General features: G+C 36.2%; 6 protein-coding genes and 1 long non-coding RNA gene across 13 annotated transcripts in view; 4 read left to right on the top strand and 3 right to left on the bottom strand.

Annotated features, from left to right (window-relative positions):
• The first annotated feature begins 4,767 nt into the window (after positions 1-4,767).
• Positions 4,768-7,466, top strand: LOC141591251 (heat shock cognate 70 kDa protein 2-like). The gene is made up of 2 exons (XM_074411603.1): positions 4,768-5,361; positions 5,610-7,466. Exons 1-2 carry the CDS (start codon positions 5,148-5,150, stop codon positions 7,250-7,252), a joined length of 1,857 nt encoding a protein of 618 aa, XP_074267704.1. The 5' UTR covers positions 4,768-5,147; the 3' UTR covers positions 7,253-7,466.
• Positions 7,467-33,788: 26,322 nt separating this feature from the next.
• Positions 33,789-36,343, top strand: LOC141591250 (heat shock cognate 70 kDa protein 2-like). Its single transcript, XM_074411602.1, has 2 exons — positions 33,789-34,027; positions 34,461-36,343. Exons 1-2 carry the CDS (start codon positions 33,817-33,819, stop codon positions 36,296-36,298), a joined length of 2,049 nt encoding a protein of 682 aa, XP_074267703.1. The 5' UTR covers positions 33,789-33,816; the 3' UTR covers positions 36,299-36,343.
• A 241-nt stretch (positions 36,344-36,584) lies between these two features.
• Positions 36,585-42,957, bottom strand: LOC141592577 (protein HEAT STRESS TOLERANT DWD 1). Its single transcript, XM_074413313.1, has 12 exons — positions 42,729-42,957; positions 42,439-42,620; positions 40,955-41,033; positions 39,867-40,043; positions 39,653-39,751; positions 39,376-39,541; positions 39,178-39,284; positions 38,470-38,609; positions 38,313-38,385; positions 37,500-37,615; positions 37,304-37,421; positions 36,585-36,996 (listed from the first exon to the last, which is right to left on the bottom strand). Exons 1-12 carry the CDS (start codon positions 42,783-42,785, stop codon positions 36,862-36,864), a joined length of 1,449 nt encoding a protein of 482 aa, XP_074269414.1. The 5' UTR covers positions 42,786-42,957; the 3' UTR covers positions 36,585-36,861.
• A 1,079-nt stretch (positions 42,958-44,036) lies between these two features.
• LOC141592575 (uncharacterized) lies at positions 44,037-48,551 on the bottom strand. Of its 7 annotated transcripts, none has more exons than XM_074413309.1 (11): positions 48,211-48,551; positions 48,052-48,108; positions 47,908-47,959; positions 47,743-47,816; positions 47,507-47,637; positions 46,973-47,054; positions 46,589-46,818; positions 46,062-46,226; positions 44,981-45,958; positions 44,365-44,487; positions 44,037-44,263 (listed from the first exon to the last, which is right to left on the bottom strand). In XM_074413309.1, the coding sequence occupies exons 1-11, from the start codon at positions 48,233-48,235 to the stop codon at positions 44,198-44,200; spliced, it is 1,983 nt and encodes a 660-aa protein (XP_074269410.1). In that variant the 5' UTR covers positions 48,236-48,551; the 3' UTR covers positions 44,037-44,197. The 7 variants fall into 7 exon arrangements, with proteins under 7 accessions (XP_074269410.1, XP_074269408.1, XP_074269411.1 ...); XM_074413307.1 differs by having other exon boundaries at positions 46,589-46,835; positions 46,969-47,054; positions 48,211-48,471; XM_074413310.1 differs by having other exon boundaries at positions 46,062-46,241; positions 46,589-46,835; positions 46,969-47,054; positions 47,507-47,648; positions 48,211-48,427.
• Positions 48,552-49,327: 776 nt separating this feature from the next.
• On the bottom strand, positions 49,328-51,400 carry LOC141592576 (uncharacterized). The gene is made up of 2 exons (XR_012521178.1): positions 51,109-51,400; positions 49,328-49,959 (listed from the first exon to the last, which is right to left on the bottom strand). It is a non-coding gene; the product is annotated as an uncharacterized LOC141592576 (long non-coding RNA).
• Positions 51,401-52,932: 1,532 nt separating this feature from the next.
• LOC141590551 (uncharacterized) lies at positions 52,933-53,796 on the top strand. The gene is made up of 2 exons (XM_074411131.1): positions 52,933-53,142; positions 53,281-53,796. Exons 1-2 carry the CDS (start codon positions 52,933-52,935, stop codon positions 53,794-53,796), a joined length of 726 nt encoding a protein of 241 aa, XP_074267232.1.
• Positions 53,797-69,663: 15,867 nt separating this feature from the next.
• The window catches only part of LOC141592573 (putative beta-galactosidase), an 8,280-nt gene continuing 6,273 nt past the window's right edge, over positions 69,664-71,670 (top strand). The window contains exons 1-5 of the mRNA XM_074413304.1: positions 69,664-70,143; positions 70,568-70,663; positions 70,754-70,866; positions 71,226-71,292; positions 71,385-71,477. Coding sequence (XP_074269405.1) covers positions 69,955-70,143; positions 70,568-70,663; positions 70,754-70,866; positions 71,226-71,292; positions 71,385-71,477 — 558 coding nt within the window. The 5' untranslated portion in view covers positions 69,664-69,954. The remainder of the gene's footprint in view (positions 70,144-70,567; positions 70,664-70,753; positions 70,867-71,225; positions 71,293-71,384; positions 71,478-71,670) is intronic.

Here is a 71,670-nt window from a genome sequence, read left to right as displayed (position 1 = left end):
TTTTCTCTTTCTCTTTGCAGGTACACAACGAAGTTCCGGCGGCTACGAGATCTAAAAGAAAAGAGGCAGATCAATTCTACTTTGACAACTTATACCATACTCCCTACAAGAAATGTCTACTTAGTGTTTCTGCTTCATTATCATGCACTTTTAGTTCGGTAAGTTGGCGCTCTAATAGTCTAAAGGACTTCGGTACTCCGGAGTTTGTACCGTAACTGACTCTCTTAATTTAATCTCAGTTTATTGTTGTCAAAAAAAAGAGTATCATTCAAATCGGCATCATCATCCTTTTCATCCTCATTCTCGATTTCCTTTTCTTTTCCTTTCTCTTTTTCTCTTTTTCTTTTTTTCACTCACTTATTTTCTTTTTTTGCCTCTACTCATTTTTTCGCTCATTTCTTTCTCATTTCTTTTCCATCGATCTTTTTCGATTTCTTTTTGTCCTTCATTCCTTTTTTCAATCTCATCTCCTTCTTCATTATTTGGAATAACATCATCACCCACATTCTTTGAACTACCACCAACATCTTTCTCAATTCCGGGTAGCACATCACTCGGTTCCTCTTCATAAAATTCATTTGCATGTGGTTCATTCAGATCGAGGATTTTGTGAGCAACTCGGGTTGAGAATCTCCTAGCCTCGGTGGGTGTTTTGGAGGCATTGAGAGACATTTTCTTGCGAGGCGTTGGAGTTCTTTTTGGAGAAAAGACCCATGGTTTCTTGGGAGGAATTTGACTTTGAATGAATTTAGACCCTAAACTTTGTGAGATTGGATCCGGTATATCGATTTTCGGTTTAGGTTTGTAGAAGTCTTGAATTTCCTTCACGGTTTGGTTGAGTTTTCTTTGGAAGCATGATTTTAATTGTGAAGGAAAATTTATGGTTGAAAGGGGTATATTTTTGACAGTTTTGATGAGGAGTGAAGAGAGATAGAGAGTTTTAAAATTTTTATATGTATGTGAAAAGAGATAACATGATTACTTATTTGAATTTTGTGGAGTAAATGGTGGAAAGTGAATAGTAATTCACGTGTCCCACAAACTTCTCCCACTCACTGTCCCATCCACCAAAAAGTTGACATGTGGCAAAAAATAAAATAAAAAGAAAAAACGTCACGTGCAATGGCCAAGCGCCGAGCTTCCTCTACCACGCACAAACCAGTAGCGGCGGCGTCAATTCGGAACCCGAATGCCTACTGCTCCATCTCAACATCCACCACCGATTGCTACTCCTCCATTCATCACCCACGACCAGATCAATCGTGTTCGGCCGCAACTGCTACTCGAAAACATTCGCAGCAGCTCCGCCGCAACCGAGTTCGGACCAAGCACCATAATTGCTGATTATCCTACTCCAATCCGACAATAGAACCACCGCCCAAATACACCTCCATTTAACCGCCAGCAGCCATGTTCGACCCTCCCCTGCGCCTATCACTTGCTAACGATAACCGCTACTGATTCTCATAGTAGCACCACTGTTGTGCTCCACTAGGATAAATACATGACGGGCTGAAAGTCGTATGCCTATCAAATGCAAATTTGTAATCTCTTACTTACTAAACAACTAAAATAGTAATATAGAGAAAGTAAGGGTCGAACGCACAAGGAAGGACTAAGTCAATTAAAGTGTTTAAAAGTATAGAGTAAAGTAACCAGTTTAGGGGGGGGGGGGGGATTTGATTTGTTTGATTTGTTAATGAACTAAGACTAAACAAATAATGAAATAGATGAATTAAAATGGTTTAAAAGGTCTTAGACCCAAGCATATATCCACACTCAATAACAATTGATCATTGTAAGATGGTTTCAGTTACTAATCTTGATTACTCTATCGTGAATGTAAAATTCCAATTCTCCTTACGAATAGTCAATTAAAACGAATCTCGTTCTTAATCAACTCTAACTATTAAACAACCCTAACAATCCAGTTCAAGGTTTAATTCAACAGTAGCAATATAATTTAGAGAATTCGATAGAGAACAAATAACGCATACAATCCAGTTGCACTTTAGATATTTATGTGAATCGTTTCTAAGTACTACTATCAACGTATCCCGTTCAATATTAATTCCTAGTTGTTACTATTTTAAAGTCAAACAATAAATCCTATTCAATAATGAAGAAATCGGTTACTAGTTGAGCACCTAACAATTATCAATCAACATTCATATAATTAAGAGTTAAGCAATTCACAATAATCAAGAAGAGAAATTAAAACATTCAAACTCACAACTGAATTTAGAGTGCTTCAATTGCTTGAATCCAAGATGAAAGATTAGTTACACATAATCTTGATGAAAATAACAATATGGTTTTTCTCTCTAAAAGCTGCGTAAGTCTTTTCTAAAACTGAAATAATAAGTTATATAGTAATAAGGTAAAACCCCTAGATTAGGAAATAAAGTACTACTACTACTACTAATAATAATAATAAAAATTGGAACAAACCGAGTAAAATAAATAAACAAGCATGAGTCTAACGATGCTGAATTACGCGACCAAAATACAAATAGGTGTCAAATGTAGGTCGCGCCACAGTCGCGCTTGTGTTGAATGCAGGTCGCGAAAGCAGCTGCCGCGTCTTAGTCTTTGACCCATGCGCGCACAATTAGTCCACCTTAAGTGCACACGTCTCAGGTATATTCATAGGTATCCGGGCCCATCTTTCCTTGGACTCGGACTTCATTTTTGACATACAAAACCGACCCACAGGATCTTCTTTATCGTTTCCAAGCTTAATTCTCAATATTTGGATCCAAGTTCCGCCAACGTTACAACTTAAAGTATTGTACCATTATAATTCATTAAGTACCACCTTTGTCACTTTAACTTCACTAATTCAACTTTCTTAATACATACTAAAACCGTCTCATCAATACACACCCGCTCCTCCGTTCGCACCCATCAGCAGCTCTATTCGCACCACCTATGTGCTCCTCCGTCACCGAACAGCCACCATTTGAATTATCTATTCTGAAGTCACACCGAAACTCGAGATCAGTTCGCAAGGTGGTTTCGTTGTTGAAATATGGAAATGATTCTTGTGATACAGTGAGAGAGGGGGGAAGAAGACGGAGTGATAGATGAGTGAAGAGATTGCACGTGAAGTTTTTTCGTTTTGTTTTATTTTTTGTCACATGTCAATTTTTTGTTGATGGGACAGGGATTGGGATAAGTTTGTGTGATAGGTGATCCGGACTGCTAAGGGAGCATAAGGAATGATGGTAGTTCAATGTGATGGATGAGTAATTGTTGGCTTCATGCATAAAATGCTATTAACCATTAGATTTTGTATCCAAATTCAATTACACATATATAAAGTAAATACATTAAATCACATATAATAACCAAACATATGTACATTCCATTTTAATCAATAATATAAGGAAATTAGTTAAGTCTTAGAATTACGCGCAATCCAATAAACCAATTTCCAACAGAAGTTTTTCGAATTGTTCTTTTCCAAGCGGTTTTGTAAATATGTCAGCTATTTGATTTTCCGTTTTACAAAAACTAAGACGGATATGTCCTTTTTTCCATCTGATTATGTAAAAAGTTAAGTGATGTCTAATGTCAATATGCTTAGTCCGAGAGTATTGTATTGGGTTCTTTGAAATGTTAATAACACTTGAATTATCGCATAAAATAGGAATAGAATCAAAGATAATACCAAAGTCCCGCAGCTGTTGACGAACCAATAATATTTGTGTCCAACAAAGAGCCTCACTTATGTACTCACTTACAACGGTGGAAAGAGCGACAATGTTTTGTTTCATAGACGCCATGAAATAAAGCACAAACCTAAGAAAGTTGCAATTCCGGACGTGCTCTTTCTATTAACAAAGCTTCCGGCAAAATCCGCATCCGAATATCCTGAAAACTCAAAAGGACAAAGTGAGGTATACCAAAGATAAATTTTGCGTTCCAAGCAAATGTCTACGAATTCTTTTAATGACAACGAAGTGCGATTCTTTAGGACTTGATTGGACACGAGCACATAAACATATGCTCAATAAAATGTCGGGATGACTAGCGGTTAAGTAGAATAGTGAACAAATCATACCTCAATATGCCGTTTCATCAATATGCTTACCATTCTCATCTTTGTCAAGTGTAATGGTCGATACCATAGGCGTTGCGTATGGTCTTGCATTAGTCATTCCAAATTTACTTAGCATCTCCTTTATGTACTTTTGTTGATGTATCATGAGAGCATCTCTAGTTTGCTTAATTTGAAGCTCAAGGAAGAATCCAAGTTTCCCCATCATACTCATTTCAAACTCAGATTTCATAAGATCCGAAAACTACAAATAAAGGAGTTCATTTGTAGCATCAAAAATAATGTCATCGATAAGGGTAACTGTTCACCACACTGTGATTTGATGAACGTCTTATCAACCGATCCTTGTACAAAACCATTTTCAACAATCTAGCATACCAGGCTGCGAAGCTTGTTTTAAACTATAAAGTGCTTTATCCAATTTAAGAACATGGTTTGGAAAATCACTATCTATAAAACACGGTGGATGCTCTACAAAGATATCCTCTTCTAAATAACCGTTTAGAAAAGCGGTTTTGACATTCATTTGAAAAAAATCGATGCCTTTATGAGCTGCAAAAATTATTAACATACATTCGTATGGCGGCTTCAAACCTAGTTATCGGTCCGCGCAAAAATTTCTTCGTATTCGATTCCCTTTTGTTGGTTATTAACCTTGCACCACTTCCTATCAATCAAGGTACGGGCAGAAGTTCGAGGGAGAAGATGTCATACCTTGTTTTCAACTACTATATTAGCTTTTGGTTAGGTTTTCGTTTTTGAGCTAGTGTGCCCAAATAAAGCCTTAACCTCACGCTTAAAACTAACATTTTGTAAGGAATTTGAAGCATACCATCATCAAAGTAGGTAGAGGCCGCTAAGAAAAAGAAGTAAGTTGTTAATAAAAAATGAACAAGAACAAGGAAGCAGCGAGAGACTTTCCTAGCAAATTTTAAATGACTTTGATCATAGACTTACCTAATCCAACGATTATATAAACCCCCCAAATTCCCTCCACATTTTATTCATTCGAATTCTAATCTTCATACAACAAATTATTACTTTCTTTGTCATCGTAAATTTCGTAACAGTGCATTATATTACAATGGCGGGTAAAGGAGAAGGTCCAGCAATCGGAATTGATCTTGGTACAAAGTACTGTTGTGTCGCAGTTTGGCAGCATGATCATGTCGAGATTATTTCCAACGATTTTGGTAGCAGAACGATGCCGTCTTATGTTGCTTTTACTGATACTGAAAGGTTAATTGTTGATGCTGCTATGTACCAGGTCGCCCTCGACCCTATCAACACCGTTTTCGGTTAGTCTTTATATAATATTCAATTTCCTCGATTTTTTTTTTACTCACTTGTTCATTGTGTAGTTTGCTGAATTTTGATTGTTTGTTGATTTACTCGCTTATTTTTTAAACTCACTTGTTATAGTTTTGACTTAGTTTCAGTTGGGTTATTTTAGTTATTACTACTCCCTTTGAGACGGAGGGAGTACTATCTTAAACACTAAATCTCTAATGTATATAGGCTACAATCGTGTTCTACTTTGTGACAGATGCAAAGAGGTTGATTGGTAGGAGGTTCAGCGACTCGTCAGTCCAAGAAGACATGAAGCAGTGGCCTTTCAAGGTTGTCCCCGGACCAAGTGACAGGCCCATGATTGTCGCCAACTACAAAGGCGAGGACAAGCACTTTGCTGCTGAGGAGATTTCCTCCATGCTCCTCATAAAGATGAAGGAGGTTGCCGAGGCTTTTCTGGGGTCAACTGTAAAGAATGTTGTTGTCAGTGTCCCAGCCTATTTTAGTGACTCTCAGCGTCAGGCCACAAAAGATGCTGGAGTCATTGCCGGCTTGAATGTTATGCGTATCATCAATGAGCCCACTGCTGCTGCCATTGCCTATGGTCTTGACAAGAATAAGACTAGCACTGGCGAGAAGAATGTGTTGGTTTTCGATCTTGGTGGTGGGACATTTGATGTCTCATTGCTTACAATTGAAGAGGGTATCTTTGAGGTGAAAGCTACTGCTGGAGACACTCACCTTGGTGGTGTGGATTTCGATAATAGGATGGTTAACCATTTTGTGCAAGAGTTTAACAGGAAGAATAAGAAAGACATTAGTGGAAATCCTAGGGCTTTGGCAAAATTGAGGACAGCCTGTGAGAAGGCAAAAAGAGCTCTCTCATCCGCTGCTCAGACTACCATTGCGGTTGAATCTCTCTATGAGGGTATTGATTTCTATACCGCTATCACTCGTGCTGATTTTGAGGAAATGAACATGGATTTGTTCAGGAAGTGTATGATGGCCGTTAAGAATTGTTTGATAGATGCCAAGATGGACAAGAGCTCTGTCGATGATGTTGTTCTCGTTGGTGGGTCTACTAGGATTCCGAAAGTTCAGCAGCTACTGCAAGAGTTTTTCAATGGCAAGAAGCTTTGCAAGAACATCAATCCCGATGAGGCTGTTGCTTATGGAGCAGCTGCTCAAGCCGCCATTTTGAGCGGCGAGATGTTCCAAGACGTATTGCTTCTTGATGTCAACCCTATGTCTCTTGGTTTGGAGACAGGTGATGGTGTCGTGAAGGAAATGATTAAGAGAAACACGACACTTCCTACCATCAAGGGATGTGCGTTCTCCACTTACTCCGATAACCAGTCGAGTTTGTTAATTCAGGTGTATGAGGGTGACAGCAATTTATTGGGCAAATTCGAGCTCTCGAGCATCTCTCCGGCTCCCAGAGGTGTTCCTCAGATCACAGTGAGGTTCGATATGGATGCCAATGGCATCCTAAATGTGTCAGCCGAGGACAAAGCCACAGGGCAAAAGAACAAGATTACCATCACCACCGACAAGGGTAGGCTCTCTAAGGAAGAGATCGAGAAGATGGTTCAAGAGACGGAGAAGTACAAGTTGGAAGACGAGGGACATAAGAAGAAGCTTGAAGCAAAGAACGCCTTGGAGAAATATGCTTACAACATGAAGAATACAGTTAGGGACGAGAAATATGCTCAAGAAGACAAGAAGAAGATCAATGATGCCATCGAGCAGACCATCTCATGGCTTGATGATAAGCAGCTTGCTCAAGCTGAAGAGTTCGATGAGAAGATGAAGGAGCTTGAGAGCATTTGCAACCCGATTATTGCAAAGATGTACCAGGGTGTCGCCGGTGGTGATGGTGGGCCTCCCATGGATGAATGATGATGATATCCCTGCTGGTATGGTGCTGCTTGTGCCGGTCTTAAGATCGACGAGGAAGTCGACTAAACTATTTTCTTATGACTTACTTGGCTATGATTGTGTTGCTTATTATTATTGTTTTGATGCTTTATGCTTAGTATTTGAACAATATTTGGGTAATTTATTTGCGATCTTTCTTAGATGTTTGCTACATGTTTCTTGCAGCTGAGGGTTCGTTGGGGCTCTAGCTGCTTGTTTAGTTGTTTTGTTAAAGAATGATGTAAGGTTTTAATCAAAGAATTTATGCAGCTCACTTAACTACAACCTGATCAAATGTGTAGTGCTAGGAAAAAAATACTCCGTATTATTTAGGATATATAAAGAATACTAGTATAGATCCCGTGCAACTTATGCACGTTTTATATAGATTTTTGATTTTTAAATTACTAGTATTATTAGTTAAAGATTTTAAACTAAAGGAAAAACTCATAAGTTTTTCGAGCAATGAACAGTCTGATAAAATGTATGTTTTAATTAACCATTTTTAGCATAAACTAGATTTGTGACCCGTGAAATTCACGGGTTTATCTGTTTTAATTTTGATATTTTTATCGTATTGTTAATATTTGTTCGAGCAATTAGTTGTTGATCCACTTAAAAATATACAGTCTTGAAATACATAGAAATTAGTTAGTTAATACCTTATTTCTTTTACAACTTTGGTTTATATATGTAAATATATGTGTCCGTGAAGTAGTGTGTAATTCCAATGGTTTACGGTGGTATGGGTTGTGATCGCGTAATGTCCATTAGTAATGTACCGGGCGTATATGAATCGATGTTAGTGATGGTTTATGAGTGATGTCAATAAGATGTGATAGGTGTCGGGTTAAGGGACAGGAAAGTCGTCTGATGGTGAACTTTGGGGACGAAGTTCCATTTTAGAAGGGAAGAGTAATGTCGCAAAAGAAAAAGCCAAAATCATAACAATTTTGCCGTATGTTTGTAATGTTTTATAATATCTCTGTTATATTCCAAGTACGAGTTTATAATTGTTTTAATAGTTTTGTTGAGGAAATTTTATATTTAAGTGAGAATGAGTAATTGTCGAACAAGATGACATGTCGTTATACCTTATTTTCAGTAATCATTCGTTATGTTATAATGAGAAGATGATGTCATGAACAGTAGCGGGGTTGTCATCAGTAGTTTTGGCGTTGTGCGGCTATGAATCATACATTGCTGAATCTGTGATAGGACCGTTTGTTGTATGTGGTGTGTTCGGTAATTCAAGTAGTGGTTCTTAGAGGCTTGAATATGTGGTGTGTTGGACAATCGATGATGATGATGTTTGATGGACATACGTAGTGGGATAATACTTCTAGAGAATTGTTGACCTGTGTCGGGCAAGCGGTGGTGTTGACCTTGGTTTCTTGTTGTGTGGTTTGGGGAAGGATGAGTCGAACTTCGGGGATGAAGTTCTTTTTAAGGGGGGAAGACTGTAATACCCGTCCTTTTAGGGACCCGTTGACCAACGTTGACCGACCTTGGGGGCATGTGATAGCCTTTGGGAATTCGTGCAAGGGATGCCTTGTGTCGTGATAGACCTTGGGATGAGTGGTACTCGATCTAGTCGAGGCTAATCGATCGAGTAGCTTGGGTACTCGATCGAGTAGGGGTCACTCGATCGAGTAGGTTGGTTACTCGATCGAGTAGCGTCTTTACAACGAGGGTTTATAATCGTGTTTGAATAGAATCGCAAATCATTTCCGCCTTCTTCCTTCAGATCTAGATGTCGCCTTACCTCACTTCCTTCACCTTAATTCCTTCCATGGGAGCCTTTGAGGATGCTTGTGCCTTGGGGATAGGTTGCTTGAGTCAGGTAGCGGTCTTCACGTCGGTATACGATACGTAGGTATGTCATCATCATCATCTTTGTCATTGTTGTTCCTTTTAGAGTTGTGGTGATAGTAATAGGCTTTTGTACTGTTTGTATAGGGGTTTTCCTTGCTTGGTCGATGTCATGTGATTGAACATGAAATCGATGGGGTTGGCTAAAGGTAGGTTCGCCTACTCAGTTTCTGTTGGTTGTTTTAGTGTGTCGGTTGTTATGTTGATTGTAGTGTCAGTGTGACTGATTGTTTATGGCAATCGGATTTGGTTGATTGTGGTGGTTTGTTGGTGTGGTGTGATCGTATTATCATGGTTGTGGTTCAACTGTCTGTGATTGTTTGTCTCTGGTTCTCGAGGTGCGTCCTCGGCTGAGTGGAGTCACTTGCGGGAGTGGCTTCACGCCCTAGTTTCGCCCTCCGTGGAACCCGCCACGGGAGGGGTTGTGCACATTAATGAGACAGGGTTATCGCTCAGTATGATGAGCGGGGCGTAGGTGGGTACGGCTGCGGTCCCCCACTGGCAGGGCTGGTCCAGTGGACAGTCGGTGACGGTGATAGGTTGGAGTGGTTGTGAGTTGTGTGCGTACTTGGTTATGTTTGTATTATGTTGGTAGTTGACGTTGTGTCTTGCCTCAGTTACTGACCTTGTGTGGCTGTTTCTTGTTTGTCTTTGTTGTGTCTGCCGTGATCCCTTATGGTGAACAGTCAGTCTTAGCAGGTGATGTCTTGGATTGGATGGTAACTGGAGTCTTGGCGAGATGAGTCTTCACGAGTCATGACAAGAGTAGTTTACATAGTATTGACGAGGTGTATCGTTTGTATCAGTAGTTTTGGTTAAATCACTTGTAAAATAATTATAAATGTTCTTTTATCGACTTTTGATGATTATTTTCCTCGGCCAACCGAGATGGTGATGTCCTTATATGTTAGGGAAGGTCTTGCTAAGGCTGTTTGTTATATGGGGGTGTCACATATGCAGCAGGAGTTTTTCATAGACATGTGTTCAGGTAATGCAGACAACTAATGGCATATCAAGTTTCATAGTATTGTGTACAGGAAGATGCAATAGGTAGGGAATTATGAAGTTTTTGGCATATTTTCGACAAGTTTGCAGCTAAAACAAGTAAGCAAGGAAGCAAGCAATCAAAAAGATTGAAGAATCACATTTAGGAGCAGTTTTTGCACATTTTGAAGAAGCACAACAAGCATCAGAGACTTCAACAGCAGTTTAGACATCAACATGTTATGGTTAATTATGAACTTTGAATAACTTCTGTTCAAACAATCATCATTAATGAAATGTAAAAGGCATCTATGCACTTGTTGTAAGACTTCAACTGTTTAGGCATTTCAGTTTTGAACAAATTAACAACACAACCCACACATAGCCTCATCACATTCAACTGTGGTGTTCATCATTAGTCCTCAAAAAAAAAACTGTGAGCAAGAGAATGAGAATTAGACCTCCCGTCATCTTCATCTTTGTTGAGTTTATGGATTCAAGTACCTAAGAGGGGGAGGGGGTGAATTAGGTACTATTTAAAAAATTTATAACTTCAACTTTATTGAATTAAAGTGAGTTACAAGAACAAAAGAGATAAGAGGATACTTTGAATAATATTGAAAGATTGAACAAGTATCACTAAGAATGTTTGCTGAAGTATGAAAGCAACGATCGTTCTGACTGTATCTATTTGTCTCAGTTTGCGAAATATGACTGCAGACCAAATGCGACAGTATAATGAACTGTTGCTTCTAAGTTTAAGCGAAACGAAACAAACAAACAAAGTATAAAGCAGCGGAAATAAAGTAAGCACTTGAACACGAGATTTTTGAATTGGTTCGGCAAGAAACTCAAGTGCCTACGTCCAATCTACCTTTTTATTACTTTCCTTTAGTGATCTACTCCGAAAACTAAAAGACCCTTGTAATAAAAGACGCCAACCTACTCCGGTTGCAAAGCTAGTACAAGAACTACTCCGTTCTTATGACAAGCTAACTCGCAATCTACTCCGATTGCCAACTCACAACCTACTCCGGTTGTCAAGAGTAAAAGACTACTCCGTCCTAAACTCTACTAACACACTTAGAATGTAATAGGATCAAGTTTCCACTAACACATTCTTAACAAAGAATAGAGGTGGACAACTTTTACAAGATCAACAATTCTTAAGCAAGAGAGTTTAGTATAGAAAAGCAACGTGGCCACGACCTGTAACAACTTGAAGACACTTGAAGACTTTTAAACGATTTTGCAAAGACACGGTTTTAAACTCTTAAAACAATTTGCAAAGTTGGAAAAATTAAATCAGAAAAGTCTTAGGAATTAATGAAGGAGGGACTCGGTATTTATAGAGGAGGTGAGTGAAGGGATTGCTAGGGTTTTGAAGGGTCAAAGACCTCACATGTGAAGGGCAATAGCAACCACCTAAAAACTTGCACCAAAAAGGAGTCTTTTGCAAAGGTAAGAATAAAGAAAGAAGGTTTGAAGGATAACCTTAAATGCTCATGCAAAATCAGAAAACAAAGGATGTGAGACAAGTCACATGATGACAAGTTAACACAAATATGGCAAAAAGCAACTTTTGTTTTCTTAAAAACCAAAGGATTGAATTTGCATAAAGAGGAAACATTTTGAATAATTCAAACCACTCTTTATTGGATACTTCCTCCTTAATAAAAATCTGAATTTTTATCTCTGAAAAATATGAGTCACGTGAAAGCATTTGAAAGATAAAAGGAAGCTTCAAGTTTTTACGAGTTGTGGCACAGTCCACTCAGCTGTTTACTTGTTGAAGCAACAGTCATCTGGACTGTTTCTATTACTCTACTATACTTAACTTTCTCACTTGTACATTAGATGACACACGACTAATTACAATGGGATGATAAACAACTTCAACTTTTCTTAATCCAAGCTTGATTACATCATTAATCCTGAAAAGGTAAACTAAGATAACACCAATCAAATGGGCATGTTGTCATCAACATAAGGAACCCAACAAATTCCCCCTTTGATGATGACAAGCCCCAAACGAATGTATAAGCAATGTAAACACCTTGATTCAAGATTTTTGACAAGCAAGATCAAATGATAGAGAAGGGACAATATTACCTTACCAAGGGCAAAAGCTAGAATCAAACTATCATGACAATTTTACATTGCCCCAAACAAGAATCAAGCTAAGAAGGTTAGGCAAGACATTAGTTTAATCAATAAGCAAGGAGATTTAAAGCATGAGTTTACCTTTTCCCCCTCTTGACATCATCAAAAGGATAGAGATGTCACAAGCATTAGAGTGCAAATAGTCATAAGAAAACACAAAAAGACACATGTAAATGTGACAAGGTAACAAGGTCAACATCAACAAGGATTAAGCATATGTTAATCAAAGTTCAACAAAGCTAAATAGAGTTTAACATACACCACCAAATGTTCAAAATAACAAGCAAGAAAACAAGTCTTAGAAAGGCACAACCAAGGTGAGGCAAAATAAAAGGGCACGGGTAAAATGTTAATAGGCCGAGAGGAAAGGGAAAGGCTAAGGGGAGGAGGCTTGTTCACCATCCGAGCCACTACCCAAAGGATCATCATCCATATGAGCATCTTCACCACTTTCTTTTGTTGACACAAGGGTGGAAATGATATCCACCTCTCCACGGATGAGGTCCAAAGTAGAAGCAAGAGCCGAGATTGCCAAGTCCTTTTGACGAGCATCTTCCCTAATCCAAGCACCCAACTCAGCCACGACATTAAGCACTTCCCGCATATTTCCCGTATTCACTTGACTTGATGACCCAACTTCCGGGTCCTTCTTAATTTTCACAGAAATTAACTCATCATTCTCAACCTTGATAAGCATCTTCCCCATTTGCCCATCACTCATAACATCACACATATCCAACGAACCCAAGCTAGTATTCACTAACACCCCTTGTGCCTTGAGCACAACCGATAACCACATTCCATAGGGTAAGTGAATCAAGCTAGAAGAAGGTCGACGAAGCTTGGTCGAAATGAGTTGAAAACGTTTAAACATTAACCCGACTAGGTTCACCTTCTTATGGGTAGCAATATGATAGATTAAGTATTGTTGGGCTATGGTGAGTTTTCCCCTATCACCCGAAGGATAAATAGACCTACACAGCATGTTGAAAATAATTCGAAGAGGAGGTGGGATTTGGGTGTTGCTCACGGGTCCAGGAGAAACAGTTTTGGGGCAAACGGTTTGAGCAATGCTAAGAGGTGAGGCATATGGTAAGGCAACCCAAGTTTCGGAGGGGAGTTTGTCATAGCCTCCGACTGGAATATTAAGAGCGATGAGCGAAATCAGTTGAGACAATTTAAGGGGCTTACCGTTCACCTTAGCCGTAAGAGTTTCACCCGACTTATCAATCCTAACAGTTGCAAAGAACTGTATCACCTCACTCACAAACACCGGCTCACGCATTTCCAACAGCTTCTCCCAACCTTGAGCTAGAACCATATCACGGACTGAGTGAAAAGCAGGTGGCTCGAACCAAGTTTGATTATAAACCCGAGGAGAGTGAATTGCTTTGATGTTCATCAACCTTTCACAGTTTTTGTAAATTGAAGTAGGGAGGTCAATACTCTCAAGGTGATCCCACACGATGGCCAAGTCCCATTTCGAGGTTAGGGAGACCGGATCCGAGGGAGCAAGGTATACAAGCTTTTTCTTCAGTGGTTTCGATTTTTTCTGAGGAGGTTCACTGGGATTTTCAATTGGGGTATCAACAATGGGGTTTTCGATGTTACTTTGTTCAACATTTTCTGAGATTGGGGGCAATTGGGATGATGAGGCTTTTTCTTTCCTTTTGTTGGTCTTTTTCGCCGGAGTCGGGTCAGACTCGCCGGATTTAGACGGATTCTCATTTAAATCGAATTCGGTCTCTTCTTCAATATCTTCAACAATCACTGGTTCAGAGGAAGAGCTTGGAATAGAGGAGCTTTTCTTTCGACCACCTCGAGTGCGCCGTCCTACCATAGTGGCGATAGGTATGTCGTCGGATGATGGAGGGGCAGTGGAGTTCGGTGATGATTGTGGGTTAGGTGGATCTGGGTTTGTTGAAGGGGTCGTGTTTGAGGTTTGTGGAGGGAATGCATAAGATGTTTTGACTGGAGTCATGGTTGGAGTTGGTGATGTAGGCGGATTTGATGTGACAGGAGAGGTAATTTTTGTGGGTTTGATGGGTATGGTTGTGTTAAAGGAGGTTTTTACCATTGTGGGTTAAGGGTAGGTTAGCTTTGATGGAGTTAATGGATTTGGGAGATGGAAGGGTTAGTGGATTGGGATATTTGGACGGGTAGTTGTAGGTGATGGGTTGAGGGAGTTTAATGGCCCATTTAATGAGGTAGGAGAGGTGGTTGGCCCGACTAAACAAATTTAATCACTCGAAATAAAAAAACGCAAGGTAGCATATAATAAACGTAAATTTAGATATGAGGTTGAGTGATTACCGACTCACAAATACGGTGTCAATTTTTGGTCCAAACATGATGTCAATGCACTTAGAACACTTAATAACATATATCCAATTTTAATTTAATCAATTAAGGAATTTTGTACAACTCACACTAAAAATCACAAGCTATTAATTAACCCAATTTCTAGTCTAAATTTCTCAAAATGTTCTCTTGCAAGTGGCTTAGTAAAAATATCGGCAATTTGATTTTCGGTTTTGCAAAAGCTAAGTTTAATATGTCCTTTTTCCACATGATCACGAATAAAATGGTGACGAATATCAATATGTTTGGTTTTAGAGTGTTGAATAGGATTTTTGGAAATATTAATTGCACTCGTATTATCACACATTAAAGGAATGGAGTCAAAAATAATACCAAAATCCAAGAGTTGTTGTTTTACCCAAAGGAGTTGAGAACAACAATGTGCCGCACTAACGTACTCACTTTCGGCCGTAGAAAGAGCTACCGTGTTTTGTTTCTTTGAGGCCCAAGAAGTCAAGCAAGGACCCAAGAACGTTGCAATTCCGGAGGTACTCTTTCTATCCACCGTGCACCCCGCATAGTCCGCATCCGAAAAACCTATAAGATCAAAAGGACAATGTAAAGGGTACCATAGGTAAAGATTTTGTGTTCCAATCAAATACCGAAGAATTCGTTTAACGGCTTTGAAATGTGATTCTTTCGGATTTGCTTGGAACCTAGCACATAAACAAACGCTAAAGAGAATGTCGGGACGACTTGCGGTCAAGTAAAGAAGTGATCCTATCATACCTCTATACACCTTATCACTAACATTCTTACCGAGTTCATCTTTGTCCAATTTGGACCCGGCTACCATAGGTGTATCATGAGGCTTACCATTAGTCATCCCAAATTTCTTAAGCATTTCTTTAATATACTTTTGTTGATGGATCATGATTCCATCCTTTGATTGCTTAATTTGGAGCCCAAGGAAGAATCCTAGCTCACCCATCATGCTCATTTCAAACTCCGATTTCATTAGCTCCGAAAAATATAAGTAAAGGAGTTCATTTGTTGCACCAAATATAATGTCATCAACATATACTTGTACAACCAACAGTTCACTGGACTGTTGCTTCAAGAACAATGTTTTGTCAACGGAGCCTCTTTTAAAACCATTTTCAATAAGAAATTTAGACAATCTATCATACCAACATCTTGGTGCTTGTTTTAAACCATAAAGAGCTTTGTCTAATTTGAAAACATGGTTAGGCAAATCATTGTTCTCAAAACCCGGTGGTTGTTCTACAAAGACATCTTCTTCCAAATATCCATTTAAGAAAGCGGTTTTGACATCCATTTGGAAGAGTTTAATGCCTTTGTGAGCCGCAAAAGCTATAAGCAATCGTATGGCCTCAAGTCTAGCTACCGGTGCATAGGTTTCATCGTAATCAATACCCTCTTGTTGGTTATAACCTTGCACCACTAGTCTAGCCTTGTTTCTTACAATTTCTCCCGAGTCATCAAGCTTGTTGCGAAAGACCCACCTAGTACCAATGACGGTACGCTTAGGCGGTCTAGGGACTAGGTGCCATACCTCATTTCTTTTGAATTGATTGAGCTCATCTTGCATGGCAAGCACCCAATCTGCATCGGTCAAGGCGGCGATTACATTTGAAGGCTCAATTTGAGATAGGAAGGCATTATGGGCACAATACTCATTGAGGTGAGCGAGATTGTTGACGGATGATCTTGTTCGAATTCCCGAGTTGAGATCACTTGTAAGATTAGAGAGTGGATGAGAGCTTTGATGTTTCCACTTCTTTGGAACAATGGTTTCTTGTTCCCCCTCAACAAGATCATCCATCCATGGATGTTTGTTTCTATTGGCCTGGAAGGTTCTTCATCCTCACTGTTTTGAGTGACTTCAGTTCTGGAGGTGGATGCAACAGTCGTTGGGTCTGTTGCTTCCAGAGATGAATCAGAAGTACTACGTGTTCCCCCTGAGTTGCTGTTCTCCTTTGAAGGTGACAGTCTCTGTGTCTGTTGCAATTTAGTGCTGGGAGCTTCTTCATCCGTGAACACGAAGTCTTTTCGAACAAGACCAATCTCAAACTCATCATCCTCGTCCTCATCATTATCATCCATGTTTTGTACCTGTCCAAGCACACTAGATTCATCAAAAATGACATGGATGCTTTCTTCAATTAACAAGGTTCGTTTATTGTAAACTTTATAGGCCTTGCTTTGATCGGAGTACCCAATAAATACTCCTTTATCACTACGTGGATCGAACTTACCCAAGTTGTTTTTACCATTGTTGTGAACAAAACATTTGCTTCCAAAACATCTAAAATATGAAATGTTGGGTTTTCTTCCACGTAATGATTCATAGGGAGTTTTATTTAAAGTACTCCTTATCATGACACGATTATGAATGTAGCAAGCGGTATTTACCGCTTCGGCCCAAAAGTTCTTAGGCAACTTACTAGTTAATAACATTGTTCTAGCCATTCCTTCAAGGGTTCTATTCATCCTTTCAACCACACCATTTTGTTGTGGGGTTCTAGGAGCCGAGAAGTTATGGTCTACACCATTGTCATCACAATAAGCACCAAATGATGAGTTTTCGAATTCGGTTCCATGATCGGTTCTTATTGAAACAAGTTTTAAACCAAGCTTATTTTGAATCTTTCTTAACCAAATTAGAAACTCATCAAATGTCTCATCCTTAGAGCTTAGGAAGAGTGCCCAAACAAACCTAGAGTAATCATCAACAATGACACACACATAACGACTACCACCTCTACTTCTAGTTCTCATTGGTCACACAAGTCGATATGTAAAAGTTGCAAAGGTTGAGATGTACTCATAATTCTTTTGGATTTGAAGGAACTTTTAACATGTTTACCTCTAGCACATTCATCACATACTTTATCAATGTCAAATTTTATATTAGGAATGCCTTCAACCAAATCAAGTCTTTTAAGGGTATTAAGAGTTTTTGTACTAACATGACAAAACCTTTTATGCCATAACCAAGGATCATTGTTCATTACACTCATGCAAGACATAGTGTGACCGGATAGAGAGTTCAAATTAGTTAAGTAAACATCTTTGACACGTCTTCCTTCGAGTATTAGTTCATTAGTAGTGGCATCAAAAATTCGACACATATTGGCACGAAATTCAACAATATTACCCTTATCACAAAGTTGAGAAATGCTAAGGAGATTATGTTTCAAACCTTTGACAAGCCGCACATTGTCGACACAAAGTAAGGATGACTTACCAACTTTTCCAATACCAATTACTTCACCTTTCTTGTTGTCACCAAACCTTACCGTGCCACCATCATATGCTTTAAGTGAGAGGAATTGGCTTCTATCACCCATCATGTGACGAGAGCATCCACTATCCAAGTACCAATTGCGGCCGCCTCTCACCAAGCCCTACACAAGATTAGTTTTTGAGTTTAGGAACCCAAATGAATTTGGGTCCCTTTTTGTGATCAACATAACTTGTGGTGTCTTTCTTAATGTTCATTTCATTTAATGCTTTGGTGTTCTTGTCAATGTCATCAAATCGTTTTGTGCATCCATTAAAAACATGACCATTGTTACCACAATAATTGCAAATGATGTATTCGGGAAGACCTACATACTTCCTTCCTCTAAAATCGTTTTTAGGCTTTCGGATGCAACATCGGTCACCGACTGTTCCATTTGAACCCCAAACCAGCAGATTTCTCACATTTCTCGGTTTGATTCGTGAGGAAGTTTAACACGGTTTGACTTCCTTCCCATTTTTCAGTGATGTTCTTAGCATTAACAAGTTCATTGGTCAAGTCGTTGACACGTGAGAGAAGATGCAAATTCTTTTCCTTTTCTCTTTTAAGTTCATCATTGTTAGCACTTTCTATGGACAATCTCTTCTCAACAATGAAGTCATGGGTGTGATTGTTGAGTTTAGACACGAGATAAATGATTCTTTCTTTGGACTCTTCATATTTAGATGTCATCTCCTCAAGTCTCTTGCTTAGATCAACGACTTCATCGGATCTATGATGAGGAGAAGACCTAGAAGTGCTACATTCGGGCATACCTTTTTGAAAGAAGGTAAGCCTATCATGGAGATCTTCTATTTCATTCTTGAGACAAACAACCTCACTTTTAAGACACTCATTTTCATTTTCCAACCATTCACCTTTTCTTTTAAGCTTGTCTAAGTCGTGGTCAGAAGCAACAGTCTTAGAGACTGTTTCTCTCAAGTCTACAACTTCAACTACAAGGTCATAGATCTCATTTTCGAGATCATCTTTGTCCTTCAAAAGATCATCACGTTCCTTGGTTAGTGAGGAAACTTGCATCACCAAGGTAGTGTTGACATTTTCAAGGTCAGAGACGTTCGTGGGTGTCGACCTAAGACGTTCTAGTTCTTTAGTCAAATGTTTGTTTAACTTGTTGACTCTTTTAACTTCATCATATGCCTCGAGGTGTGAGTGACACGGATCTGTTGCTTTTAGTTCATTTTTGATTAAAGTTTTCTTGAGCAATTTCCTCAATCTCATTTTGCATTATATCAAGCTTATTAGTTTGAGACCGACACTTATCAAAAAGTTGGTCAAGAAGCTTACATACTTTCTCTTTGGAGTAAGTTCTAGCCTTGGCCTTTAGATGATTTACCTCGTTGTCGGAATCGGAGTCGGAATCGTCGGGATTAGCCATGAGGCATCTTAAGTGTTCAAGTTTTGGGTTTTTTGAGACTTTTTCTTTACCATGATTTGCAAGACACATTTTAGCCTCAAGTTCCTCCTCGATGAGTTCTTCATCTTCCTCGGAGTCGGACATTCCCCATATAGCACTCATGACTCTATGTTTATAGTCCTTTTTAACCTTTTCTCTTCTTTCCTTAGATTTGATTTCTTCCCACTTGGGACATTCTTTAATTTGATGAGTTTTATCACCACATTTAAAGCATCCCACGGTGGAGGTAGGTCGTTTCTTAGGAAAGTGTTTTTTCGAGTAATTATTAGTGAACCTTTTGTTACCTTGTCCATTGACCAACCCGGCTAAGTTCCTTGTGAACATAGCAAACTCGTCTTCCTCCTCATCTTCTTCATCACTTGGAGAAGATGTGAGGGCGAGACTCTTTCCCTTTGATGACTCACTAGAATGCTTATCGAGGTTAAACTCGTGAGCCATTAGTGATCCCATTAGTTCATGAAGAGATAGGGTTGACAAGTCTTTAGCTTCCTCTATGGCGGTGACTTTAGGTTGCCATTTAGGGGTTAGACTACGAAGGATTTTTCGAATGATGTCCTCGGACTCGAAATTCCTTCCTAGACTTTGAAGCTCATTAATAATACAAGAAAAACGTGAAGAGAAACTATTTAAAGACTCGTCTTTTGACATTCTAAACATTTCATATTGTTGCATGAGAAGGTCAATACGGTGTTTTCTTACTTGGGACGTCCCTTCATATGCAAGTACAAGGGAATCCCAAATAGATTTTGCCGTAGGACACCCGGAGATTCGACTAACTTCCCCCTCACCAACACATCGTTGAAGAATCGACATTGCTTTGGAATTCTTTTCGGCAAGCTTGAAGTCGTTCTCATTGTAATTTCTTTCCTCTTTTGTCTTGGTGAAACCGTTAAGAATATCGGTTTCCTCAATGGCAAGAGGTCCATTTTGGATGATGTTCCAACATTGATAATCGATACTTTTGATGTAATGTTCCATTTTGAGTTTCCACCATCCAAAATTCGAACCGGTAAAGACCGGGATCTTGGAGTGTTTCTCAGAATCCATTACCCACGAATCAAACTCTAAGGCGGTTAGCCTCGATCAAGAGCACGAGGCTCTGATACCAATTGTTGAGTTTATGGATTCAAGTACCTAAGAGGGGGAGGGGGTGAATTAGGTACTATTTAAAAAATTTATAACTTCAACTTTATTGAATTAAAGTGAGTTACAAGAACAAAAGAGATAAGAGGATACTTTGAATAATATTGAAAGATTGAACAAGTATCACTAAGAATGTTTGCTGAAGTATGAAAGCAACGATCGTTCTGACTGTATCTATTTGTCTCAGTTTGCGAAATATGACTGCAGACCAAATGCGACAGTATAATGAACTGTTGCTTCTAAGTTTAAGCGAAACGAAACAAACAAACAAAGTATAAAGCAGCGGAAATAAAGTAAGCACTTGAACACGAGATTTTTGAATTGGTTCGGCAAGAAACTCAAGTGCCTACGTCCAATCTACCTTTTTATTACTTTCCTTTAGTGATCTACTCCGAAAACTAAAAGACCCTTGTAATAAAAGACGCCAACCTACTCCGGTTGCAAAGCTAGTACAAGAACTACTCCGTTCTTATGACAAGCTAACTCGCAATCTACTCCGATTGCCAACTCACAACCTACTCCGGTTGTCAAGAGTAAAAGACTACTCCGTCCTAAACTCTACTAACACACTTAGAATGTAATACGATCAAGTTTCCACTAACACATTCTTAACAAAGAATAGAGGTGGACAACTTTTACAAGATCAACAATTCTTAAGCAAGAGAGTTTAGTATAGAAAAGCAACAGTGGCCACGACTGTAACAACTTGAAGACACTTGAAGACTTTTAAACGATTTTGCAAAGACACGGTTTTAAACTCTTAAAACAATTTGCAAAGTTGGAAAAATTAAATCAGAAAAGTCTTAGGAATTAATGAAGGAGGGACTCGGTATTTATAGAGGAGGTGAGTGAAGGGATTGCTAGGGTTTTGAAGGGTCAAAGACCTCACATGTGAAGGGCAATAGCAACCACCTAAAAACTTGCACCAAAAAGGAGTCTTTTGCAAAGGTAAGAATAGAGAAAGAAGGTTTGAAGGATAACCTTAAATGCTCATGCAAAATCAAAAAACAAAGGATGTGAGACAAGTCACATGATGACAAGTTAACACAAATATGGCAAAAAGCAACTTTTGTTTTCTTAAAAACCAAAGGATTGATTTTGCATAAAGAGGAAACATTTTGAATAATTCAAACCACTCTTTATTGGATACTTCCTCCTTAATAAAAATCTGAATTTTTATCTCTGAAAAATATGAGTCACGTGAAAGCATTTGAAAGATAAAAGGAAGCTTCAAGTTTTTACGAGTTGTGGCACAGTCCACTCAGCTGTTTACTTGTTGAAGCAACAGTCATCTGGACTGTTTCTATTACTCTACTATACTTAACTTTCTCACTTGTACATTAGATGACACACGACTAATTACAATGGGATGATAAACAACTTCAACTTTTCTTAATCCAAGCTTGATTACATCATTAATCCTGAAAAGGTAAACTAAGATAACACCAATCAAATGGGCATGTTATCATCAACATAAGGAACCCAACAATCTTTCTTTTCCTCTTTATCCAAAGCTTCAAGTTCAAGCCCAAACAATGGCCAATACTTAGACAATTCCTGCAGAAACCAACCATCTCCTCCCTAGCCTTACCCTCATCATCTTTGAGCTCAATCTGCTCATGCATGCAAGAATCCAGAACCATATAATCCATTTCTCCCAAAGAATCAGGGACATAATCACCAGAATCAGGGACAAGAACGGAGTTCTCAATGAGAAAATCACCAGATTCCAGCATAACATCACCAGATCTAGGCACAGAATCACCAGATCTAGGCACACAATCACCAGATTGAGTCACAACATCCTCATGCACATCATCGTAATCAAAACCGGAGTTGTTAAAAAAAAAACAACTCTCATCATCACCTTCAGAGAATATGCAAGTCGTTTCTGGGTTGATTTTATTAACTTCAAATTGAATGTTTTTTGGTGGAAAATTCATCGTGGGGAAGATTTTTTGAAAGATTTAACAGTTTGAGAGTTTAGAACAAAGATTAGAAGTAAGAACAGGAGAGACGGGAGAGAAACAGCGAAGGATTTCAGGGTTTTTTCTAAGCTTTTAAAGAGAGAAAGGGAGGACGAAATGGAGGATGAGAGAGAAACTAGGGTTTCTGGGCTGGGGTAAATAAGGCGGGAGTAATTAGGCTAATTTGGTTCTTAATTGGGTTGGGTTGGGTTAAGTTAAATAGGTTTAGTGGTTTAGTGGTTAATGGTTTGGGTTAAGGTTTAGTGTTAGCGTAAAATGTCAAAGTAATAAGTGGCAAAATTTGTAAATACAAAAACATAACAAGGGCAATATGGTCATTGTATGTGTGCAAAACATACTAAAAACGGAAAGGGGAAGAAAACTTGAATAATCTATTTAACGAAATATGGAAGAAAACAGTTAATAGGAAGGACTAACAATCCTATATATTAAAGCAACAACCACAGAGCTGAGGTGTCGCTCTGTGGTTGAAAGTCAAATTGTTAAACAACATCCTTTTTTTAAGGAACTAGTATTGGTGCCCAGCTTCGCCCGGGCTACCTCTACTTACCATTTTTTTTTTTTTCATTAAATAGAATTAGTTAAAGTTGCATAACCCATAAATTTATCAATAATATATTTTTTATAACATATCCTAAAATTACGATGAAATAAATTTCGAGACAAATTCTCTACTCCCGCTATTAATATTTTACTCTTATTAATGAAACAATAGTAATAACATTTCACTACTTGTCCGTAATCATTGTTACTTTCACTACCCCGCCGTAATTATTGTTACTGTCAATACTGCTGCATTAATATTGGTAATTTCATTACTCCCGTCGTAGTTATTGTTAGTTTGACTATTGCCTCATTAATATTGATTATTTCATTACTCTCGTTGTTGTTTCTACCACTCTCACTAATCTCGTTGATAATATTGTTACTTTTACTATTCAAATGAGTGATTACTATCATATGCAATATTATATATTCTGGAATCTAACTTAAATTACTTATAACCTACTTATTATATTTTTGTATGTTAAATAATTAACATCTATATACATCTAATAAACTATAAAACTTAGTAAAATTGCATAGATTTTAAATTTAATAAATAATTTTATGATGATAATAATTAATACCATAAGTGTGCATGTTTATACTAATTAATTTTTTATTTTAAGGAAATTGACCATCTTCTAGTCTTCTATAAATATTTAGGAAAATTAGCAGGGATTTTTTTCTCTTAGTCTCTTTGAAATTGATTATCTTAATTAATATTTTATTTTAAGGAAATTGACCATATTTAGGAAAATTATCAAGCTTCTAATAATTTAATTTTAACCCAAACTATATAATATTTGCATTGAGATCCCTTAATTGGGTTCATCACACGGTGCTATTGATTTAAAACTTTATAGTATAATTAATTTGTATAACTTTCTTTAATTATATTGAAGTCCCTTGGTTTCTGGATTTAATATATAGTACTAGTATTGGTGCCCGGCTTCGCCCGGGCTACCTCTACTTACCATTAATTTTTTTTTCATTAAATAAAATTACTTAAAGTTACATAACCCATAAATTTATCATTAATATATTTTTCTATGATATATCCTAAAATTACGATAAAATAAAATTTGAGACAAATTCAGTACTCCCGCTATTAATATTTTACTCTTATTAATGAAACAAAAGTAATAAGATTTCACTACTTGCCCGTAATCATTGTTACTTTCAATATTCCCGCCGTAATTATTGTTATTGTCACTAATGTCGTATTAATATTGATAATTTCACTACTCTCGCCGTAATTATTGTTACTTTCATTATTCCCGCATTAATATTGATTATTTCACTACTCTCGTTGTTGTTTCTACCACTTTCACTGATCTCGCTGATAATATTGCTACTTTTACTATTAAAATGAGTGATTACTATCATATAACTATATCCAATGTTACTACAATTTTTTTCTTTACTGACGAAATTACTTTTACTACTTAGGCATGAAATTTTAAGAGGATTATATATTTATATAAATATATTACATATATGCATTAAATCAAATCGAAAAAATTATGCAATATTATATATTATGGATTCTAACTTGAATTATTTATAACCTACTTATATTATATTTTTGTATGTTAAATAATTAACATATCTATACATCTAATAAACTATAAAATTTAAAAAATTGCATGTATTTTAAATTTAATATATAATTTTATGATGATAATAATAATTAATTCCATAGGTGTGCATGTTTATACTAATTAATTATTTTATTTTAAGGAAATTGACCATCTTCTAGTCTTTTATAAATATTTAGGAAAATTACCAATCATCTTCTCTCTTTTAGTCTCCTTGAAATTGACCATCTTAATTAATTATTTTATTTTAAGGAAATTGACAATCTTAATTAATTATTTTATTTTAAGGAAATTGACCATGTTTTAGTCTCTTGCAAATGTTTAGGAAAATTATCAAGCTTCTATATAATTTAATTTTAACCCAAACTATATAATATTTGCATTGAGATCCCTTAATCGGGTCCATCACACGGTGCTAGTGATTTAAAACTATATAGTATAATTAATTTGTATAACTTTCTTTAATTACATTAAAGTCCCTTGGTTTCTGGATTTAATATATAGTATTGATTGATTAGTCACCCACGTATGTGAACACATTTAATTAAACTCTCAAATAAATTCAATTGTTAAGCTTTATGGCATTAAATCTATATATATATATATAAAAAAAAGAGAGTTTTTTCGAGCGATTCTAGAGCGTCCACATCATCAAAAATTTATTTAGGAAAGTTTTATAAATAATATTTTCCACATAAAAAATAAAGTGGAGAATCTTTTAATTATTATAATATCTATATTTCCTATTTTATATTCATGAGAAGTTTATAATTTTTATATAAAAACTTTGACATTTCATTTGGCAAAAAAATGTTGTTATAAAAATTATGAAGATAACATAATTAGATTCGTGGTTAAAAATGCTTTCATTAGAGTATAGATTTCATATGATTTGCACATACGAGTATTAAAGATGGTGTACTTTTTTTAATATGTTATATGTCCCACATTGAAAAACAATGTTAGTGTGGTGATTATAATATGTATAAATTATAGAATTGTCCCACATCGAAAGATTAACATAAGGCGGGTGATCCTATAATTATAAATAGGAGTCATTATTGGAATCTATATACCAACCAAAAACTTATTGAGTCTCTTAAGTATTGTTTTGGAGAGCTCTTATAAGAGTTTATATCATTATCTTCAGAGCATGATATATACATATTTTTTCTATGTTATGTATTATATTCAAGTGATATTTATAATCTTTATATAAAAACTTATACATCTCATTTGCCAAAAAAGTATTAGAAAAAAAAAACGTACGAATATTAATAAATAGTACTCCCTCCATTCAAGACCAAATACAACATTGTCATTTATACACTTGCCAAGACACAAATTACAACGTAAATATCTTTAAGTTTACATTATAAAAAATTTAAAAATTTGATATTTTCATTGTACTTTATAGATGAATCAAATAAGATCCCACATGACCATATTTTTGTCCTACGTATTGCAAGGAATCATAAAGATTCTATTCGTTCATAAATAGTGTAAAAAAAGGAATGTTGTATTAGGTCTTGAATCGAGGGAGTATAGTATTTGCTCATTATTATTAACCCGGGTTAGATGTCGAATTATGTGCGAAAAAGATGGTGTATTTCTAAGTATGTTATTTGTCCCACATTGAAAAATATGTTAGTGTGGTGAATATATTACATATAAATAATAGAATTGTCCCACATCGAAAGTTTATCATAAGATGGGTGATCATATGATTATAAATAGAAGACATCCTTAGAACCTAAAAACAAACCCATAACCTTCTGAGTATCTTAAGCATTGTCATGGAGAACTCTTAAGAGTTTATATCATTATCTCCACGATATGATATATATATTTTTTTATATTATGTCCAAGTGATGTTTATAATTTTTATATAAAAACTTATACATCTCATTTAGCAAATTAAAGTAACATATTTTTTTTTTTTGAAAAATTATATAATTAGATTCGAGGTAAATAAATGCTAGGATTAGAATATAGTATCATATTATTTGCACGTATTTTAATTACGATAAGAAATTAAAAAAAATGTACTATACGAATATTATTAAATAGTATAATATTTGCTTATTATTATTAAACTGGGTTAGATGTCGAATTAGGTACGAAAAAGATAGTGTATTTCAAAGTATATCGTTTATCCCACATTGAAAAATAATGTAGCTGTGGTAAATATATTATATATAAATAGTTGAATTATCCCACATTCGAAGATTATCATGAGGTGAGGTATCACATGATTATAAATATGAGTTATATTTGAAACGTAGGGGTATCAACCCAAAATCTTTTGAATCGCTTAAAAATTATCTTAGAGAGTTCTTATAAGAGTTTGTATTAGCGGCAAATTAAACCTTAGTTACAACAATACTATACAAATATTAACCACGTAGAAATTTATAAAAGCGATTATATATTACTATATTAGTGATATTATAATGTTTATTTTAAGACAATCGATAGTATAATAACTTTATTTAAGACAAAATCATAATTAAAAAATAAAATGGTGCTAAATATACATAAATTGGTTATTAATGTGTCATATAATGATAATCTCGGCAATAAAATAGAAAATTTATGAATTATAATACAATCAAGTGTTGCATAAAAAGATCTTGAATCCAGAAACAAATCAATAATAAGCTTTTTTACTTTGATAAATAGTAGAATTAAATCTTTTTAACTTTCAAATATAGGTAATTATCATGCCTCATTAAATTTGAGTAACTAAAGTACACATCATAGTTTTTAACTATTAATCAAAATCGCACCAGAAAAAGAAAATATTCTGCATTTTTTTATACATTTGATTGCTCCCTCAATTACATCTTAAAAGTCGTGTTAGAAAAAAAATGTAATTTAAATCATATCATTTGTACATATTTTAATTATGACAAAAAATGGAAAAAAAACATACGAATATAAATAGATAGTATAATATTTCTCATTATTAAATCGGGTTGGATATCGAAATAGGTGCAAAAAAGATGGTGTACTTTTTCGTGTGTTATTTGTCCCACATTGAAAAATAATGGAGGTGTGGTAAATATACTACATATAAATAGTTGAATTGTCCCACATCAGAAAATTATCATAAGGTGGGTGATCTTAAAAATTAATTTAGGAAAGTATCAAAAATAATATTTTTTGATGTAAAAACTAAAGTGGAGAATCTTTTAATTATTATAATATTTATTTTCTATATTATATTCAAGTGATGTTTCTAATTTTTATATAAAAAATTTTACATTTCATTTGGCAAAAAAATATCGTTAAGAAAATTATGAAAATAACATAATTTGATTCGTGGTAAAAATGATATCATTAGCGTATAGATTTCATATAATTTGTACATATATAAAATTGTGTATTTCTTAGTAAGTTATATGTCCCACATTGAAAAATAATGTAGGATTATATAAAAATAATTGAATTGTCCCACATCGAAAGATTAACATAAGATGTAGCAGTCTTATGATTATAAATATGAGGCATCCTTGGAACTTAGGTATCAACCTAACATCTTTTGCGTCTCTTATGATTATAAACATGAGACATCTTTGGAACTTAGGTATCAACCTAACATCTTTTGCGTCTCTTAAATAAGATGTTTTGACTTTTGATCATATCTAAATAAATGATTAGACATAAAATGTAAATATTAAGACCTTATAACCAATTTTTTTTTTGTTAAGTTAATTACCCCGTTGCAACGCACGAGCATCCAAACTAGTAAAATATGATGTGATGATTATAGTTGATAAATGTTTTGCTTTGCTCAATCATTAGCCTGGTTAACTCGAAATTTTCACTTTTCTTTGATTAATCGATGACTGAAATATATCACCATAAAAATAAAAATATGATGTGTAATTGTGATTAATTTTATGTCAAGATTTACATGATAAGAATATGATAATATAACAAGCAAATTAATATGACGTAAGAACCTAATCTGATAGATTATTCAGAAAATTTATTTGATTTTTTCTAATTAATACGACGGAGTAAAAGTTATTTGGGAAAATTATTGTTTTTAAAAACTTTGCCTAAATCATTCAACAATAATATACTTATCAAACATACAATTTTGAACTTTATCAAATACACAAAGGAAAACTAATACCTTGAACCATTGAGAATTCTTTCATTCTAAATTATAAACTAGACATCCATTAAGTTTAAAAACGATTAATCTTTGTTTTATATATAAACCAAAAATTCAGAAAAGAAAAGGAAAAATTCAATTTAAAAATCTGAGGTTAACAATTAGACTCATTTATTATCAAATATATTACATGCATAACAAATACAAACCATTATTTAATTAAACATACGAAGAATTAAGACATAAAATTAATTCATACTTTGTGGAGTGCAATGTTATCAGGTAAACACTCTAAGGTGAGATGAAACACGATGATTTTTTTATGGTACGAGAGGGAAACAAATATGGAGGGATAGAGGTACATCAAGGGGATAGAAGCAAATAAGAAGACTTATCAGACGGTATGAATAATTTGGAGGTGCTTTGGTTTTTGTAGGGTTTAGGAGGAGTTGGATTTTAGGTGCTGGGCTTATCAAGGGGCATTGATAATTCAGTAACTCTCCTATAGGACCGTCCTATAGTATAAGACGGGCCCAAATAAAAGAGTCTAGCCCAACAAAAGGATTTATTTATAAAACTGAAAATAGAAAAACGTAAAACTGCAAAATACTCCATTGTCTTTCCAATCAAAGCCTTTGCTCCAACTACAACTCCACCGCCTGTGCAGCCCGCATCTTCACCAACGGCAACTACTCCACCGCCTCTCCATGCCACCTCGATCTCCGTCCCGCTGCTGAATCCTTTCCTCCACTTTTGCAATACAACGAATCCGCGATTCAGGCTCCGATCCTTCCACCAACAAGTTACACAAAAAGAAGAACATCGACCGGCAACTGGTTTTAGGTCTAATCTTATACTTTTTAGTTTTAAAAATGTAAAATCGTTATTATAACAAACGGAGATTTTAAATTGAGAACCTTGCATGTTGAGTTAGAAACATGGGTTTTAATACTCTTTATGTGATTCAACTGCTCCATGAATTTTGTTTAATATGAGTTCTAATTTCAAAACTCACAAATTTATTTTGAATATTCAAGGTTTGAAGTTGAAAAGTTTGAGGTTTAACTTCAAAGGTTTCATTTAAAAATTGGGCTTAATAACTCGGAATTTCAACTTCAAAACTAACTTTGAATTTTTCATTTCTTACCATTTTCAATTTTATCATTATAAATAAGGAGCTGTGCTTTTACTTATGCAAACAAAGTAGGATTTTAGTTTAATAACAAGTATTTTTAATATGACAACTCCATGTTTTAGGACTTGTGTTTTTTTTTTTTTATGAAGTATGAATCCGATGTCGACTGATATTTTAATTTGATAACTTACGGAATTAAGTTAAAAACTCAAGGCTTTGAGATGAAAATTTGTGTTTTGGATGGACCGACTCCTAGCGGTGTAAGATCGATGCTTGTAAGTGAGCTAGATGGCAGGGTTATTATCGTCGGTGGATTATAAAGGCATCGGTCTCGTGCATTAGGGGTGTTAGTGTAAGGAATTGTCGGTTGGTGAAGATACCAGTTACGAGTATCACTTACCAGTTGGTTTTTTACTTTTTTAATTTCTTTTTGCTTTTAATTATTTAAATTTTTTGGGCTATTGGTTAATGGGCTGGTCTCATGGTATGAGACCGCCTTATCTAACAATTTGTGTTGATAATTTGGTATTACTCCTTATCTTAGAAGTAGTAATGGGTCGGGGTTACGTAAATATTTTGTTGGTTAATCTACTAAATATATACGGAGTCTCTAAAAAGACGGCCCTTTTTCGTCTTAAATTTAAGACGAGAAAATGTGTCCCACGTATGATAAAACGTGACTACTTTTTGATAAAAAGTTATCGGAACACTAACACTAAATGTAACATTTTGTCGTTAAATAACCACTTTTATTACAAAATGCAAACTTTTTCCCGTCTCAAACTAACGACGAAAATGGCCCGCCTTAAGTGAGAATGTTAATGAATTTCTAATGTTAATTTGATATCTTGATATCTGATAATGATAAACCATATATTTAATAAGATGGTGATCATCTTAACGTTTCAAATTGTTAGAATAAATTTTGTTGATTACATAAATATAACTAAACCTGACAAATGGGTTGAGCGGATCATGGTCATACGAGACGACTTATAATACGGGTCGGGTAAGGGTCAAAATACAGGTCAAAAAAAAGTTCTAAACTTCTTCTTTTACCATTTTTAAATCAAAAAAAATAAAAGCATATTATATATTAATATTTTAATCATATCTAACGCTCACATTAATCATATTGAAACAATCATATAAGGAAATTTATTTTAATAGTTATTTTATTAATAAAGATTATAAAAATTATATAATTTTTTAACTATTACTCCTATTAATATCCAAACACACAACTTCTCTTTAACACATTTGCCAATACACAAATTTTAACGTAATATATTTAATTTATATTATGAAAAACTATGAAAGTTTGATATTCTTATTGTAATTACAGCAGGCGAAACAAACAAGATCATAATGACTATATTTCCTTTTATTTACCTTTATTTTGGCACAAAGACTAAGAAGACCATTTGCGAGGGCCTTGTAATTGAGTGACGGGTGATGGGTTATGTGAATAATTAAATTACTCTTAAAAGATATTTTTAATATAGAATGCATGGCAAACAAAAATGAGAGCATACGACACTTTATACATTTTTTAAACTAGATAAAATATATTTAAACATCTAGAAAATGGATAAAAAAATACATTTCAAATACCTCAAGGCCGGTGACCGTGTTCGAGTTCGAGATATATGGTAAGATGAGATGCTTAAGTTCGAAAGAATATAGGAAGAATAAAAATGTATAAGAGTATTGTATAAATATTAGTTATATATTATTTTTATAAAACATTGATCAAAAAAAAAAAAAAAAAAACCAGTAAGTAGATGATACCTTTGATGTACTACCACCAAGTGTAGTTTCTAAGCATTATAATAAAGTTTTTTAGTTTTGTTTTTGTTTTCAAAATTATGAGCTTTTACTATAAAGTTTATGAGTTCATTAACTTAAATATCAAGCTCAACAAATTATAATATGTAACTCAAAAGCATTACATATAAACTCTGAGTTTTAACGGCAAAAAATTAAAATGAAACTTATACACTTTGAAATCTCATAAAATACATATAAGCTCAATAATAAATGAGGTATGAGGCATCCGATGTATGTTCCTATTTCTCTAAAAAAAAAACTAAAAGTTAAATTAGATCCTAATAGTATATGCTTAATTGTCCAATTTATTATTTATTCAAAATTGAGAATTTTTTTGTTCATAAATCAGAAGCATAGTTAATATATTACGTTAATATTAACATTATCTTACAACCAAGAATATAAAGCAGACCCGTGCAATTTGCACGGGTTTAAAATTAGTAATCAATACTATATATTAATTCCAGAAACCAAGGGACTTCAATGTAATTAAAGAAATTTATACAAATTAATTATACTATATAGTTTTAAATCGATAGCACCGTGTGATGGACCTGATAAAGGGATCTCAATGTAAATATTATATAGTTTTGATTAAAAGTATAATATAAAGATGCCTTGATGAAGAATATTTATGGAAATTACATTAAATTAAAGTAACTAAATTTAGAAAACACAAGATTATAGTGATTTTCCTTAAAATTAACATGCCCGCTTATGGAATTAATTGGTATCATCATAGAATTATACATTAAATTAAATGTAGTAAAAGTAATAGTAATGACAACGAGATTAATAAAATTAACGGTATTAATGTGGGAGTAATGACAGTTATAATAATGATAGTGGGAGTAGTGAAAGTAACTACGAATGTAGTGAAAGTAACAGTGGTAACAATGAGAAAAAGTATGAACAATTAAGTAACCAATCGACTGAAGGAAATATTTTATTTATTAAATATAGGCCGGATAAAATTAACGGGGGAATTTAACTGGAAAAATAGAGGAATTAGTAAAAGAAACAATATTAACCACGGGAGTAGTGAACGTAATGATATTAAGAAAGAATGTCGTGAAAGTAATAATATTAATAGCGGGGTAGTGAATGTCTCATAATTTGAAAATAAATTTTACATTTCATCATAATTACAAGATATGCCGTAGAAAAATATATTACAAATAGTAAACGTGTGAGTTAGACAACTCCAACATAGTTTATTTCATTGAAAATAAAATATAACGTTAAATAGAAGTAGCCCGGGCGAAGCCGGGCACCAAACCTAGTTAACATAAATACCAACACCTGCAAATACAGAAGCAACCCCACCATTATATACACTTTTAATAATAGTAGGTAATCGTCTCATATAGCACAACCCCCTTAACAACGTGCTCCATCTTGTCCCCCCCAACCCAAACAACATCCACACATCACCATGGTACTTCACTCTTAACAACATACCACATCAATACTGCGATAATACCCCTCCCTTAGCAACGTACATATCACAATTCGTCTGAGAGTACAATCCCCTTAACAACGTACCTTTGACATCAACTCTTCCCATCACAATTCCACATTCATAAGCATTTACTATAATTATAAGCAACGCATCATAAATAAGCTCAACAATAATCAAAACATCACGCATTAACCATTGTGCCGATTGACCTTCCATTGCCTGTCGATCGACTACGTAAGTTAATCTTGCAATGCCATAACTCGATTTCAGCTACTATATTAGCTTTCGCCTTTTAATTAGTTTTTCAGTTTTCAGCTAATGACCAAATAAAGCCTTAATCTAACGCTTGAACATAAGAGATTTGATTACTAAATTCGTGGATTACTTTCGATCCAAGTTGGTTAAAACTAACATTTTGTAAGGCGGCTAAGAAAAAGAAGTAAGTTGTTAATAAAAAATGAACAGGAACAAGGAAGCAGCGAGCTAGAGACTTTCCTAGCAAATTTTAAATGACTTTGATCCTAGACTTACCTAATCCAACGAATATATAAACTCCCCAAATTCCCTCCACATTTTATTCATTCGAATTCTAATCTTCATACAACAAATTATTACTTTCTTTGTCATTGTAAATTTCGTAAGAGTGAACTACAATGGCGGGTAAAGGAGAAGGTCCAGCAATCGGAATTGATCTTGGTACAAAGTACTGTTGTGTCGCAGTTTGGCAGCATGATCATGTCGAGATTATTTCCGATTTTGGTAAAAGAACAACTCCGTCTTATGTTGCTTTTACTGATACTCAGAGGTTCATTGGTGATGCTGCTATGGACCGGGTTGAAAAAGACCCTATCAACACCATTTTCGGTTAGTCTATATACTCTTCTATTTACGTGTTTTGTATTTAATTATTCCAATAGATGTGCTCTGAGGGAACGTGTTAGACTTACGAGAAAAAGGCTTATACATCGGATGCATTACTGTAGAAAGGCTTATACATCGGATGCATTACTGTAGACTTACTTAAAACTAAACTTTTTCAATTAATAAATAATAATATGGAGTATTTTAACATGTTAGAAAAACCCGTTATTCTTACTTCTTTTTAGTGAAAGATAAGTTCATTATATTAATAAGAAATCTTACGGTAATTGCTAAAGACCTCAAAATCAATAACAAATTCTTATAAATGGAACAAAATAAAATATTTCTAAAACATAATCTGTTAACAGCGTTTAATTCACAAGGCAACAAGTGGTATCAGTATTCAAATTTGTTATGCGACAACTTACTCTGACAGATGTGAAGAGGGTGATCGGCAGGAGGTTCAGCGACCCCTCGGTCCAAGATGACATGAAGCACTGGCCATTCAAGGTTATCCAGGGTCCAGGTGACAGACCAATTATTGTCGCCAACTACAAAGGCGAGGACAAGCAATTTGCTGCCGAGGAGATTTCCTCCATGCTCCTCACTAAGATGAAGGAGGTTGCCGAGGCTTTTCTGGGGTCAACTGTAAAGAATGCTGTTGTCAGCGTCCCTGCCTATTTCAGTGATTCTCAGCGTCAGGCCACGATGGATGCTGGAGTCATTGCAGGCTTGAATGTTATATGTATCATCAATGAGCCTACTGCTGCTGCCATGGCTTATGGTCTTGACAAGATTAAAACTAGCACTGGCGAGAAGAATGTGTTGGTTTTCGATCTTGGTGGTGGGACATTAGATGTTACGTTGTTTACAATTGATTATGGTATTTTTGAGGTGAAAGCTACTGCTGGAGACACACACCTTGGTGGTGTGGATTTCGATAATAGAATGGTAAATCACTTCGTAGAAGAGTTTAAGACGAAAAATAAGAAAGAGATTAGTGGAAATCCAAGGGCTTTGGCAAAATTGAGGACGGCCTGTGAGAAGGCAAAGAAAACTCTTTCATCCGCTGCTCAGACTACCATTGCGGTTGAATCTCTCTATCAGGGTATTGATTTCTATACCCCTATCACTCGTGCCGATTTTGAGAAAATGAACATGGATTTGTTCGATAAGTGTATGAAGGCTGTTAGGAATTGTTTGAAAGACGCCAAGATGGACAAGAGCACTGTCCATGATGTTGTTCTCGTTGGCGGGTCCACAAGGATTCCGAAAGTTCAGCAGCTTTTGCAAGACTTTTTCAATGGCAAGGAGCTATGCAAGAACATCAATCCCGATGAGGCCGTTGCTTGTGGAGCAGCTATTCAGGCCGCCTTTTTGAGTGGCGATAGTAGCGAGAAGCTCGAAGATTTATTGCTTCTTAATGTCAATCCTCTGTCCCTTGTTTCAAAGACAGGCGATGGTGTCGTGACAGAATTGATCAAGAGAAACACGACAATTCCTACAAGGAAGGACCATGTGTTCTCCACTTGCTCCGATAACCAGTCTAGTGTGTTAATTCAGGTGTACCAAGGAGAGAAATTCCAAATCCGTGATAACATCTTGCTGGGCAAATTCGAGCTCCTGGACATCCCTCTGGCTGCCAGAGGTGTTCCCCAGATCACAGTGCGATTTGATATTAATGCCAATGGCATCCTCGACGTTTCTGTTAAGGACAACACTATGGGGCAAAAGAACAAGTTAACCAACGACAAGGGTAGACTTTCTAAGGAAGAGGTTGAGAAGATGGTTGAAGAAGCTAAGAAATACAAGTCCGAGGACGATGAACATAAGAAGAAGGGTGAAGCCAAGAACGCCTTGGAGAACTATGCTTATAACATGAAGAACACGGTTAGGGGTGAAAAGATCAGAGACAAGCTTTCTGAAGTAGACAAGAAGAAGATCAATGATGCCATTAATGAGACCATCTCATGGCTTGATGATAACCAGCTTGCTGAAGCTGATGAGTACGAGGATAAGATGAAGGAACTCGCGAGCATTTGCAACACCATTATTAGGAAGAAGAAGGATGAGGCCAAAACTGCGCTGAAGGAGTACGCTTTAAATATTGGGAACATGGTGAATGATAAGAAGAAGAAGATCGACATTGCCATTGGCCAGACCATGATATGGCTTGAGGATAACAAGCTTGCCGAGATTGAGGAGTTTGATGACAAGAGGACGGAGCTCAAGAAAATTTGCAACCAGATTATAATGGAGAATATGAAAAATTAATTAAAGGGAAATGGATTGCATAACAATTGCACTCCTTCACTTGTATGATCAAGTGGTAGGTAATTTAATTAAAGGGAAATGGGAGTCTTTGTGTTGTGTTTAAGCTCTTTGATTATCCTAGTTAGTTAACAAGGATTTCAGATTTGTATCAGTATCACAAAATTAAGTAGACCCTTCAATTCATTTTGATTGTCTCTTCGCTTTAAATAATGTTATAAATGGGGAGGGGTTGTGAGACGTTATAATTTGTCACAGTCACAAGCAAGTTTGGCCGGGAGAGGAATCATAGGGGAATTTAATTTATTAAATCTTTGTAATGAGTTCGAAGTAAAAAGAGTGAAAATAGACTATTAGGGCACTGTAAACAGCTTAAAAGCATTGCATTTCTGTCACACAAAGTAGTTTAAGCTAGAGGCACAAAATTAACACACGGACTGAACTAGCGCCCTTGTCACACGGGAATCAAGAGGCCGTCTCTATGACGGAATGATTCCTTGAAACATTGCAATGCAAGAATCATCGAGAGGCAGTAAAGGACTCAGAGAAAAGAAAATCTGAGTACTTCAAGGACCGTTTGCTGCCGGAAGTGAGGTCTCTATATTTGAGGGCATGAAGACGTTAAAACCATCAGCAGCAGTCGATATGATCATCCCAGGAATCTGGACATGCCAATGAAGCTCCTTTATGTCCTTTTGGCCCTGATTTAAGAAACATCGAGGTTAGTGAAAGCCAATCTGCTGGGAAAATTCATAGAAAACAAGGTTTGATAGGCAATAACTTGGTAGGTACAACATCAACAGGCGTGGTCGGCTAACATGAAAAGTCGTATGAAATTGTCATCATTGTTATATAAGACAACACCAATGTTACTTTTTTGTGTTCTGGGAGATGTAAAATGGTAATTTAAATGTTGACGGGTTTGAATCCCATATCATGGGTACCAGTACCACCATTAGATGACTTAATTAGCTAGTATGAGACGGTGGGGAGAAAAACTTAAAGCACCTGATGAACAAACAACAGCTGAGGAGGCAAGTCTGTTGGAGCGTTGACTTTGTCTTCAATTTCAGCTTTAAACTCTGCCTCCTCTTCCTCATCTCTTTCTAGAGACAGGTCCCATATCCTGGACATAAAACCAAGAAAATTTGTTAAGTCTGTACTCCTGGAGTAATTTTAAGTCAGATTATCAACGGGTTCTTACGTGAGCTGATTATCAGCAGAAGAGACTGAGAGGGTTGAGGCCTCATGTGGGCTCCATTCGATGGAGGTGATGGGGTGTTTGTGGTATGTGAAATGAGCCACCACGGCATCTCCGTCCTGCCAAAGAGTTGTAAATTGAATCGTTAAAACTTAATCCAACAAAAACTAGACCATGCAGTTTGCAAAAATCCAAAATACTAAAATTGCGCTCATTTGACCTCTCCTTTTCCCTTCGAAAGACCGCCAACAAGCTATGTTAGTCCAAGAATTTTGGACCTCAAGAACCTATGTCAGCGACACCGACACATGGACGTGGAAATGACACAGGGATAGTTTTAATTAACCAATACTAGGACAAGAGCTCGTTGCCGAATCCGAGTAACAATGCCTCCGACAAAGGATCACTAAAGCTGCATTTCAACAATGCCTCCGACGTAAGTAACCCGACAACATTATTTCAACCTGCATTTAGTATTTACAATGCCTTCGACAAAGGATCACTAAAGCTGGAGATTTTTAAGTGCTACTGTTAAGCTCAAGCACGCAATTCAAACCAAATGATCAACAGAAACGGTTAATCATATTTCGGAGTTCCTTTAAAAATAAAATGCTTCGCATAATCAAGAGCAGTTTAATGTACCCTATTATGTAAGTTAAGTACTTCATTTTGGTCTGTCCCAGCCAATAGTTTACGCTTTCTTTTCAGCCATGTTTTGTGTGGTTGAAAATGAGGAGTAAACTATAGGTGGATACAGAGGGAGTTCAATCTGAAAAAACCCACATTCACACATTTGAAAAATAAGCAAATGTATACCTTGATCATTCTGAGATCACGGATTGAGAATGACCCATCATCACTTCCAGATGCCAACATACAGCTAGCTAACCTGATGACAAAAGTATGTTAAAGTTAGGGAGTCATGTGCAGGTGCAAATGAACACAACCACGCCCATTTAGAAGGTTGGTTAACCTGTTCCATGAGAGTACATTTACATCTGCATCGTGAGCTTTGAATGATGCTGCGGCAGACTTCCCTAGACGAGTGTCCCATATAGCAATTTTCTTATCCACGGAAGCAGACGCAAATACATTTGCCTCTGTAGGGCTCCACTGTCAGCAAATCAGACATAAGTGTCAAAATAACAGTTCTACTGATAAAAAAAACTAGATCGCAGGTATGTACTTCCTGACACTAGTTGTCCACTTGTCCATAGTACATTATTACATATAAATTTTGTATGATACCACTTCACTTAGAAAATATAGTGACCACTACTACAAATTTAATAGGAGTAACTTGTATTATTGTATACTACCAACAGTTACCCACATATCTAGTAAATTAACATACCGGTAGTGATTATTTTAACGACTTCTGCACTTTGTTTAGATACATAAAGAGAAGGGGAGGAAACAGCATTGCAGGGGGGAATTGAGGCTTCAGGCCTGGTTTAATCCCTGCATAACTGTCCTATGTAGGAGTTATTTTAAATAGGCTTATAGGAGGGAAAATGGACCTTCAATCTTCTCTAATCTACAAACGGCTAGTGAGTAGTGACCCTTTATTTTCTAAGCAAAATGAATGCATGCTAATTGCTAATTTATGGTAAACCACTAGACCATCTTACAAGAGATTTACCGTTATTTTATAGAATCTTATTTAGAGAAATAGTTTTACCTGAAGATCTTCCACACTTGCAGCATGACCAACAAAAGGCTTCTTATCAACATTCCATTTGGTTCCAGATTCAGGTTCCCAAAGATAAATAGAATTTTGGCAGTCACCTAATACATCATCAGAACACAGTATATTTCACACCATTCAACAAGAAACTGTTAACGGGTCTACTAACCTACTATTTACGTTTAATCTTACCAGACACAAGTCTTCCTGGAACAAGGGGACTCCAATCTATAGCATAGCCTTCATCTTTATGTTTGAAAATGCTTAATGGGGCCTGCTTAAATATGGTAGGTTCCTTAGCACCAGCAGTAGTTTCCGACTCTGCCAAGAAATTGAGATGTTTACTGAAGTCCCAAATCTGCAAAAAGGTGCTTAACTCTTAACATACAGACTGAAATCAAGAATGCATCAGTATGTACATATGCCATAGTATATATGTTGGTTATCAAGGCGTAAACTTTAAAAATACCTGCACAAAGCCAGTATCTCCCCAAGTCGCACAAATATGGGGGCTTTGAGGCATCGAACGTGTTCGGTTGATACATCCTTGATGAGCCACCTTCCGTGACTGCACATATACAAGGCACATCAAAGATAAAACTTGTCATGAGTAATTCTTCAACAATACTCTAACAACAAGAGATTACTTCGCTGGAAGAATATTGTATATATATGTAACTTGCCTGCAATACAGGACCTCCTGTGCCACGCTCTTCTTCGTCACTATCTTCATCACTATCATCATCATCACTGTCCATGTCAGAGCCTTCAGCTGATTTTTTAGGTACTAAATCACGCCTCTTTCCAGAAATGTTAGATAGCTTAAATATTTCAATGGAATTATCAGTTACTTTCTCCGCCTGCAAAGCAAGATATGAAAATCAAAATCCAAGGATCATAGTATTGTGCAAATTTGCAAATGATAATTGACTGAAATTTTTAAGGTAGCAAAAAGATAGTGAAGTAGCAAGGATTACACACAAAATTAATGCTGAGAGATATAGTGATGTAGTTGAAACTCAATGACATTTAACTAAATAAGAAAGATAAAAGTTACAATATTCACAGTGCCTCTAGTTCCCTATAACTTGTTCAGGCACAGTATCTTATCCCATGGAAAAATCTATATATTGCACAATAACATTTCAGAGATAGCACTTCTCGCGAAAAAAATATATATCTTTTCCATTTTGTCTCTGAAACTACCATTTTATAATGAAGAAAAACATTCAGCCGATAATAAATAAAGCAAGATAGTTGAGAAGAACATATAAATAGAGTGTGGGTAGAAGAAAAATAAATAACATCCAAATGTTGAAAATCTTTTAAAAAAAGCTAAACATAGATTTTAAAGGGATATATGAAAAGAAAATCAAGAGACACAAGTGATACAAAAAATTGGGAAGGTAACGGGCATCATATTTCCTTCAACGCTAAGTGGACCCTATATCACTTCGATTCAACATTATTCTCGTTTTCTTAGGAGTTCTCCTATACCCAAAACTCTTATCACTAAACAAGACATGTGACTATACTAAGACTGTGATAAATATATATAGAAATGTGTTAATGCCACTGAAGACCGTGAGTTTGATCACCATTCTCTCACATGGATTTCAATTTCTCTTCCTATGTGTAGAGACTACATTGTGCGTGTGAGAGGGCAGTACACACGGTGACGACTTGTCACTGTCCGACCAAGAGACGCTCATCGGTAATAGAAATAGATAACATAAATAATAATAAATTCAGAACAGGTGTGGAAGCCAACCTGTGTTCCGCTGACAACATAAATAGTATGAGGAAACTCTGTCCGGATTAACCCAAGAGAATCACGAACGATATCAAAACTGCACAATTAATCACAAAGTTAACTTAAGAAGTTTTCAGCATCTTTCACCAAGTATAAAAGTCACATAACTTGAGTCTTCACTGGTCGAACACACAACACTATGAAGTGAATTCAACGCCAAAACAAAAAGTACATTACAGAACATAAATATTGTAATCGAGGCCTGTGATGATGAGACGCGAAGCAAAGGTGTGCACCTAAACCACACGATGTACACCATAATATAAACAAATACTTTCTTGAAATAAAATTGTGCAACAGTTCTCTTTTTGAATTTTAATTATGAAGAACGTGTGAAGACGTAGAAGATAGGGGTTATGGGGTAAAGAGAAGGTGTATTGTGTATAATAGAAAAATTAGAAGAAAAAATTATTAAAATGCATAGCTGCCTCACTTCGCTTCACAACATTTACTCTTTAGAATGTCAACCCCTAAGACGCTTCGCCTAGTGCCAGATGCACACTTTATAAACTATGCTCTAGTATCTCAAAGAATTCCGCCAATTGCAAAATAAGGAAGGCACATGTGTATGCAACTTTAGAGTTTAGACATGAGCATAAAACATGCAAAACTTTCAAGTCTTCTAATTGAAACGTACCGAAATATAGCTCTTCTAATTACTGAATTGTTGTCCCATATCTAATTTTCAATCCAAATTCTAAAAGCTATAACAAATAACCATTCCTTGCGCTACCCAAACGTAAAAGCAAGGAAAACATGTGGAGCAAAACTCTCTTCGTTTACAGCTTGATAAGTATAAGTATAGTTTGTCATCGTCACTTCATATTAATGGGGCATTAAAAAAATACCAAGCCAGTCATTTGAGCTCTCCAAACCATACAAATCTTCCCAGTTTACGTGTGACAAATTGACAATATTACATTGTAATCGACATCTCAACTCCAATCATAACACTAGAATTAATCAGAAAGTTCAATATCCATTCATTCAACCACCCCCAATGTAATACCAAAATTCAAGCTTTACTAATCCACGATACTGAAAAGATTCAAATAACAATGCTCTTAGCACTGCCAACAAATTTGAGCTTAAAAGGAGCAGGAGAGGAAAAAGAGGTAGCATATAGGAGTAGGGTATCTCAATTTCAATTAAAAAAACGCATCGTTTCAGAAAATATACAGTTACCATTCACAGTGGCGGAACTAAGGGGGCTAACAGGGACGGTAGCACCTTAGGGAATGATAAATTTGACAGTTTTAGTTATTAATAGCCAAATTACTAGTTCACCCAAAACTATAAATCCTTGTTCCGCCACAAACCATTTAACAACCGAAATGCAACCCAAAGACACAACCTTTATAACCCGAAACGATTCCAATAACACAACCCACATGAATACCATCAAAATTAACCCTAAAGTAAAAAATAAATAAATAAATAACCTCAAGCAAGGCCAGCCTTCCTGAAAGGCATGAAGAGAATTATAAGCAGAAGTGTCACAGTGAAGCTCTTCACCATCTTCCATGCCATCCACACCAGGCTGCCATACTCTAGCCGGCGCCGAAACGCCTGTTGTTATTGCTGCTGCTGTTGCTGAAGATGATGCTTCACCATTGTTGGAACTCTGCAAAACCCAGAAAATATACATCAATATGATTAAATTAAGCAAAATGAAATTGGGTTTATGAATTAAAAAAAAAAAAAAAAAAAATCAAAAGGGGAGAAAGATGACCCTGTTGCTGTTGTTTTTTCTGCGAGCTTTTTGACGGTTTTTAATGCTTCTAACCATTGTTGGTGAATTTGGGGATTTGATTGATTAAGGAAGTGTGAGAATTAACAGTGACTGCTGTGGAGAAGAAAGGAGGAAGGAAGGATGAATGAGGCAAAGGGTTGCAAATTTCGGCCAAATTTGGGATTTTATGAGGTTTTTGGGTGGGTTTAATTTTCCATCTGATGGGTTTGGTGGGGTTTAGGGTTTATACCATGCATGGCTTGATTGGCGTTGTACGGGTTTAGTCTTGACACAAAATCGCACCTTAGACGGACACTATCCGTTTAAAGTTGTCGACGGGTCAAATATGTCACCACTTTTATAATAAGACAAATAACAAATGGGATGGTGGAGTGTTTTATCATGAAAGTGGTGACATATTTGACCCGTTTACATCTTTAGACGGAAACTAATTGCTTGACTTGAAGAGCTCAACTTTAGAAAAATCGTAGTCCGGTACTAATTTTTGGTGTAGACCATTTCGGATTTGAGTCGGGTAGTAGGACCACTAGGACGGTAAAACTCACTCATGAGTTTTATCACTGCTTCATTCTCAGTGCTCGAACACGAGGCCTCTGCTTAAGCTAGAATAATCTATTACCAGTTTGATCTAAGTGCTCACAAAGAGAGTTTTAGTAACTCGGTGTTATGGTGTGTTGTGAGTTGTGATTGAACCTACATGGTCTATCTTCTAGCTAGACTTTAAAAGCCTAAATCTACGGATAGGGTTTTAATAATTTAGTCTCGTGAGTCGTGACGTGTTTTGGCCCCAGTTTCAAACCGGTTAGGACCTGGGAACAGTCTACCATTTTCAAAGAACCGGAGACCAAAACTGGGTGACTGTCCGGTCCGATTTGCCGGTCCCGGTGAAAACTTGAACAGCCCTACATATGTGGACCATATATCACATAAACTAATTTAGCTTTATTTTCATTTCCATTGAAAATATAGCCATGTTACTTGGATCATTTGTAGGATACTCCTGAAATTTTCATTTTCATTTTTTTCATGGTCATCCTAAAATTTCTTATTCTTTTCCATAAAAGGTACTGTATGTATACATTTTTTCTGATCTTGTAAGTTTGGCATAAGTTGGGAGTCTCACTCTCAGAGAAATTTGAATGGTACCAAATTAGTCTCCTATTGATGCACTTCATGAAGAAATGATGTCAGCGTAAAGGATTCTTGGCTTCAACTTCCCCGTCTGCTCTGATGAATTTTTTCCGAATCAATTACTCGTATACATATTTATACACAACTCATTACAGCTGAAAATTGCTTCAATTTACAACCCTTCTCATTGAACAGAAAAGATGGCAATTAAAACTACTTGAAAAAAATCATCAAGTATCGGCACAACCTTCAGAAAGAGATCCTCCCCTTTTAAAGCACAGCTCTTCGAGTCCACGTGAATATAACTTTTCTACCCTTCACTTCCCTTGTCTTGTGAGGAGCACAAGTAAGCCAAAGCCTACCATGATTGCGATGTTTACTATCTGCATACGCGAAGGGTAAATTGGTTTTTTACATACCTCAGCCAATTTTATGTAACAATCTTGCCAGACAACAGTGACTAACTGACTAACAACAGACAAACCTGTCGAACTGGTCTTATATGAGGATTGTTGTCAGGTGACTTGGGTCTTTCACCAGGCCCTAATGGTCTCAATTCGACAGACCTCTCGTCATCTTCACCAGGCACAAAATCAGTATCTCTCAGCTGAAAGCCATGTAACCAAAGAATAACATTAGCAATGAAAGGCCTAAAGTGTAAGAGCCTGCTTATTCAGAAACTCATTTTTCAAGCGCTTGAATTTTGACAGGCTACATTCTACAAGATGACCAAATGTAATACTTTTAGTTGTACATCAAGATTAAATAAAGTTTTAGAAGTTCAACTCTAGTTTATCATATAGTGTGTTTGTGTTCTGAGAGAATTGATGCTAGTTCTTTTTTCTTTGGCACAAAGGGAACCTCAAGGGGTATTTTTAATGCAAACAGGTGTTGAACCTTGATCATGCTTAACCAACAATCAAAAACTTTACCCTAAGCTAACTGACATCGGCTTTGATGGTACTTGTTCTCAGCATATAACATTGTTCTCGACAAAATACGCATGATACAATTGCGAAGAAACCACCCATTTCCAGTTTTTGAGAATATAACGGAAGCAAACACTTGACTTAGGTTGCTTCTCAACTTCTAAGACTGACCTTTTCTTGCATGGTATCGTGACTGCAATTGGAAGAGCTGCCTTCAAGTAGAGCTATGAGAGGCCTATCATTACTTGGCACACACGAATGAATAATTTCTTCCACAAATATCCAACCACTAGAACTACCAGATGAGGAATACTTGTTTCCACAAGACAGTTTAGGTTTCACATTATATCCACGGAATTTCGGATGTTTGCTTCTCCAGGTCTTCTCTAAGACAGAAGAATCAAAAGAAGTAGAAATTTGATTTTTCATGAACAATTTATCAGTAAAATGTCGTGGTAATCCTTGAGAAATCGTCTTCCAAGAATAAGTACTCTGTTCACCATGCAACTTATTTGGTGATATTTTCTCCTTTACTATTTCCTCTTTAACAGGCACTTCTTGAGGTACATTCTTCTCATTAGACATGTGCTCAATAGTTTGGGATCTCAACTCCTTAGATTGCTCAGTTTTCTGAACTACTATCTCCTGACAGAGATCTACACTGTGCCCAACTTCCACTCTGTCTGCAACTATTTCCTCTGAAATAGGAGCAGGTAATGTATCGAAATCGGACATAAGAGGTTTTTGTGTCAGTGTCATAGGAATCATCTTTTTTGGCACTTTCAAAGGAGTATCTCTCGAGGTAGTACTACATATCTCCTGAAAAGAATTGACAAAATCCCCAATTTCCCCTTTTTCTTTAACCATTTGTTTTGAAGCGGGAGCACTCATAAATTCTATATTAGGCAAAACTGGTTTGGCACTTGTAGAAACCTTCCTTGGCGATCTCAAATGAATATCTGTTGTAACTTCCTCGTTTTCTATAGCTTTTTTCTCTGAAATAGGAGCAGGTTTAGCTCCTAATTTGGACAAGACTGGTTTAGCACTCATAGGAACTGTCTTCTTTGGCGCTTTCAAAGGAATATCTGTCGTGGTGATACTACTTAGTTGAGTTGTTTCCCTTGTTTTACTAGTAGCAGGCGGTGCTTCCTGCTTGTGAAGAACAATATTATGGTATCTTGCTCTTAAGGCCTATGCACGAAAAGAATCTACAATACTATTTGTATAATTCTTAAAAGCAAGAAATAGATACCTTCACAGGACTACTTTCAAAAGCACGTATCATGTTCCTTACTTTCATAGGTGTTTTATCCAACTGATTCCGCTGTTCTCCATCTTGGTCTTGAATTTCTTTCTTCACGCGTTGATAACCGGGAAGCTTATCTAGTGCCCCAGTTGATTTAGAAGTTGAGAATGCCTGTTTAAGGAGTAACTATAAGAAAAACATATGATTATGTCACGTTTGCACCACAACAAAAATATTACCAACAAAGGTTCACGCCTGTGGTGGATGACAGGCTAAAAGGGTCCGATATACTCAGCCTTAACCATTTGTCGGAAACACATGATGCTGTTTCCAAATGGTTCATAATAAAATTGCGTTCACAATCACATTGGTCAACTATTGATTCACAATATAAGTATAGTTTATTTAGGTTTTATAATATTAGATCCAAAAGCCAAATAAAACTGTCTTTTAACTCCAATGGAATGAAATATGTGACAAAGCATTCTACAGCGAAAAAAATACATACGAATGAAACCAAAAACCAGTATTACTTGCTTGTTTTGACCACGACGGACTTGGAAGGGAACTATCGCACTGGAACTTGGAGGAAACTTAGGTTGTCCGCCAGCAGGATTCATTTTTCCGTCCTGAACTTGCTGGGAGATCTTCAACAAATCTCCACGAAAGGGAACTATCGCATTGGAACTAGAAGGAAACTTAGGTTGTCTGCCAGCAGGATTCATGTTCCCGTCCTGAATGCGCTGGGAGGTCTTCAACAAATCTCCACGAGGTGCAGAACTGAGTTTAGTACCAGATCAATTGCAAAACACAGAACTTATATCAAGCAGTTCAATCTTCATACTCGAAAATTGAAATTTAACATTATTGGATTCCTGTTAAATTTAAAATGAGGAGCATAAAGGATGCAGACCTACCACCAGAAGATACAGCTAGATCTGAGCTGCTGCGACTCCTTTTCAGATGATCCTCCTGTTTCTTCCGCGCTGCAGATTCTCTCTGCACACCCACACATGTTAAATTAATTGCTCAGCAATTTTCAGCTAATTTTTAAAATTTTAATAGAAACATCATCCTAAATTCCTAATGCCCGAAATATTGGTTTCACCAGATGTGAAAGGGGCTGGATCTATGGGCCATTGCCCATGAAAACACATAGAAATCGATTCTTGATAATTCACTATGAAAACCCGCTTTCAGAATTGCTCAGGTGACCAAGTGCTTCCTCATACTTATATCACAAGCGCAAACCGTTTAATGAGTCATTTTGCTTTATTCTATAGCATTCTAAAGTCAAAGATTCCATTGGAAATGGAAAAACTAATTCAAAAATATGAGTGTGTTATGCATACATAGTGACAAACTTTTTCTACAGAATACACACTATCAAGCAACTCTCCTTTTACACTTCATATAGACCAAAGTTCAGAAACTAATAAAGCATACATTACCATGCTACGAATCCTTTTCTGTTCTTCTTCGGTAAGAATGAAATGAAGTCTCATACGCACATGTCCACCACCTTGAAAAGGAAATATATCATCCCATGTACCTTTCTCAACAATTGACCTACTCTCTACACCTGCAACGCAACTACACTTCCATAATTCATTTAGACTACCATTACGGCATTACCAGTAACTTCCTAATCTTAACTTCAAATTCAAACTGGACAGGAATGACAAACCTGTATGAGCAATTTCATTCCCTTCAGAATCATGTATTGTCACACTTAAATTATCTCGCAGAGAGGCTAGTGCGCTGTTAGATTCATAAGAGCATGAAAACGCATTATCAAAAATACCAACAAGAGACGATGGTGAAAATTCAATATTTAGTAGCAGAATATTACAATGAAGAATCACCCTTCTCTTGTATATTGTAGGATTGCTTTCCCATAGAAACTGCATTGGTACATTTTTATGACGAGTTAGACACAAAGAAGATAGAGAGAGACAGAATACACTGAAACATACTAAAAATATCCTCGTAGTACCCTTGATACCCATTGATGAGGATTGTTGTAGACTTGGAAGATCCACCAACTCTAATACTGGAAAGAAAAAAAATTGGCAGAAAGTCATAAATCACTTCTGGACTGTATAGCTTGAAAGAGAATGACGAAATACGTCGAAATATTGAAAGAAGCACTTACTTGAAACCTGTATAGTTCCTGGCATTGAAGAGGAATGAATATGCTCTTCAGGATGTAGAAAGTTTATGACAATTAGTTTGCGTCACAAAACTCTGATGCGCATATTCAGCTTTTTAGTTGTTAGAGATTCAGGATTTTTGCCAAAAAAAAATATTATAGAAATCAAGATAATATGGTTCTGCAGATTGGATGTGGATGGACAGAAAAGAAGGCATCTAAGGGAAAGGGTCCCGCCTTGCATTCAATATGTTGAAATAAAATGACCTCAAATATCAATTAAGACAAATGTTGTATTTGTCTCTATCATGACACCCCTGTTTTCTGAAGGACTTGCAGTTGTGAGAGAAAAATCTTGCACTTTTGAGCCACCAACTTTACAATAAAGAGTCAAGGGACCGTGAACTTGAAACAATTTGCTTGTTCAAGTTACTATACTAATATATTCCCATTAAATAGTATCATCTGAATGATTTTTGGCACACAGCCCCTACTGCCTGATATGCAACATCTGAAATCAAAGCATTTTTCGAGATTCGAGGACAACGAGAACCCTTAACAAGATTAATTTGGAAACAACATATGTTGTATTTTTTGTATTACAAATATTACAAGAATGCAACTAATACAAAGGCACTAAAACAGAAATGAAACAATACAAAAGACCTCATGCTACATACAGGTGCTTTTAATAGGAAAGGCTGCGTCCCCTTACCCAGCCACATGTCAAATAAGGATGATGTTTAATAAGGAGGACCTACAAGGAGAGGAAAAGGAACCTTAACCCCAGTGTGAATGTGTATCAAACCTAATCTACAATCGGAAGTTAGGCATAAAACACATGATCTAACACCTCATGCTACTCGGAGTTCAAAGGTTGACATTGCAAAGTTTAATTTGATGGTATTGTCAAGGCTTGAAGTTGGGCCGCAGAACTCCATCACGACGTATGTATAAATGTTTTGAAGGTTATTGTCCTCACATTTTTAGGCGATAGTAACTGTACGACAACCAAATCAGGCCGCAACAACCTATTCTGTAATCCGTGATCAACATTAAAACCAATAAATAATAACATGGTATTGAAATCTCAGTTTAAACAATTAAGAAATGTCTTTCAAGTCTAAGAAAGGCCGCAGATAGCATACCCATAACAAAATTTTACTTGTGAGGTAAAGTCATTAACATAAGCATAACCCCTCATAGATACAAAAATAACAACGGATACGAAAAAGTACACTTGTTAAAATCAATTAACAGGTCAAACTCCAAAACTTTCCATTTCAAAATTCCACTAATCACGACGACAGTGGTATGTAATAAGAAGAAGATGCAAAGGACATTCGGTACAGATTGCTCATCAATTTATTTAGTTGATGATAATAAACATTCACAGAGGACTTATGAATGGTAATTCTACTCACTAATATTTTTCTTGACTTCTAAAGATTGTAAAATTCAACCTTCTATCTCCCCTAGGAGTGTTGGCTCATAGTGGCTGAATGACAAATCGGTTCATGTATAGGCTAACAGAATTATGACTAGGAACTTCGCTTGTACCTATTGAATGTTCGATAAGTAAGGAGAAAGTTACTTGGAGTTCACTATTTCTCTATTAGGTGCTGACATTATGTCCGTGCTTTGTGTTTGCCACATCTTCCTGCTTCGCATTAACCCCATCTCTCTTCTTTGAGTTTGCCTTCTCTTTTGCTTTTCCCTCGTCTCTCTCTTTTGCTTTGGCCATTACGTAACCTGCAAAATAAAAGTAATGTAAGGTCATTTTCTCAGAGGAACATGGGAAAATGATGGGATTAGATCGATGTACAGAGTATATTAAATTGTATCACAATTGTGTAAGGTTATGTAATACTATATGAACAAAGATTGTATCATAACTAAGGTTATGCAATGCTATTTGAGAACACTAAGTCACTAACTGAAGAAGTTTCACACTTCCAAAGCAGCTCTGCAGCAGAAACTAGCACTTCTGATTATAATCAATTCTCATAGTTTCTAAAGTCATGTAACCTATCTGGAAACCTCAATTCAACTATTATAGCATAATCTGCAGAAGTTAATTACGTGCACCAACAATTTCAGCAAGATCCAGACCCAATCATAGTATTGTAACCTTCATAGTATTACAAAACAAGTCTCTAATTCACAATCTGTGTTACTAAAGTCACGAGCCAGGCTTCAGCAGGTTTCCTTTCCGAAAGAACAACTTATGAATTACTCCATACCATGAAAATTAAATATCAAAGAGTATCAATCACTCTTATATGAGAAGGTTTTATCACATGTGAAAGTGTGAGAACCAACCCATTTCCAGCACAAGTAAATGACGAATACATAAGTATTGAGGTTGGCCTCATTTTGTGAGATCGTCTTATACAAAACTTGCCTAAATTATTTACAAGTTTACAAGCAAAATACCAGCTATTCAGTGGCGGATTTGGGGGCTGTTGGAAAATGAAAATCTCGCAATTTATCTTACGGCATTACTTGTTCCCCCTGGCTGGAATTTTTCACCCACACCCCCCCCCCAACCGAAAATCCTCACTCCACTACTGCAGCTATTGTTAATCAATGGTTGCATATGAACAACAGATAATTCCATTTTCCTCATCGGAAATCCTGTATTGGTTTTCAATAACTACGAATTCCTAAAGAATTAAACCATAATCGTCATTAATCGTCAAATACGAACCCTAATCAAACAACACAAATAACGACGAAATCAAGGAACCCTAACGCTAAATATCCACAATGTCGATCTATCGAAAGTAAAAAATAGCTGAAAATCATATCAAAATCACATAAATTCAACTTAATTACAACGAATAACAAACAGAAACCGAAATTAAACGATAAAACCCGAAATATGAGAGAAAAAAGTACCAGAAATAGCGACATTGGCAAGAACAAGAAAGGGGAAGCCGATTTTACAGGCACGAACGAAGATCTGATTGGGAAGTTGAACCGTTGCTGAAGAAGGAACTACATTATTAGTGTTTGTGTTTGTAATCTTTAAGCTTTTAAATGTTAATTTCTCCCAAATTGATGCCATTAATTGTTCAATTGTTTCTGCAATTTTCCAGAAATGTTTGATTTTTGTTGATGATTGCGATTTTTTTTATCGAGGGTTTTGGCGCCCAATTTTTCTTGAAGAACAAGATACGGGATTGATCTGAACAGCATACGGCCATACGGGTGAAAAAATATTGGGTCTTGGACGAGACCCGGTAAACGGGTTAATTGAGTCGGGTTTGGGTTATTCTGGTTTGCAAGAATTCGGGTTGGCCCGGGTTATTTCGTGCTTATTTCATTTTCGAGTTAACAATTATCAAGTTATTTATGAATAATAATAAGTTTGAAACAATAAACATTGAGGTCGGGTTATAGTATTATACTGAGTCGAGTCTTAAGTGGGTCATTCAGGTCGGGTCATTTCCCAGGTCTAGTCTGGATTCGTTGTGTTTGGATACTCAATCTAGACATCAGATTAGGTTCGAATATCAATAATCGAGAAAAGTCATAATATTGTCTAAAATATTTAGACATGGGTTCGAAATCGAACATGCATTTGGATACTAAGGCTCCGTTTGGCACGACACTTCAGGTAGCTTATTTGACCAAAATTTCAGCTACCTGATTTTTTTGCAAGTGTTTGGCAAATAGCTTATTTGGTCAAATAAGGTATCTAAAATGAAATGCTACCTCAGGTAGCATTTGAGAAATCAGGTACCTGAAATGACTTATTTTCCATTTTGTACCCATTTATTCTATAATATTAAATAATTTTCATATCCTTTTACGTCATTTTACCAAAATCAGTTACCTTTTCAGCTAGTTTGCCAAACACATTTTTATATAATCAGTTACCTTATCAGTTCTTAATTTTTTCACTACCTTATCGATTAGCTTTTCAGTTTGATTAGCTTTTATTTTTTCCACCACCTTTTCGTGTTTTTCTTTTTCGAGTAGTTTTGCCAAACAAAGCCTAAGGCCTTGTTTTTTCCGATTGAAAAAAGTTGAACTGAACATAACTAAACGGATTTGAAATTTGAATAGAAATGTAACTTAACGGAAATTGAATCTTGAACTACAAAATCCACATCATCAAAGTAAATGACATAAAAACAACATAACTCTTTTATAACTAGTACGGATTTTACTCAATTATGGACAATATTTTCAATTGTACCCTCGGCATTTTTAACCCCCACATCTCAATAACCCCTTTTTCCCTTTCAATCTGAAGAAAATAAAATTGAAAGTGTGAGAATGAATAGCACAAGGAGTTGATTAATGACAGCCAATCAAAGGATAGCACACGAATTGTTGAGCTGTCCATATAGTTAGATTAGTGTAACTAACTTTGTATATAAACAACAAACACACTTTTTGTAAATAATGATCATTTCAACTAATCAATAACATCTCTCTTTATTTACTTCTCTCTCTACAAATATCTGATCATCGTCTACCTCAAGCTCTCAAGCTCTCATCAATGGCTTCCCAAATTCACATGGTATCAGAGCAGGTTAATCATGTCTCTTGACCCGCTTTGTTCTTCTTCATAATCTAGTCCAAATCACGATTAAAATCGTTCTTTTGCTCATTTTCATTAGAATTTCAGCGCAATTTCGATTATTTTTGTTAGAATTCTTCACATATTCAAGAAAATCACAAAATAAGTCAATTTCTTATTCAAATCCAGAAATGCCTATTTCTGAGTCTGTCGATCAATCGCCTTATCGTAATCCTTACGATAAGCCGTTGTTTCTCTCTCAATCTGATCATCCTTCAATGACGCTCGTCAATTCACTTTTTAATGGAAAAGACTTCATCAATTGGACTCGAGGAGTTATTCTTGCTCTCGGATCGAAAAATAAGGAAGGTTTTATCAATGGCGACATTACTGAACCTGAGGTTACATCTGACAAGCACAAAGCATGGAAGCGTTGTGATTATATGATCAGGTGTTGGATTCTCAGCTCCATGACTCCAGAAGTTAATGGTGGATTTCTCTCTGCGAAGTCCGCGAAGCAGTTATGAAATGATATTCAGGAGAGGTATGGTCAGTCTAACGCGCCTTTGTTGTTTCAATTGAAGAAGGAGTTGCGTAATCTAGGTCAAGATAGTGATTCTGTTGTTGAATACTACAACAAGTTGAAGCGTCGTTGGGATGAGATAGAGGAGGTTGAAGGAATACCTGAATGTACATTTGGAAAGTGCACCTGCAACATTCTAAAGAAGATTGTTGATGCTGCATCTCGAGAGAAAGTCTGGATGTTTCTTATGGGATTAAATGACACATTTGAGACATTAAAGACAAACATTCTGTCAATGGATCCTCTTCCTACTGTTAATAAGGTCTATTCCTTTGTTCAACAAGTAGAGAGTCAGAAGTCTATCTCTATCCTGAATCAACCTGCACAAGATGCTAGTGCTCTTGCTGCTAACAGACCTGAATTTAATCAAGGAAATTGGAATGTGTGGAGGAGAGATGGAAAGAAACCTAAATTTGAGGAGCGTTGGTGTTCTCACTGTAAGAAGAAGGGTCGCACAGTTGGAACTTGCTAGGATCTCAATGAAGACCAGAAGATCAGTTACATGAATAGGAATGGAGGATTACCAGGAGGAAATTCAAAACCTGGTTCTGGAGGAATGTCTAAGTACAAGAAACAGAAGTCTTACAATAATTTTTCTGCTGCAAATAATGTTGAGGTTCAAGAAGATACGCCATTTGAGTTAGATAACAAGCAGACTCAATTCACTAACTTGGAGCAAGGATCTTCTTCTTATCATCCTGGCAAGATTGACAAAGACCTGGTTAATGCAGTCTGTAATCAAGTTCTGAATGCTATGCAGGCCAGGTTCAGTGGATCTGTTGATTACTCCAATGTCAATTTTGCAGGTAAACTTCTTGCTTCCAATGCTGTAAGTTTTCCTAAATTAGGAAATAATGTCATTGAGTGGATACTGGACTCAGGGGCCTCTGATCATATGTCTTCTCAAAAGCATTTATTCACTGATGTTAGAAGGTTAGAAACACCTGTCATGGTTGGGCTTCCTGATGGGTCTACTAAGTTGGTCTATTTTGTAGGCAACATCAAAATAAGTCCTACACTTACACTATCTGAAGTATTATTCATTCCAGATTTCAAACACAATTTACTTTCTGTAGGAAAGTTGATTTCCCATAATGGTTTAATCATTAAGTTTGATATCAATACCTGTGTGATACAGGACCATGAAGACCACATCTTGATTCTTGGCTGTAGGGCACAAAGATGGAGGTCTTTACAAGTTACAGCACAAGTCTTTCTAGTCTGTGCAGAGTACTTCATCATGTAGTTGGAGTTCTAATAAGCATTCTCCTGTCTGCACTCATAATCATTCGGGTCATACCTGTTTTGTCAATAGCATAAGTAATAAAGCACTATCTTCTGAGTCTCATTGCATGCTTTGTCATAGTGAAGATAGGTGTAAAGCACATAGTGCTGTTGAGCTCATGCATGCACGATTAGGTCACACCTCAGCTGTAAAAATAAGACATATTACTGGAATCAAGAATTCTGATTTGGAGACTTGTTCTTGTGATGTGTGTATTATGGCAAAACTTCATAAATTGTCTTTTGAGAGAGATTATACCAGGTCTCATGTGATATTTGGGCTTATTCACATCGACTTATGGGGGCCATATAATGTTGCTTCAATCACTGGAGCTCGTTACTTCTTAACAATAGTAGATGATCATTCTAGAGTTACATGAACATTTTTCTTACAAGATAAGACACAGGTTCATAAAACTATAGAAGCTTTCTTCAATCAAGTTCACACACAGTTTGGGAAAGCCATCAAGTTAGTGAGAAGTTATAATGGAACTGAAGTGATACAAAGTCATTGCTTAGATTTGTTTGCTGCTATAGAAGTTTTGCATCAAAAGAGTGCACCGGGGGTTCCTCAGCAGAATGGCCGAGTTTAAAGAAAGCATAGACACCTAGTTGAAACGGCTAGGGCTATGATGCTCTATGCTAATTTACCTAAGAGGTTTTGGGGTGAGTGTTTGCTGGCAGCTACACATGTGATCAATAGGCTGCCTACTTCTGTTCTCACATGGAAGACTCCATATGAGTTGTTGCTAAGGAGTGCACCAGCTTATGAGCATCTTAAGATCAGTGGTTGTCAATGTTTTGCTCTAATTCCTAAGAGCAAAAGAGATAAATTCCAACCCAAAGGCAGAAGTTGTCTCTTCATAGGAAACCCTCATGGTCAGAAAGCTTACAAATTGTTTGATTTGGAAAATCAAAAGATTCTTATCAGTAGAGATGTGGAGTTTCAAGAGCATATTTTCCCATATAAGTCAAAGCATCAAACTCAAACTCCTTCATCACATATTCGGAATAATCCACATTTCTCTTTTCTTAATACAGAGGAAGGTATAATTTGTCCAACCACAAATAGTATTCCAACTAATACTACACATACTACTACAAATATTTCACCTAATACTACTAATCCTTCTCTTGATGATACTACAAATCCTTCTTCACCTACTGGCACAACATAAATTCCCACAGCAAATCCCCTGCCTCATGTTAGGCAATCTCAGAGGATGAGAAGTATACCATCCATACTTAAGGACTTTGAATGTCCAACTCTGAAGTCTTCTGCTAGTGCTGCTGTTGTCGTTGATAGAAGCTTTTCCATTCATAATCAAGGGTCTTACCCTTCTCATTTGGTGAAATCCATCAATCATGTGATGACAGTGGTTGAACCCACCTCATATAAGCATGCTAAACAAGATCCTCTTTGGGTAGCTGCTATGTCCAAGGAAATTGAAGCCCTATAAATAAATGAAACCTGGGTAGTGACTGATTTACCAGTAGGTCATAAATCCATAGGTTCCAAGTGGGTATATAAGATCAAGTTCAATCCTGATGGTACAGTTGAACGATATAAGGCTAGGTTAGTTGTAATACTCGCCCTTTTAGAGACCCTTTGACCAGCGTTGACCGACCTTGGGAGCGGGAATAGTCTTAGAAGTGAGTGCCAAAACCATCTTGGGTGGCGTGTTACGGGTGGTACTCGATAGAGTAGAGGCTACTCGATCGAGTAGCTAGGTTACTCGATCGAGTAGGGGGCCACTCGATCGAGTATGTTGGGTACTCGATCGAGTACCGAGTTTTCAGCGAGGGTTTTATATCGCGTTTTGTTAAATCCGCAATTCATTTTCGCCACTTTCCTCCTATCCTTCAGTCACCTCTTTCCCTTCCCTTCACCACAAAACCTCCATGGAAGCCTTTTGAAGATCCTTGTGCCTTAGGAGAGCGTCACTTGAGTCGGGTAGCGGTCTTTTGCCGAGTTTCTCCCTATAGGTATGTCATAATCATCATCTGTGTCCTTGTTCTTTACAGTTAGGGTTTGCTTGTTAGTAATAGATAATTGTATTGTGGTTATGGGCTTTGCTTGGTCGCTGGATATGTTGTTTGTCGGCATGGATTGGTTGCAGTTGCATAAAGGTAGGTTCGCCTACTCAGTTTCTGTAGATGGTCCAGTGTGTCGGTCGTTGTGGTTGTATTGTGATTGCTTAGTATCGTAATTGTATTGTGACGGTTGTGATTGTGATTGTGGTTGTTGTCTATGGTTCTCGAGATGCGTTCTCGGCTGAGTGGAGTCACTTGCGGGAGTGGCTTCACGCTCTAGTTTCGCCCTTCGTGGAACCCGCCACGGAAGGGGATGTGCACATTAATGGACAAGGTTATCGCTCGATATGATGAGCGGGGCTTAGGTGGGAACGGCTGTGGTCCCCCACTGGCAGGGCTGGTCCAGTGGACAGTCAGTGACGGAGGTTGGTTGGATTATTGTGATTGTGTATGAGATTGATAGCGTGTATTGTGTTGTTAATTGTGGTTGCGGTTATCGTATCTTATCTCGGTACTGACCTTGTGTGGTTGTTTGTTTGTTATGTGTCTCCCGTGATCCCTTATGGTGAGCAGTCGGTCTTAGCAGGTGTTGATGTTGTTGATAGCTGGAGTCCGGGCAGGGATGAGTCTTCACGAGATATGATGGTCATAGCGAGTAGTCTTTGAGTTGTATCTTTTATATCGTTTGTTGGTTTAAATCACTTGTAATATAACATAATAGTTCTCTTATCGACATTTGATAATTACTATCCTCGGGCAACCGAGGTGGTAACTCCCTTATATGCTAAGGAAGGCCTAGTTAAGGCTCCTCTGAATATGGGGGTGTTACATTAGTAGCTAAGGGGTATAATCAAGTCAAAGGGAAAGATTATAAAGCCACTTTCTCTTCCGTGGCTAAGTTTTCCACTGTCAGAATTCTTTTAGTTGTTGCATCCATTCAACACTGGCCTATCCATCAATTGGATATCAATAATGCCTTCTTGCATGGGTATTTAGATTAGCTGGTGTATACGACTCCACCCGAGGGGTATTTAGGTGCTGCCAAAGGACAAGTATGTCACCTGAAAAAGTCTCTTTATGGATTAAAGCAGGCCTCCAGACAATGGAACCTTGCTTTGACCAAACTGTTGCTCTCCTTAGGTTTTATACAGTCAAAGCATGATTACTCTTTGTTCACCAGAGAATCACAAGGTTTGTTATCCATTGTCCTGGTATATGTTGATGATTTATTGTTGATTGGCACGGATGAGCATTTTTTGACGTTGCTCAAGCAGAAATTACATGCTGCTTTCACTATCAAGGATTTGGGTCCAATCCGTTATTTCTTGGTTCTGGAAGTAACCAGAAATTCAGAAGGCATAATGTTGAATCAACAGAAATATGTTCTGGATCTCTTGAAAGATGCAGGCATGGTGAATTGTAAGATAGCACCCTTTTCCTTTACCTAAGGGCTTGCAATTGAGTATTGACCAGGGAGCCTTATTACTTAATCCTGAGAGTTACAGGCGTATTATTGGGAAACTCTTGTACCTCAATCTTACAAGGCCTGATTTGTCCTATGCTACACAACATCTAAGTCAGTTCCTTAGCTCTCCCAGGGAGTCTCATATGCAGGCTGCTGTTCATGTTCTGCGTTATCTAAAGGGTACAGCAGGAGCTGCATTATTTTATCCTGCTACAAGTGATTTAGTGCTCAAAGGTTATTGTGATGCTGATTGGGGATCTTGCCAGACTTCTTGTAGATCACTCACAGGCCAGTGTGTACTTTTAGAGAATTCATTGATTTCTTGGAAGACGAAAAAACAGAAGACTGTATCAAAATCCTCTGCAGAGTCTGAATATCGGGCTATGTCGTACATTGCTAGTGAATTGACATGGTTACATGGTTTGCTATCTGATTTCAGAGTAAATGTTCCTCTGCCCATCCCTTTTTTCTGTGATAACAAGGCTGCCCTCCACATAGCTACAAATCCTGTGTTTCATGAAAGGACGAATCACATTAATATCGATTGTCATTACGTCCGGGACAAAATTTAAGAAGGTTTCATATCCACTGCGCATCTTCGAACCAACCTTCAACTAGCTGGTCTGTTAACCAAGCCATTGAGCCACACTCCACATATGTTTTTGGCTTCCAAGTTGGGAATGCATTTCCTGGTAAAGGATCCCAACTTGAAGGGGGGATGTGAGAATGAAGTAGCACAAGGAGTTGGTTAATGACAGCCAATCAAAGGATAGCACATGGATTGCTGAGCTGTCCATATAGTTAGATTAGTGTAACTAACTTTGTATATAAACAACAAACACACTTTCTGTAAATAATGATCATTTCAACTAATCAATAACATCTCTCTTTATTTACTTCTCTCTCTACAAATATCTGATCATCGTCTACCTCAAGCTCTCATCAATGGCTTCCCAAATTAGGTTTTCACAGAAAGCCACCACCTTCTTCCATTACTCCGCCATCAAACCCCTCCTACCCCCAATGTCTCCCGTCCCTGGCCATCGCCTCCCAATCCGGGCTTTAATTCTCAATTACCCATGAGAACTCCACCATCAACGACCACCAAATGCAATAAACACCGATAACGACGAACATCCCCGCCACCAACGCTCACCGACGACTCCACCCCTTTGTCGACAGCCTTCCGTTTCTGATTTGACAGTTATTTTTTACGAAATCATGAATCTTGTCGCAATTTCTAGTTTGAGTAATAATTAAATAATTGTACCCCATATATAATTCTTAATGTTAATTTTAAAAATTTATGTTCATTTGATTATAGTTGTTACAAGCTTCTAGATGCGATAGAGAATTATTCATGGCAGAGTGTTTGATGGACATTAATTAAATCAAAACATTAAAGTTCGCCTTGTTTTAGAAATTCATTTCTTTTGTTTGTTCATCATTGTTGTCAAGCATGTTGTGGTGTTCGACGGGACCTGGTGTAGGTCACCAAGATTTCATCAGTCGTAGGTCTTCGGGGTGATGTGGAGGTCTGGAATGGAAGATGGTTTTCATTTTAGACATGGATGGAAAAACAGTATTGTATAGCAAGGGCATTGTATCGAACAATTATGAAAATATGTCCATGATTGAGTAAAATTGGTAGAGCAACTACGTTCTCAAATATACCCTTGATAATGAAAACTCATGCTTTTGCACGGGTATCAAAACTAATTCTATAATTAATCGTCACGGTTTTCATTATCTTCTAATGCTTCTAAGAGATTCGATCATTCGAAGTATTAAACACATAATTAGGTTAAGATTTTCTCAAAAAAAAACATCAATTATACGAGAGAGCAACCAATTTACTTGCAAGTCAATGCCTGATTTCAAAAAATAACCTCCTCGATTTTTAAGCCTCCTTCGTAAAGGAGGAAGGCGCCGAGATATACTTCAAAGATTTAGTTTTAAATATTATTGATGCGTGCTTCATTTATAAAATTATCTTGCCATTTTGCACGCATTTCTATGCCATTTTGAGTAACGTAAGCTACTATTCTCCTTTGTTTCGGTCACTTTGGGTCGTATTATGTTTCATGCGGGTTAATGGCCCAAGAGAGTGAAGACTAAGCCAAATCCCGTCCTCGGAGTTGCATTCTGGATAATACTAAAGCTAAAGCTCGGAAACAATCATCTTAAAGTGCGTGAGGATGCAAGGAAATACATTATGCTGATGCTATACGTTGTTGATTACTCAGGAAATTCGATCGACTACTTCTTACAGTTGATCGACAGGTTGCAAGTTACGAATTCGTCGATCGACTATTCTAGCTGGTCGATCGACTGTTTTCGTATCTGGCGGAATTCTTAAGTTAGATATTTCGGCCCACTTTGTTTCTTGATGGATAATTTTAGACTTTTAGTGTCTAAGAATAAGTTGTGAATCATATTAGGTTATCTTTCATACACTGCTTAAACTCTCTTTTACGTTTCTTTGCTCTAAACTTTGGATCTAGAACTGGTAACCTTTCTCTTTCGGTAATTCAATTAACCTTTGTTCTTCAATTATTTCTTTCTCCGGTTTCTTTTACTCTTCCTTGTTCTTCTTTTATTTTATGTTTAATTGTTATTCTCATACTTTCATCATGCTTAATTTAATTATCGTTATTATTGTTAATTTCGTTAATTCAATTATGCGTAGCTAATTTCCATATGCTAGGATCTAGGGGAACCACGGTTATATGACGATTTCCTGTTAGGATATTAGAGCTTGCATATTTACTACGTTGAATTGTTAATCGTAGCATCTTAATTGCGGTTTAATTACTTAATTAAATGCGTATTATTAATTGACCATTTTGTTGAACCTTAACCTGGATCGAGAGATTGGAAAGGGTAGAGACTTGCTACGAACAATAGATTACCCTAATTAGAGCGGGATCAAATTAGAAGTATTCTAGGGTGAATAGTGGACCGAGAAGACCCGTTCATTACCCTTCAGACCGTATTTATGTTGACCTTAGACCTTACCTTTGCCCGTTGTAGACCGTAGTGAACCGACAGTCCTAACTTTCTCTCCTTATTTTTTTAGACTCAATTTCTTACGCCTTTTTCTCTCTCCTTTCATCACTTTAGTTTTAGTAATCAATCAACCCCCCCCCCCCAATTTGTTGCGTAGATAGACTTAGATTTAGCAAATAGAACACAATTGTCTACATGTGTATACGATCCCGACTTCCTTTACTGCATTAGTTTAGGCCAGTTAGTTTATCTTTGATAGGTTTGCGATTAGCCTATCAATTATTCTTTTATGGAAGAATTTTTTTTTAAAAATTAACCATTATATATAGGTTCGATTTGAGCTCACGTTAAAGCTCGGAAACTTGATAGCAATTAGCGAGCACATACATTTTTTACAAGCTCGAGCTCGAGTTTTTGTTCTTGAGCACAAGTCAAGCAAAGCTAAAGCACCCCTAATCAAAACACTTTCAACAAAAGTTTTAGAATGAGACTCACAAGTCAACATACTGTTTAGTTAAAATGATATACTCCTCCAATTGTCATGTCTAAGAGCATCCACATTGAAGAGGATTGACCATCCTCTTAGATGAAAGAGGGTGCTAAGAGGATGTCCTCTTCAATGTGGAACTACTATTAAACATCCTCTTTGAAGGAGGAAGAGGAAGTCTTCCTCTATTTTTAGAGGAAAGACAACATGCGCCTCGCGCCACTCTCTTCACTCACCTATAAAAATATTGCATTTGCACATTATTTTATTTGTTTTCCAATAGAAAAAATAATTAAAATATGAAAGAGGAACTAGAGAGGATCCTCTTTGATGTGGGAAAAAAAATAGAAGAAGAGAAGGAGGAGGATTGTGATAGTGGAAAATGTGTTGGATGGAATAGAATGTGATGTGTCAAAAAGATGGAGGGAGAAGGAAAAAATAAGAGAATTGTTTCATACTCTTCAATGTCCATGCTCTAAGTATTTCCCGCCATTAGATTGAAATTATTTTTTTCTTTTTTTACAGTCGATTAATTTTAAGATAAAACATCATCTCAATTCTCGAGTATCATTTATGAAATAAACCCGCTTTCAGCCTTTCCTAGTGACGTGACCCTAATATATCACAAAAATTAAAACGGCATGAGCTTGACGTTTGAATCTAATCCACTTATTTGCAATTGTGGATAAATTGTTCAAAGGTTTAATGCATTCAATCAATCTCTATCATGGTATCCTTATCCGGTAGAGAATAGTTTGAATCTAATTTGCTTATTTGCAATTGTGGATATAAGTTAAGGGTAATTCTTTCCATGGTCACTATATTTTAACCGCCCCGTTTAAAATATGAATTTGACTCTCTATATTCTTGCACGTATGACTCACATTTTAATTTTATTGAATCCAAAATTATACTCCATACACCTTAGGTTCCAATTCAATTATTTATTCACCTTTCTTTTGTTTTTAACGGAGCCATAAAGGTGATTCTGATTTTGACGTGATTCAAACCCATATCATGAATTCATGAGTACCACTTTCACAACTTTACCGACTAAATTAGTTGACATCTACAATTACGATTACATGGACAATGTCATTAATAAGGTGTTGATGATCAAACTAAATAATAGCATTAGGTGAGGAACACAATAAAGCTCAACTAATCGTAGTGACTTATTAACATAAGTAGGAGGTATTGTTCAATCACAATCAATTTAGTTAATGAAGCTTGGTGTGGTGCATACCCAATAGTCGGTCTAGTGGGTCACTAAGCCCTAATAAAAGTCTTCGCCTGCCTTCTATCTTTTTGTTACCATGTCTAAACTCCCAGTTGTTGGATCTTTTCCTGATTAAGATTTCTTATCTAATCAAGCGCGGATATACTTCAATCATCGCAAATTCCATTATATTGTTAAATCGTCGTATAAGTTTTTAAATATATAGCGATCATTTTTGGATAAATAGTGATCACATGTATATAGATGACTTATAATTTAGAGTGACATATATAGTGGAGGCCGGGATCTTAGTTATGTCGGAAGGGAGCCTGGCTCCTTAATCATTTAAGTTTATATATATTTCAGTGAATAAATGATTACTCGACTCTCCTCGTTTCAGTGGTTGAGCATGGGTATTCACGTGTTAGATTAATTGTTTATATCTTGGTCTCCTTAAGTTTTATTTCAAGATCTGCCACTAAACGTATGAATGTTTTAATGGTTCATGGAGTAAACAGAAAGAATACATAACTATATTATACGGTACAATAATTAAGGTCTCACTCACAACTAAATGATTGAATTGGTGGCTAACCTATTAAGAGTTAAAGACCCATATCTGTTTTGTAATGCTTGTACTCTACAAACTCTACAAGTCTACTTGCCTTATACCGTTACGGAAGACAATATTACGTGCAATGGAAGTCATGCTATTCCATTTTAGGTTGCAAACTTGCTTCCTTACGCTGAGTTTTTTTTGTTACTGTTTATAGTCTTTACGTAACAAACATATTCTTTACAAAAAAGATCATTTTTATTGAACTAAACTCTCTAGTCAACACCTAATTATGATTTAAAAATTTGCAAATTTATTGAGTGATCACCCTTAAATAATCTGTTTTAACATAGTAGGAACGTAGACTAAACTTACGTCGAATAGATTGGATTGGATTGGATTGGTGAGAAAATCAGACCGCATAAAGTTTAGAATCGTTGAGAAAATAAATAAATTTATTAATTTGGTTTTGAATGTTCCAGTTTAAGATCCGAGAGTGTATAAGCGACACTTTTATTTGTAGATACTAAACTTGTGACCCCTGATATGATTAACCTGAATGAACTCGTATATATCTTACTACTATATAGGAAATTACATCATAGACTGACACGAACAAAGGCCTGGCTATGGTCCAACAACCTATAGTGTACCATAATGCATTTATGCATGTTTGGTCATATTCAAGAATGGAAAATTAAAGGGAAGACTTGATTGTATTTGTATATGTGCATTATTATTACTAATTGTAGAAAAAATTAATTAAGTTAAAAACAAAAATAATGAAGCACTAAATGATAGAGATAATTAGGAATAAAAGGAGAGGAAGCAAGCAATACTAATTTGCCCCACATTGTAGGACCAAAATTAATTGATTCGTATGCAGTTGGAATGTTTGATCCATTTAAATGGAAGATGTAGGCTTTCTTAGCTTCATAAGTCACGAATGTAACAACTTGTGTTTACATGATAACGTGCTTGTCTTATCCACTAGAAACTTATTTTTTGATAGTAAGGCACCAAATTGATCACAATGCAATTTTCATGAATCTTTGGGGTCGTTTGGTTGCATGTAGGAAGTTGCATTGCCTAGGAAGTGATAAATCACATGATTTTAGAATTCATGTGAATTAGGAAAAGTTGTTTGGTTACAGACAGGAAATGCGATTCGTATGGCACGAAAGATTCTCACTTACCAGGGGACCCTGGGTAAGCAACTTCCTCCATTATGGAGGAATTAGAGTTCCAAGGTAATTGTATTTCATGTGAATTGGGGTAACCAAACAAGTTACCCATTTTGCAATTCACATGAATTGGAATTCCTGTGTTATTTAATGGGTAACCAAACAACCCCTTTATTTATTATACTCCACTTCTTATGATTGTTGGTGTGCTTTGACCTGGCAATCGGGTCATTAAATTTGGTTTTATATTGTATTAAATTGGGTTAGTTTTAACAGCTAGTCTTGCTTGTGACGGGTTAATTACGTCACAAGTTTGTGACCTCTCACAAAAAGGGAGAGAGGACAAGGTGGGACACCCCCTATGTGCTTCCCACTCATCTCTCAATGAGCATTTTGTTAGAGGAAACGGTATCCGTTACAAGCTTGTGATGGATATCGCCGTCTTCAATGAAAATTTGTGTAGTTTTAATCAGATAGACCTAAAATAGTTTTATGGAAATAAGAAAATTAATAGTAGATTGCAATTTTTGGTGAACCAAACAACATTAACCAAATATGGATTTAGAACCTCATGTAAATATTATCAAACTCCATTCAATTTCATTCCGCCTATTGAACCATCCGACTCAAAAATAGAAATTCTTCAATTGGGGTATAGCAAAAAAAACTTTTAACACAATATAAGGGGGTGTTTGGTTGGAGCTTTTGGAATGGATTGGAATGGATTCAGGTCATTCCAATGTTTGGTTGGAGCATTTTGGAATGGAGTTAAATACCTGATGGATTCTAACTCCATTCCAACCCCTTGGAATCCCATACCCATCTATCTCCCCAAGTTTCCAACTCCATTCCACCCAACACATTATTATTCCCATACCCGGATTGAACCAAACAACTTTAAACATGTATGGGGTTCTAACTCCATACCCCCTTGGAGTTGGAATCCATTCCATTCCATACCTAATGTTTGAACCAAACACCCCCTAAAATTCTTTCATTGTACTTACTCTTTGACGTTCTTCCGATTTGGTGACTTGGAATTTTGCAATTGTAGGAAAATGAAGTGCAAGAAAGAAGGCAACTTTCATTAGCCAATCGAAAAACAGTTGATGTTGTGCCTTGTTGGTTGGGGCCCCGATGATCAATTTAGCTGACTAGCCAACCTCATCTAGTCATCAATCACCAACTTCACTTTGTATTTTCTACTCACATTTCTTATCATTTATGTAAGCATTTCATTAAAATTCTATCCACAAACTATTTTGCAAATAAAACTTAAGGAGCATAACCCATTTCTTAGTCTAACACATTATCTTCACTTTTTTTTTCTTTTTTTTTTTTTTTTTTTTTAAATAATTGGAATATATATTTTCTTTGGTTAAGGCTTTGATTATTAGACATTTAAACCAACCACTTGAGCTCAAAAGTAGATAAAATTCTCCATAGTATAGATATTTTATGAAACAATTTATTAAAATCACCTTTTTATCAACGGATTAAATAAAAATAAAAATTCATATGTTTTAGTTTCAAATTCACTCTCAACTAATAATCAGTTGCGATTCTTGCCAAGTTGCTTACTTAGGAACTACTCCCTCCATTCAACTCCACTTTACATATTTGCTTTATTACGTTTGCCAACGCGACTTTTACGCGGTAAATATCTTTAGCTACGTATTTGTAAAAATTATAAAAGTTAGATATTTTAAATGTACTCTTAAAGACGAATCAAATAAGATCCTACATGAATATATTTTAACTTATGTATCGAGAGAAAATTGAAGTTAAATGTCCGCTTGTGAATAGTGTGTAAATGAGAAATATGTAAAGTAGAGTTGAATGGAGGGAGTAGATTAGATACCGTCGAATTAATAGTCAGCTACTAAGTACTTTTAGCAATCGAGATCATGCTCCCCTGCTTAATTTTAAGCTGAACTTCATCCATATTATTTCAATTCATTTTATTCCAGTTCAATTCTACTTATTCATATTTAAATTAACTCTTTGTTCAGCTTCATGCAGTAAAGCTCAGCACCATTCAACTTAGTTCAGCTCAGCTTAACTCCTTTCAATATAATTTAGACCAGTTTAATTCAAATCCTAGTTTTAGTCGATAAATTATTTCAACAATATATTGTTATTTGTATACAAATTTCACATGTTTCCCCTCCGGCCACTTTCTTGTCTTTAGTTTAAACTATTCAGGAGTGTTTCATTATATTGAGCATTTTACAATGGTCCATGTCTCCATGAACCTTATAATTTTTTTGTCAAACCAACTTATATATTAAAAGAATTAGTCTTGCTGAAGACGGGTCGGAACAAGTGACGGATAATGCCACTCACAAAACGGATAGGGGGGACAAGGTGGAGGCACCCCCATGTGCTTCCCTCTCTCCTCTATTTGGGTCATTTGTGAAGGAAAATGGTATCCGTCACTCCAAAGTGACGTCACAAATGAGATTTTGTGATATTAAAAAAGGATCACTTTATAAAGGGTTGAGTTTATAAAATCCCAACTTCTATTGTTGCTGATTCTTTTTCAAGTGCAAACAACCATAGTTTTAGTTGTTTAGTTGTTCATGGTTTTATGACCAAAACAAAAGTTAGAAGGGTTTTACACATGATTGTTGTCAAAGCCATTGACATGAGAGTGATGAGACTCGATCCAAAGTGTTTTGTGGTTTTAAAAATGAAATAGCATGATTAATAAAATCCATCTATACATAATAGAGATGACGATATGGTAACTCGGGTGATAAAGGTCGGGATTATATGTTGTATATTGATCATATCGAGTTCGGCCTTTATATGTTCAATAGCGGGTTCAAGTTTTTGTTTTTTTTTTTTTTTTTTTTTGACAACAATAAACACTTCATATTAAAACACGCAAACAAAATACAACGAAGTTTAGCCAGAACAGAAAGAGAGAGTTCCGCACAGCAATTGGTACTGGCAAAGTGTTTGCCAGAACGGAAGATAATTTTCGACATGTAACACAGAAGTTAACCTGGCTATAATTTGCCTGTCGAGCATAACGCATAGCCAGAATAAGTGCTCTTGCAGAAGCAATGAATGACGATCCCGTACGGACAGTGATAGAAAATGGAGAGCCCAAAATAGAGTCCAAAAAGGAGCAAGTGAAACATTGTGAAGCGCGGACACGTTGAGTAGAGACGAAAATCCAGACCCCGTCTTGTTGAAATGTAGTAGTTCCTGTAATATTAATAGGAGGAAAACACACAACAGGAGTCGTGAAAGAGGACCTAGTCATTTGAAGCTGAGCATTAGAACTTACCAGGTCGTCAGTGAGACGATATACAAATCCAAGGTCAACATGATGATTTTGGAAAACCACCAAATTACGAGATGCCCAAATTGCACGGAGTACACAACAGAAGTAAATCAAGCTATTATCTTTGCTCGAACCATAAGAGTGACGTGAAAGATATGATAATAAATCCGCAATCCATGTGATAAAGGGAGTAAATGGGTTCGCCATGGAATTAATACCAAGCCAAGAAGATCTCCATAAGTGTTGTGTTATCGAACATGATCTAAATAAGTGTTCCATAGATTTATGCGAAGAGTGACAGAGGTGACAGTCCTGCTCAATATTCAAACCTCATGATAGCAAATTAACATTTGTTGGCAAAATGTTGTGTACAATTCGCCAAAGAAGGATTGACAACTTACGTGACATCGTCTTTCTCCAGACAATATGCCAAGGAAATCGGTGTGCACTAGACCGAACAAATTAAAGGAAGCAGCCGGAGATTGTGACCATAGGAAACAGTATCCGGACTTAGCCGAGTAAACACCATCCTCATTAAATTTCCAATAAATGAAGTCGTCAATATCAGGTACTGGAGGTTCCATAGCAATGATTTCCTTTGCAGTTTTGGTTGAAAAAAAACGAAAGAGCATCGTCGGATTCCAGTCGCCAGAGTCTAAAATAAAGGATGATAACAGCGGTGGTTGGTCTGGAACGGGTGAAATAAGTGTACGTAGATCTCCATTTACCCAACGACTCGACCAAATATTAACCAACTTACCACTACCAATTTTCCAGCAAACGACATCTTTAGTTAAACTCACTGCACGACAGATTCCCGACCATGCATAAGATGCATTTGAAACCAAAGACCTGGAGCTCGGAATAGGCAGATCCTTCTGGTATTTTGAAGTCCAAAACTTTGCGAGTAAGGTAGTTGGTTGAGAAGTAATGCGCCAGAACTTCTTGAGGATTAAGGATTGACCTAGCAAGAAAGTATTCTTAATGCTAAGGCCGCCATATTCCTTGGGAGCATGTAAAATATCACGTCTAAGCCAGTGTATTGTATTCTTGTTCCAATCATTCCGCCACCAGAAAGCGGCAATCAGAGCATCAATCTTGCGGCAGACACCATGTGGGATAGGGACACAGGATAGAATATGGTTTAAAGAAGCTAGTAGGATAGCCGAAATAATAATAAGCTTACTCGATTGGCTCAGATGAAGTGCAGTCCATGAAGCAATGCGAGTAGTAATCTTGTCAATTAAAGGAAGAAATAGCTCTGATTTTTTTTCCGGGTCATCATTGGATTACAAAAGTTGTCATATTCGGATTTGTACCATGTCAAGCTATTAACATACGAAGTATATTCAATTTTATCGTTGAGCCGGGCCATCATCAAATGACAAGAAGGAACTAACCTATGTAAATCACTTTATTTTTTTGGTCTAATGAAGCACGCTCTTAATTGAGCTCTTAATTGCATTACAGTAAAGGGGAGGGGAATTTGAACCTGAGACCTATTGTCCATGATACCCGTCTTAACTACTAAATTAAGATACCCACGGTAAATCACTTATATTGTGAAAAAGAGTAGTTCATCTAACAGAATGTCACAACTTATTTAGATTTCCGAAAACACTAATTATCATACCCCGTGAACACATTATAATTCACCCAAATTACTAATAAAACAGGTTATCAAAAACAAGGACTCCCCAAATGTGACTTATCTACTCAAAAATACACCCAAATTGGGCACCCAAATTGGAACTTTTAGTAAAAAAAAACTTGCCTTTTAAAAAATTTGATAATTTTAAGCAAAAGTGTAAGGAAACAAAAAGCAAGAATATTTATCAGATTAAGCTAATAACTTTACGTGTCAGAGTTGATCAATGGCAGAAAAAGTAGGTCCTACTTAACTATGTTTAAATTCAGCTCCTCGCCCTCTCTAATTTTCGCAACACTCACCATTCTTTCTCCTTCTTTCTCTCCTTAAAACAAGTACAAAAAGGATAAAAACAATAAAAATTATCCATTATTTTTAGCTCTAAATTCCCCTTTTTTCTCAAGAATTTGTGTTTAAATAAAGAAAAAGAAAGTGGGTATTTTTCACAAATGTGGGAAAAATTAAAAATGTTGGGTGTTAAACAAAAATATTTGATGATGATTTTGTTTGTGTTTGTTTTTGTTATGGTTTCCTCTGTTCATGCCAATGTTTGGTATGATTACAAAGCAATTAAAATTAATGATCAAAGAAGAATTCTTTTATCTGGTTCGATTCATTATCCTCGAAGCACCCCTGAGGTAATTCCCCTGTTTTTTTTTCCTAAAAAATGACGTCGAGTTTTATTCAATTTAGTTCAATTGGTATTACCGCGATTCTGTATCAGTTAGTTTATCTGGTAAAATTGTGAACTGATACCTATCATATGATAATAGGTAATATCGGCTATTCTCACGTAAACTCGTTTTACAAACTAGTTGTATGAGGTCGTTTTATGCAAGAATGATGCATTGCGAAATTCTTTAGAGGGTGAAGGGTGGTTGTGTTTCTAAATTTAAGCATTTATCAAATGATGAAATGAACTAAAAAGGGTAAAATGTCAACATATAGTGGTTACATTATTTCTATTTTGAAAAACAGGTTTTTTTATAGAACACAAGTTAGAAAAACCGTTTTACAATTATGAATGATATTAATTTGATGGAAAATGGTTGGTTGTTATAGATGTGGCCTGATCTTATAAACAAAGCGAAAGATTCAGAATTGGATGTTATTCAAACTTATGTTTTCTGGAATGGTCACGAGCCTACCGAAGGCAAGGTAATTTTAATACAAATTCTTGTTTTTCTTATATTTTTTTTACTTTTTATTATTCGTAATGATAATTTTATTTATTTTAATTCATTGCAGTATTATTTTGAGGGGAATTATGATTTGGTAAAGTTTATTAAGGAAATACAACAAGGTGGACTTTACGTTCATCTTAGGATTGGTCCCTTTGTTTGCGCAGAGTGGAACTTTGGGTAAGAGTTTCTACTTCTACTTGTCTTAATAAACACAGTAAACCTATTAATGAAAAATACGTCGAGTGAGGATAGTCGGATACGAGGTCGCAATTGACAAGGACTATATAGCACACGAGCGAGAAAAAATCATCGTTAAAACTTTACATCAGACAATCTGATAAAGACAGTTGAAACTTAATTAGTATACGGATCGAGTATTTGCTGACGTAGATTTTTGACGTTATAATGAGTATTTTAAAGTTGACAAAAACTTTTTAACACACCTTTACGTGAACGTCGTTAACTCAGAGGCCTATTTTAACGCTAAAATTTTTTGCTACATTTTTTGACATCTTTTACTCTTGATTGATATTCAGAGGATTTCCGGCATGGCTCAAGTTTGTTCCCGGCATTGAATTTAGAACCGATAATCAACCTTTCAAAGTAAGTCAACGAAATACTCCTTCCATTCAAATCGAATTATGTACTTTTTAATTTATTTTATTGACGCGTATTTTTATTATTATATAATAAAGGATAAAATGCAAACATTCACAACCAAGATTGTTGAGATGATGAAGGCTGAAAAGCTCTTCCACTGGCAAGGAGGTCCAATTATTTTGGCTCAGGTCAGCATTACTACTAATCATATTTCCACTAGATCTTTTTTTTAGGTCAAAAACTTCTTTATAAAGGTGTTAAGTCATACACTATCCCAATTCGTGTTAATATAATGACATATACCACAAGACAGGGGCGAAGCCAGGATTTTAAGTTTGGGGTAGCAAAACTATTAACGCTATAAATTCATAAAAACGGAAA

Source organism: Silene latifolia, chromosome 7, assembly GCF_048544455.1.
Source record: "Silene latifolia isolate original U9 population chromosome 7, ASM4854445v1, whole genome shotgun sequence".
Classification (NCBI taxonomy): Eukaryota; Viridiplantae; Streptophyta; class Magnoliopsida; order Caryophyllales; family Caryophyllaceae; genus Silene; species Silene latifolia.
The sequence above is the reverse complement of the archived record's forward strand: the minus strand, read 5'-3'. Positions and strand labels throughout refer to the sequence as shown.

Coding starts and splice junctions, on each gene's coding strand:
- LOC141590551 (XM_074411131.1), top strand. CDS start 52,933: ATGCCTATTTCTGAGTCTGTCGATCAATCGCCTTATCGTAATCCTTAC. Junction 53,143..53,280: donor GCGACATTACTGAACCTGAG/GTTACATCTGAC, acceptor AATGATATTCAG/GAGAGGTATGGTCAGTCTAA.
- LOC141591250 (XM_074411602.1), top strand. CDS start 33,817: ATGGCGGGTAAAGGAGAAGGTCCAGCAATCGGAATTGATCTTGGTACA. Junction 34,028..34,460: donor CCCTATCAACACCATTTTCG/GTTAGTCTATAT, acceptor TTACTCTGACAG/ATGTGAAGAGGGTGATCGGC.
- LOC141591251 (XM_074411603.1), top strand. CDS start 5,148: ATGGCGGGTAAAGGAGAAGGTCCAGCAATCGGAATTGATCTTGGTACA. Junction 5,362..5,609: donor CCCTATCAACACCGTTTTCG/GTTAGTCTTTAT, acceptor ACTTTGTGACAG/ATGCAAAGAGGTTGATTGGT.
- LOC141592577 (XM_074413313.1), bottom strand. CDS start 42,785: ATGGTTAGAAGCATTAAAAACCGTCAAAAAGCTCGCAGAAAAAACAAC. Junction 42,621..42,728: donor GAAAAAACAACAGCAACAGG/GTCATCTTTCTC, acceptor TGGGTTTTGCAG/AGTTCCAACAATGGTGAAGC. Junction 38,386..38,469: donor AATGTACTCTCATGGAACAG/GTTAACCAACCT, acceptor TTTTGTCATCAG/GTTAGCTAGCTGTATGTTGG.
- LOC141592575 (XM_074413306.1), bottom strand. CDS start 48,235: ATGCCAGGAACTATACAGGTTTCAA. Junction 48,109..48,210: donor AGGAACTATACAGGTTTCAA/GTAAGTGCTTCT, acceptor TTTTCTTTCCAG/TATTAGAGTTGGTGGATCTT. Junction 45,959..46,061: donor TTGAAAGTAGTCCTGTGAAG/GTATCTATTTCT, acceptor CTTCACAAGCAG/GAAGCACCGCCTGCTACTAG.